This window comes from Euphorbia lathyris, chromosome 2 (assembly GCF_963576675.1).
Source record: "Euphorbia lathyris chromosome 2, ddEupLath1.1, whole genome shotgun sequence".
In the NCBI taxonomy this organism is placed as follows: Eukaryota; Viridiplantae; Streptophyta; class Magnoliopsida; order Malpighiales; family Euphorbiaceae; genus Euphorbia; species Euphorbia lathyris.
In genome coordinates this window covers 109,021,250-109,093,338 of record NC_088911.1, presented here as the reverse complement: position 1 = coordinate 109,093,338, position 72,089 = coordinate 109,021,250, and the positions used below count along the sequence as shown (strand labels likewise).

Below are 72,089 nucleotides of genomic sequence, written 5' to 3'. Positions count from 1 at the left end.
AACCCCAATATATAGTCTTCCAAACTCTTCCAAAAAGTCTAGCTTTTCAATGTGTGACTTTGAACAACTAATATACATTTTTTCCTCTTCTTCCTTTTAGACTAACAATGTGAGATTCTTTCATATAAAAAAAAAAAAAAACAATATGAGATTCTTAAAAGAGAGCCATTTTTCTACAATCTCCACCTTAGGGATTTTCCAAGAAACCCCAACCAAACCATCTCTCTATCATTTTCCATACTCAGTAGTGTCTCCAAATTGCAATTTCAAGTAGATATGACATTAATCAATTTCAAACAATGTTGAAACTTGATTGATGTTACCACATTCATTGCCACATCTGCAGGATTGTCAACGGTCGGAATCTTCTGAAGTTGTATTTGACCCGCTTTAAGAATTTTCCTTACAAAATGATAACGAACGTCAATATGATTCGTCCTTGCATGATAGATTTGGTACTTTGCTAAATAAATAGCACTCTGACTGTCACAATGCACTTTGACATGCTTCTGTCCAACTCCTAACTCTTTTAGCAACCCTTGAAGCCAAATTGCCTCCTTAACAGCTTCTGTAATTACCATGTACTCTGCCTCCGTCGTAGATAAAGAAACTGTCGACTATAAGGTAGACCTCCAACTAACCGGTGCCTTTGCTATGGTAAACAAATAACCAGTAGTTGATCGTCAGTTATCCAAATCACTGGCATAGTTCGAATCATAATATCTTACTACATATTGGCCGACTTTCTCATCCAGTTCAAACACCAAACCAACATCCATGGTATGTTGGATATACCATAGAATCCATTTCACAACTCGCCAATGTCTTTTACCAAGATTATACATATACCTACTCACAACTCCAACTGTTTGTGAAATATCGGGCCTCATACACACCATCGCATACATCAAGCTACCAACTACATTCGCATATGGAACATTTGACATATGTTCTTGTTCTTTATCACTTTTTGGAGATAGAGCTGCACTAAGTTTGAAATGAGGAGCGAGTGGAGTACTAACTGATTTTGTCTTCTCATCCATGCCAAAATGTCTTGGTACTTTCTTCATATATTCTTTTTGAGTCAAACAAAGTCTCCCAAATTTTCTATCTCTGCTTATCTCTATACTGAGAATCTTCTTGGCCTCACCCAAATCTTTCATTTTGAATTCATGATTCAGTTGAGCCTTCAATTTCTCCATCTCTCCTTTATTTTTTGACGCAATCAACGTATCATCAACATAAAGGAGAAGATAGACAAATGATCCATCTTGTAGCTTGCGCAAATATACATAGTGATCATATTTGCTTCTAGGGTGCTTCTGCCCCATCATGAAATTATCAAATCGCTTGTACCACAACCTTGGAGATTGCTTCAATCCATACAAAGATTTGCTCAACTTGCACACTAAATTTTCCTTACCGCCAACCTTGTATCCCTCTGGCTTAGCCATATAGATTTCCTCCTCCAAGTCCCCATGTAAAAATGTAGTCTTTACATCCAATTGAACTAGTTCCAAATCAAATTGTGCTACTAAGACCAACAATATTCTAATGGAGATGTGTTTTAGAACTGGAGAAAGTACTTAATTGTAATCAATTCCCTCCTTCTGAGCATATCGTTTAGCCATAAACCTTGCCTTGTAGCGAACACGGGACTTGTCAGGAAATCCCTACTTCATTCCAAACACCCATTTGCATCCAATTTCCTTCTTTCCCTTTGGTAGAATTGCTAGCTTCCATGTCTGATTCTTTTTAAGGGACTGCATCTCCTCATCTATAGCATTCCTCCATCTTTCATCTATTGCATTCCTCCACCTTATCTTCATAGCGAGCAAGCTTTTTCTGTTTCTATGTGGCTTTCTCAATGCAATTAGCATCTCTTATTGTGGTGATTCTTATGTTGGAACCTCACATTCTTCATCCGTTCCTTCTACAGTACGACTATCAGCTTCCATTGTTGGATCAATTTTTCGACTTCCTTCAAACTCCACCTGTTTGGAAGTATCCTCCACCTACTGTGGAGTACCATCTGTTTGCTTATCTTCTACCTTCTTCAATATGGTGGATTCATCAAAGGTAACATCCCTACTAAAGATTATCTTATTGGACTCACATCACCATAAACGATATCCTTTGACTCTAGAGAAAATGCCCATAAATACCACTTCTTTTGCTCTCGGATCCAACTTTGATTCCTTAACGTGGTAGTATGCAGTGGAACCAAACACACATAAGGAATTATAATCTTTAGCTGGTTTTCCATGCCACACCTCTAAAGGTGTCTTGCCATTGATAGCAGATGATGGTAACCGATTAATGAGATGGCTAGCGTATGTTACAGCCTCAGCCCAGAACTGTCTGCCCAAACCAACATTGGACAACGTACATCGAACTTTCTCCAGTAGAGTTCAATTCATCCGTTCTGCCACCCCATTCTGCTGTGGTGTATTTCTAACTGTAAAGTGTCAGACAATTCCCTTATCTTGACAGACTTTCATGAAAGGCTCACTTTCATACTCTCCACCATTATCTGATTGGATACAATTGATATTTCTTCCTATCAAAGTTGTTGGTCCTTTGTGAGATAGAATTAGTTCAAAAGGGGGCGAGGTGAATGGAACTATTGGGTAAATTTAATCCTAGATATATTTTTCTCACAGTTAATTCAATATCACAAAACTAAGGCAAGTTTGGAATCAGAAGCAATCTTCATTTACTGATTTAAACAACTTAACAAAGCTTGATTCTGCTTTTGACCTTTCTAAACAGAGGACGACTCACATAGAAGAGCTTCTGTTTGGACTCAAAGTTATGCAATCTATTGGTGCACAATAGTTGGAAGCGTTACTTAGATAATTTAATACAAAAGCAAGCAAATATTAGAAGTAAGTAAAGTAAAGGGTTAGAGAAAAGTTACTCAGCGATTTATACTGGTTCGGCCTCCTGCATATATCCAGTACCCAGAATACCTTTTTCTGAGTTTTAATCCACTAAAGAACTCTTTCAATCGGTGGAGCACAAACCTTTACAATAGACACATTGCAAAGTATTGTCCCTACACTCAGCTATCTATCTATCTATCTATCTCTCAACCTATTCACCTATAACCGAAGTGAACAGAAGAGCTTATGATCTTTTAACTATTGATGATTTTGTTCTAACTTAGAACACAAAGTGAAGTTCTATTATCTATCAGCTATTACACGAATTACAACAATGAATGTGTATGAGCTTTTGCTTTTTGCTTTTGGGACTTGAAGAATGATTCTCTTGATTTCAGCGTTAATGATCAAGTGCAACAGTAGTATTTGTTGGGGCTTTTATAGTGAAGTCTGGAGGAGGGTCAATTCGAATTTCAAAAAGACCGTTGGAGGGAAAGCTCCCTTCTGTCGCTTTCAGCTTCTGTCTTATGTACAAAAGCTTTCCATTATAGTTGCTTTTCCTTCTGTATCTTGAGACATCACGCTTCTGATTTTTGCCAGAGGCAGACTGAATGTTTGGATAATTATAGCAAAGAGTCCAAATTCTCTAGGGGGACAAGCAATCTGTTGCCTGTACTTCTTTCCCTATATTTATTAACATGCTTCAAAACATACGTCTTATGTTTAATCCATATATTTTTTTATATAAAATAATCCAAGTATTATAATGACAAAATACAAAATATGTAGTAGCTCAGGTACCAACATTGAGCGGAAGAATCTAACTATGATCTTGTATTACTGATCACACAATTCCTATGCCAAAGTGCTTCAGGAAGAGATGCGACAAATTCGTGAACTAAATGTTATGTTATTAATTTGCTGAGTGAGTTAACATTAGACCCGGCAAAGCGACACACGACCCGATGACACGACACGAACACGACATGCTTTTTTAGTGTTAGTGTTTAGGGTTTTATGACATGACACGAAAGTTGACACGACACGAAATGACACGTTAATTTTCGTGTCAACCCGAAAAACATGAAACTGACCCGAAATTTAATTAAAGAAATTAAAAAAATTAAAAATTATGATAAACTAGGTTAAAAATAGACATGACTTTTCTTATTTATTAAAGTATAAATATAAAGAGTATAAAAAAAATCCTATCTTATCTTATTATCTTAACTTATTAGGTTTTAATTTTTCAAATTATGAATTTGAAGTAAAGTTCAAAATATTTGGAATGATAGATCGGGTCGTGTTGAGCAGGTCAGGTCGTGTTAGTGTTAAGCTTAATAGGTAATGAGTCATTTTTTGATTGACACGAAACTGACACGCTAATTTTTTAGTTGAGTTAGTGTTGATATGTGAACCTAAAAACGACACGAAATGACATGGATATTGAAAATTATTGTTATATTCTCTTGTGTTTTTTATGTCACTTTATTAATAAAGATAATAAAATTATAATTATTAATTGCAAATATTGATTTGAATTTCCTAAATTGTTATAAACACATTACATGACCCTCTAACATGATATTATCGAACTTTTCGATAATTATTGTTAACATACTAATCTAAAAATGATATAAAATGTTTAAAAACAGTACCATATCTTCTTATATTTTGAAGAGTTATTATTAATATATATGCATAACAAAATTACATGTAACCCGAAAACACGACACGAAATCGACACTAACCCGAACAGGTTAACACGTCTTTGACACGAAAGTTTTTGGGATGGGTTTGGGTTTACTCATTTTTAACACGAACCTGAAATGACACGACACGAACACAATTCGAACACGATAATTGCCAGGTCTAGTTAACATTAGAGAGTAATCTGGGAATGCGGAATAGTGATCTGGATCTCCGTCGGGAAGGTCTGGCTTCTTCGGGGGTCGGCTCTGCGAGGGGATCGGTCCCTACGGACACTCCGAAGATTAAGACAGTTAGTGGTTCTAGAGAGCTTAGTAATCACATGTTAAAGAGGTAGGAAATTAGTTACCCGTCCCTTTCTTCTTCCTTCATTGGCCTATTTATAGCGGATTGGCCTGGGCCTGCGGGCCTCCTGCCGTCCTGGCCCCTTCGGTGGTCGGGCATTGTTGGGCCTCTTGGGCTTAAGTGACATTCCGAATCAAGTAGTCCCCCCCGGCGAGGTTAGCCGAGTATTTCATGCGAGGAGACATAGATTTAATAGCATTTATTCCCTTTTTAACGAGTGGTGGACAGCTGGACGGAAGGTGCTCGATTTCCTCATTGAGACCTTTCAGAACTATGCATGCACTCGTGGATTTTAGTGCGTAATTTATTGCCCCTTCATTAAATGTCCCTGCATGCGCCGTAAAAAACCTTGAATATCGTGTGTTGTCGGCGCCTCCGTTTTTGGCTGGCTATAAAAATGCAGGGGGAAAACCTTCTTTTTCGGTTTATTTCGCCAGAGTTTCTTCCCCTTTCTATTTATGGACCGTCTCATTTCACTTTTGAAGCCGTTATTTCTTGCCGATCGTTCCGTTGGTGCTCCGCCATTTTAGTCGCGCTTGCTGGGTACCGGGCAGATTAGTTGACGAAGCTTTGCTGATCATTCCTTACGATGTTTGTCGTAACCGTTGTGAGGTCAGTCGTACCTCTCATTTCTCCTATCTTTCACTCTTTTGTTTAGTTGTTTTTTCTGGGGAGGGGGAGTATGTCAGAGGGTTCTTCACGGGGAGCGCTAAGAAGATTACCGCCAGTGACCCCGGGTGATTTTATGTTGCATGACGCCTCACGAATGCGGGTCGTAAAATGAAAAAGGTGGGCAACCGCGAGAGAGGAGAGTGCTTCTTGTGCGAGAAAGAGGAAGAAAACCGTAAAGCGTGCACCGCTGAATGTCGAGCGGCCGTTAGGAGGAGTTGCCGCCGGAGTTCTGGAGGTAGTGGTTGTAGTACCAGAGGGCTTGATTACCGAAGAGCGTCCCCTGGCCTCGATTTACGAGGAGATGCGCCAGAGGGTATGGACGCGTGATGTGGGGTCACAAATATTGATGGTCGGCGGTTTGAGGGAGTGGAGCGGCCAAAAAGGCCGGAATCTTTTTCTGTCGAAGATGCGCACAACATTATTGTCGCTGCGGATTTGGCCGCTATTTCCGCGGTGTATCGATTGGGGAAGCCCTACGAGTTAGTTGCTCTCGGAGAAGACATCCGTGCTCATCATGCGGGTGGCGCTAAAGAGCTTATCATTTACAAGGATCAATTTGAATCGAGGATGCGGTTGCCCCTACTTCCCTTTTTTGTGGAGGTTTTAAAGGAGTACGATCTGTGCCCTGGTCAGATCCATCCGAATGGGTGGAGGATGATGGTGGCCTTCTACTCGTTATGTAGATCGGCTGGATATTTGGCAACTGGGTTGGTATTCCGCGAGTTCTTTCGGCCAAATAAGGGGCCTCGATCTCAACATGTTACCTTCTCGCACCAAAAGTTCAAGGTGATTAGCGGGTTGAAGGACAAAGTTCACGAGTATAGGCACCGTTACTTTTTGGTGCGAAAGCTAGACGACGACTTCCCTTTTCGAGTAGTGTGGAACGAGGAGCCTATGGATTCCAGTCGTTGGCTGAAGCCTCAAGAAAAGATGCCTTTTGAGGAGCGGCTCGTGTCATACTTAAAGGGGCTTCCGACAGATAAAGATCGTAAGCAAGACGTCGACGAGCTTGTGTGTCACTTCCTAGCTGCCGGGTACTATATTTGGAACCAATGGCGAATGGCTCAGTTATCCGGATGGACGGCAGCGGACTTTGAGAAGTGGAAACGTGGATACAACTTCAAGGCCGGAGAGTTGGCGGAACTAGAAGCGATTTCCGTGAACATCGCTGTTATAGGTGAGGGGCCGGGGTTGTAGGTGAGGGGCCGGGGTTGTAGGTTTTGCTCATTTCGCTCGATGTGCTGTTGTTACTGTGGTTTAAATTTTCCGTTCTTTCTTGTCGTGCAGGTCCAGGAGATCCCCGTGTCAGCATGGATTTTGATCCAAATGAGTTTAGAGTTGGCCTTGATACTTGTTAAGCCCAAAATATACCTAAAATATCATATATAAATACGTTAAATTTACATTAAAATCGTGCTAATTATATTCATTTAGAATACTTTTACGTCTTTATTCACTTCTTTGATGCAAGGTACTTAATTATTTGGTTAAATCCAAATAGGAGCTAAAATGGAGCTAAAATGGAGGAAAAACCTAAAAAACGTACCGAGAATGCACATCAGTCAGAAGAACGCTCAAGGAGGACGAGAAGCAGTCGAGAGACAGGGAGATAACTCTCTGTCGCGATTGAGATTTTCATAATCTCAGTCACGACTTACGAAAGCCAAATTCCGGAAAAATGCAACTTTCAACTCGCCCCTGCACCCTCTGTCACGACTGAGATTTTCAGAATCTCATATGAGACAGCGAAGAATTCTGCACATAATTCACATGTTTAAATCCAAGAAACGCGTCTGTTCGTTTGGATAAAAACGACCCTTCTCCAACGGACACGACCCATCATTTACAACCCTTCAACAACTATACATAAGTGATCATTTCAAGAAATCAATGTTGGAAAAAGTTAGAGAAATTAGAGAAGAAAGTTATTATGTTGAGTTTCTGATTCAGAAAAGAATCAGAAAGTTAGATTTCATTTCTGTGTAAACAATCGTGCTGTACACGAATTGTTATTAGATTAGTTATAAAAACAGTATTAGTTTAGTTTTCATTCTGGTAGTGGACGAGATCAGTCTCTATTCCGAAGATCCAACGAGAAGAATTGACGGCTGAAGCGTATGAGGTTTGACGAACCTACGGAGTTTGAGAGAAAGATTGACGACCCGGATCTCAAAGTTTTCGTTACAATGCTATCCAAGTTTCTACTTCTCTGTTAACTTGTGAAAATTCACATTTCATTAATGATATACTTATTTATTCAATACATTCTTACTGTTGTTATTTTGATATTGTTCTGACAAAATGATTTTCAAAATGATAAATTGGTGTTTTTATTAAAACGTTCTATTCCATCTTATTCATATAAGAACTTTGTTGAACACTTGACAGATTTAGTTTTTATGGATGACATGATCGCTGATCGCGGCTTATCAGACATAAAATACTAGTTTGATTAAGGTAGGAATCACCTCAACATCAGGGGGATTTCTATGGTTCGAAGCCATTTAATTGAATAAATCCCTATATTGTTACATGTCCATAATCTTTACAAGTTAAAGTTGTTTTCTTTGCTTTATGAAAATAAGTTTTATACCTTCTATTTATTCCAATTACGGAAGTATCTGTCTTGTAATCAAAATCTCAAGACAGAATTGTTCTCTAAACTCAATATAATATTCTTATCTAATCCTAATTTATCCGAACCAATACAATCAATTAAACGTATTTCTTTTATTAAACCTAAACACGTGATTAAAATTGAATTAAATAAAGTTTTAGTTAAAAAGCGTTCCCTATGGATTCGATATCTTTTATTACTACAAGCGTATACCGTGCACTTGCAGAAATCGCTCAACAAGTTTTTGGCGCCGTTGCCGGGGAACGCCAAATTTTTAACAAAAATTTATATTTTTCGTGTTTTATTCCGAACCTTGGTTTATAATATATGTATTTTTTTATTTTATAGTTTTTATTTTTGAGGATGGTCACTAGGACTAAATCCTCGTTGTTATTTAACGTTTGCAATTAGATGTTTGCAGATAAAAAAAAATTCAAGTTTTTTCAAAGATAGACTGGAGATTTGATTATCAATGAAATTCACAGAAGGAGTCTACAGGAAAGAAATTCAGCATGCAGATACATCCGAAGGGAAAACAAAAATTTTGAAGCAACATGTCAGACGTGACATATTTTTTTTTTCCAGAAAATTTACCTTTTCCCAAACACCTTTACCTCTTTTCTATATACTTAGTCCTTCACCAAAACATCATATCTCTTTGTTAAGAAATTTATTCAATTCCTACACTAAACCCAAATAATTTCCCTTTTTATCATTTCCTTACAAACACCTACACTTATCTCTCTAAGAAATAGCTAATCAAAGAAAGATATATCAGAAGTAGGATGGAATTATCTTATCCGCCAGGAAGGAATTGTATACTTTTAATATAGTTTTGAAAGTTTCGGTTCATGTGCGTAGTTCCAGTTCGTGCACAAAACTAGAAGTTCGGGGCATTCAACCGCAAATCAGTAGATCCTTAAATTGAAAAAAAAAACACAAATCTATTCCCAGGTAAGTTAAATGGACAAGACCATTATTTAAACCCGGTTTAGGTAATTGATTTTGTCCATAATTTTGATTCTCCTTGAGAATTCTTAAGGTTTATCACATTTTTTTAGTTCTTTTTAGTTTTTGTATTTTAATCTTTACATTTTCATTTTTAGTTAAAGTTTTATATTCATCTTTAGCTTAGCAATAATGATTAGATTAGAATTAAAAAAAAAATTCATTGAAAGATATTGAAAATATGCTATGTATCTTAAATATTTGTACTTATCTTTACATTTAAAGAAATCTCAATTGAATTTAAAGAAATCTCAATTGAATTAAAATCACACATAATTTAAGTTTCTGATTGTATAGAGATTTTTAAACAAATCTCTACAGTGATTTTTATTTGAAGTTTTATAAATTTCTGAACTTACTGAGAATTTTTAATCCTCAACTGAGATTTTACTATTCTCTATCGATATTCATGACACGCATAATTTTCAATAAGATATCTTTTGTTCTATGAAAATTAATTTATTTAGTTTTCATATTTTTAATTTTTAGTTTTTCTTATCTTTTGTTCATAACTTTTATTTTTATTTTTAATTATTTTTATAGTTTTTGTGTACAAATAAGTTTTGTCAATATTAAAATTTTAATTAAGTCATGTTTTGAAAATGATTTCATTAGGTGTTAAGTGTTATTGAGAAATTAAATATGCAGAAATCTCAGTTGAGATTTTCCATGTTCCAGGATTTGGAAATCTCAGTTGAGATTCCGAAAATCTCAGTTGAGATTTTCTGTCTTTTACAATTTAAATAACTGTAAGGGATTACAGTCTTCTTATTTTAAAATTTCTGTCAGTTGAATCAAATAGGTATCACTTTGGCACCTTTTTCTTTTTAACAGACACAACGTTTCACTTATAGGTCTTATATATTCCTGTAGGATCAGACTTCTTCCATTTCATTTCATCTTTCTGAACTTCTTTCTCAAATTCTCAATCCTACAGACATCATTTTTTCTCTCTCTCACAAACATGACTAAGTCTTTGAAAAATGTTCGAAAACACACTTCTGCTCCAAGCGGGAAAGTTGATATCTCTGATCATCATGGTGCATGGTTTCCAATTTATAACCATGACGAGGGTAAACGCTTTCTGCAATTTAGATATGCTCAATTCTTTGGCATGATGTATATGGACGAGTTTCTGAACGAGGAACTCGGGATAAGCGAAGACATTGATCGCTATCTTACTAATTTGGGATGGACCAAATTTGCTTCTATGAAATTTCCTATAATTGGAAATTGGGTTCTGGAATTTTTATCCACTGTTCGATTCGTCAATAAGAGACGTGTTCGTCTCAGTTTTCGTTGTGAGGGGCAGGTCTTCACTTTTGGATATCCAGAACTTCATAATTGGTTTGGATTTCTACCCCGAGACACAACTCAGCACCATCCTGAAAGGGATATGACTTCTAGAGATATATAGAGGATGTTAACATGATTTTGGCGATTCAATCCACGTCTTGCCTTCAACAAATCCATTAATTCTAATTCCATGTTGTATCTACATAAATTCCTCTGTCATAGCCTTTTTGGTCGAGTCAGTAGCAATGTTGTGAAAGATACTGATCTCTATGTGTTGGGCGACATTTTCCAAGGCAACTCAGTGAACTCCTCGAAGATTCTAATGGAGGGGTTAATTGCTGCTTCCCGTTCGAAGAACCGGAAGATTGGGTTCGCCAACATCATTTGTGGAATAATTTTAGGAACCAAGGGAACCATTTCTGTCCCTTGGACTGATACGGAACCATTCCCTATTCTAGACTACGAGTTCTTGGAGAACGAGGGGCTTGTAAAACGCGTTTTTCGTTCTGGTCCAACATTCCTTTCTGCACCAGAGAGGCAAATCTTCATTCAAACGGAGATTAACAGGGCCAATGCACGTCATTTATCAACTACTTAGGGATATAATATGAGTTTCTGTTTGGTTTTATAATATATATGAGTGTTTATATTTTGTGTTTATATGAGTAAGATGTTTTTATGTAACATATATTAAGGTATTGTTTATATTTTTGATTATAATAAATAAAAGTGCATTAATTCCTTAGTTTATTTCTTTTATTTAAGGAACAACCCTTGGTTTTCCTTCAATTTAATGTTTCGGTTTTGTTTATCTCAGTTTCAGGGATTACTATTCAAATTAATGTCACTTATTTATAAGAGGAATTGGTTTAGAAGTGTTAAAATCATCAAAAACAGTCCCAATTTTACCCAGAATTTCCAAATTCCCAGTTGAGATTCTGAATTCTTAGTTGAGACAGCAAGAGGACCACTTTCAGCAAAAATTCGACCCCCTTACATACAAATCTCAGTCACGACTTGCGACTTCCAGTCACGGGATTTGGGCGAAATTTTGCCTCTTTTCCTATTCCTACTCTAAATACTTACCTATTCATCTATCCTAATCAATACCTATTACTTACACCTATTTAAATCACCTATTTTTACACCAATCAATCATCTTTTCTCTTCCCAATACCAAGATTCACTCATCTTCCCCATAAATCTTTACCCTATTCATCTTCTTCTTCCCTAATTCACCACCATTATCTTTTATTCTAACTTTCATCCTTTCATATTTTCTTCATCTCTTTCACCAAATTTCACAAACAAATCACTATGCCTAGACAAAAGACCGTTGCAAACAAAGCTAAGGCAACCGAAGTCACTAGATTACGGGTTCAATATGGAGCACCGTTCGATATTACGTCGGAAGCCGAAGGACGCAAATATCTCCGATTTTCTAATGTCCAAATAGATTTCGTCGACATGCTTTTTCTTGACACCGACACGGTAAACACACTTTCCTTTACCGAGCGTATTGATGAATTTCTTACCGTTCTTGGTTGGAAACGATTTGCTAGTATGCATTTTCCTAGTCTTAAATCGCATATTCTTGAGTTTTTTGTTACTCTAACCTATGACAAGAAGAAAGGAGTTATCTCTTTTCGTAGTGATGGAGTTCGTTATGATGTTGGGTATGCGGCCATGAACCGTTGGTTTGGTTTTCCTACTCGGAATTTTTATTCCAAGCCAAAGCCTTTTGATTCCCACACGGTTTGGCAATCTTTAACCGGTTTAGATGTTTTTAGTCCAAAGAATACATCTAGTAAGCTAATTAAGGGTGATTGTATCTTCTTCTTTCACAAGTTTTTATCATTTTCCTTATTTGGTCGGGTTGAAAGTTCAAAAGTGCAAGTTCGTGATTTGGTTGTGTTTGATGCTATTTTTAAGGATTTGACAATTGATAGTATTGAGATGATATTTACTAATTTAGTTCGAGCTTCCAAGTCCCGCAATAAGCAAGTGCCTATGGGTAATTTAATTACCGGCATTGTTTTGGGCGCTCGAGGTGAATTAGCGGATTATCAAAATATGCCTCATGTTGGTTTACCTTCATTGGATCTCACGGCACTTCAAAGAGCCAATTTATTGAAGAAAATAGGACCCCCCGCCTTTATCTCTTATGCGGATCGCACAAGATGTGTTTTTGCTACCATGAGTAGTGAAGCCTCGGGTTCTCAAGGTTTAGGTGCCCAAGATGATGATGAGGATGATGAAGAGGAGTTTGATGAAGAGGAAGAGGAGGAAAGAATGTTGATGTTAATGCCACCGAGCAAGCGAATGTGGAACCAAATGAAGAAGAACAAGTTGGATGGCAACGTGTTTTGACACAAATGAACGAGCATAACCGTCACATGAATTTACGGTTAGATGAAGTCGTTGGCAACAATGCCGAAATGAGTTCAAGGATCACTACGTTGAGTCGTGAGCACAAATCTACTCATCGCCGGTTGCTCTCTTTCTTCCGACGCCAAGGAGTTGAGACTACGCCTTCTCCACCACCTTCACCTTGATAGGTTTTATCCTTTCTATCTTTAACTCATTTCCGTTATTATTATTATTATTATTATTATGTCTTGTTCAATTTGGTACAATATTTAAAATTATGTTTGGTACAATTTTCTTTATTATTATGTTTGAATGTTATGGTACTCTATTATCTTCAATTCTAATTCGTATAATTTAATTTCGTACTATTTTTCGTGTTTTATCGCTTTTTGCACCAATGAGGACATGGTCCAAATTAAGTGTGGGAGGAGATATTTCATATTCATTTTATTTTTTAAAGTACGAATGAATGCCACGAATGAGAATGAATGCTATTTATTTAAGTATAAATGCATGTTGTTATTCAAGTTTAAGTAAAGTATATAATGCAACATTTTCAAAACAGAAATGCAACATTTTTTATATAAAGTACAACATTTTTCAAAAATAATAGCTATTTTTCATAAACATATATTTTTGTTAAGTATATATTTTTCATATGTTTCAAACACTTTAACTTTCAAAATAATGTTAAGCATATTTTAAGGTTATCATTATCGTTAGAAATAATATTTCTATAAGACCCCAGTAAAAACATATACCGAGCCAGAAAAAAATGGCAGACCCACCAACACTTATGGAATACGCTAGGCCAGGTGTGGCCGGTGTAACCAATAGTATCGTTAGACCCAGAATCACCGCAAATCAATTTGAAATTAAGCCAGCTTTGCTTAATATGTTGCAAAATAATGTAACATTTTACGGGTTACCTAATGAAAATCCTAACACCCACTTAACAAATTTCCTTGAAATTTGTGATACTTTTAAAATTCCAGATGTGACTGCAGAAGCAATCAAACTTCGCCTATTTCCTTTCACTTTGAAGGATAGAGCCAAAGAATGGTTAACTTCTATGCCAGCCGCAACTTTTGCCACTTCGGAACAATTAGCCCAAGCGTTTTTATCTAAATATTTTCCTTTAGCAAAAACCGCAAGAGTCATAAAGGAGTTAACATCTTTTTCTCAAAATGATAATGAGACTCTTTATGAAACTTGGGAACGTTTTAAAGAACTTCAACGTTTATGCCCACACCACCAATTACCCGCTGAACTTTTAATGCAAACATTTTACAATGGACTGAATCCTACAACTAGGGGTTCATTAGATGCTATGTCGGGAGGGCTATTTATGAAGAAAACATCAGCCCAAGCGAGAGAACTTTTGGAGGAAATGGCAATCAACAGCAGTATGTGGCCCGTGGAACGTGGACATATGCCGGTGGCAAAACCATCATCCTCAACGACACCATCAGTTAAAGGTATAGTTGAACTTGATCCAGTCGCAATGCTACAAGCCCAATTTTCTGCTTTATCGCACAAAATTGACAAGTTTATGGCACCACGCGATACCAATGGTAATCCAGTCCAAACGGATATGGACTACGAAAATATGAGTGAGATCGAACAGGTAAATTTTGTCCAAGGGCAAAACCAAACTAATAATCCTTATTCTAATACCTATAATGCTGGATGGAGGAATCATCCTAACTTTAACTGGAAAGATAACAGTAACAATAATGCCAGTGCTAATCAAAATCGTACCACTAATTATCAAAATCAGTCAAGAGATACGATTAGCACTTTATCTTCTAAAATCGACAAGTTTATAGATGCTATCAGTGGAAAAATAAGTAATCACGACGATGGTTTTAAACGGATCAAAAATAAATTTGATCAGCTTATTAAAAACCACTCATCTAGCATCCATAATTTGGAGATTCAAATTGGTCAACTTGCTAAATCAATTCCATCCCGAAAAGAGGGAAGTCTTCCCAGCCATACGGAAGAAAATCCGAAAGAGCAGGTGAAGGCTACTACTCTTCGTTCAGGAAAAAATTATCAAGGGCCTGAAAGGCCCAAAGATGTAACATTACCGGGAACTGATTTACCAAAGTCCAAAGAAGATATCTTAATCACAAATAATTCACCATCTGACGCAGGTACCAAAACTTTTGTACCCAAACCACCTTTTCCACACAAAGTTCGAAATAAGGACTATGATAAACAACTTCTAACGTTTTTGGATAAACTTAAAAATTTGCACATCAATTTGACATTTATGGATGCAATCGCACAAATTCCTAACTATGGTAAGTTTTTAAAGGATTTGATTTCAAAGAAAATTAGTTGGGAAGAAATTTCATCCATTTCGTTAACTGAAGACTGTAGTTCAATAGTATCAAGTAATTTGCCCACTAAACTCAAGGATCCCGGATGTTTTACCATTCCGTGTAAGTTGGGAGATATTGAATTCCCAAGTTGTCTTTGTGATTTAGGAGCAAGTATAAACTTAATGCCATTGTCTATTTTTAACAAGTTAGGTTTAGAAGAAGATATCAAACGTACCAATATGGTTTTGCAATTAGCGGATCAAACCACTAAAAGGCCGTATGGTATAATTGAAGATGTTTTAGTCAAAGTCGATAAATTTATTTTTCCTACCGATTTTGTTATATTAGACGTTGCATATGATGTAAACTGCCCTTTAATTTTTGGTAGACCGTTTATGAACACGGGACGCGCTCTAGTAGATGTGTCGGAAGGGAAAGTAGTTTTAAGGATAGGAGAAGATAAGGTCGAGTTTAATATGAACAAAGCGATGAAATACCCTATGGAGGAATTCGCTTGTATGAAACTTGATTTAGTCGAGGAATGTGTCAATGATGTAATTCAAAGTGAAGAAATAATTGAACCTATAATAGATGAGGAATTAGATGATAAGGACCCAGAGCCTTTGATTAGAGAAGATGGACCAGTTCCGCCTTCAATTGTAACACCCCCTAAATTAGAACTTAAAGAGTTACCCAGTCATTTGAGGTACGCTTTCTTAGGCGAAGGCGATTCTCTACCTATAATTATTTCTAACAAATTAACAAGCGATCAAGAAGAAAAATTGAAAGAAGTTGTTAGAAATAGGATAGGAAGTATGGGATGGCAAATTTCAGACCTAAAAGGAATTAATCCTAGTATAGTAATGCATAGAATTCACTTAGAAGAGGATAAGCCACCTAAAGCGGATAGGCAAAGACACTTAAATCCGAACATGAAAGAAGTAGTCAAAAATGAGATTACTAAACTTTTAGACAATGGAATCATTTATCCGATCTCGGATAGTGAATGGGTTAGTCCAATCCATTCTGTACCTAAAAAGGGAGGCATAACTGTTGTAAGAAATGATGAAGGTGAACTGATACCTACACGAACCACCACCGGTTGGAGGGTTTGTATAGACTATAGGAACCTAAATAAAGCTACTAGGAAAGATCATTTTCCTCTACCTTTCATTGATCAAATGATCGAAAGGATAGCCGGTCATGCATTTTACTGTTTCCTAGACGGTTATTCCGGATTCTTTCAAATTTACATTTACCCGGATGACCAAGACAAAACAACCTTCACGTGTCCTTACGGAACATTTGCATATAGGAGAATGCCTTTTGGTCTATGTAATGCACCAGCAACATTTCAACATTTTATGACAGCAATATTTAATGACTTCATTGAAGACATAATGGAAGTTTTCATGGATGATTTTTCAGTTTATGGAGATTCTTTCGATGCGTGTTTACAAAACTTAGATAAAGTATTGTCTAGATGTGAGGAAACGAATTTAGTATTAAATTGGGAAAAATGTCATTTCATGGTAGACGAAGGAATTGTTTTAGGTCATAAGATTTCTGAAAAAGGTTTAGAAGTGGACAGAGCAAAGACTTCAGTTGTAGAAAAATTACCCCCACCAACCACTGTTAAGGGAGTAAGATCATTTTTGGGTCATGCAGGTTTTTACAAACGGTTTATAAAGAACTTTTCTGTAATCTCCAAACCACTTACTAATTTGCTTATGAAGGATTCAACTTTTGATTTTAATAAAGATTGTTTACAAGCTTTCAATACTTTGAAAACGGCTTTAGTAAGTGCACCTATAATATCGAACCCCGGTTGGAATCTACCTTTCGAAATTATGTGTGATGCGAGTGACTTAGCTGTAGGATGTGTATTAGGTCAAAGGAAGGATAAGAAACTTCATGTTATATATTATGCGAGTCACACTTTGTCCGGTGCACAACTAAATTACACCACAGCTGAAAAAGAAATGTTAGCAGTAGTTTTTGCATGTGATAAGTTCCGATCTTATTTGTTAGGATCTAAGGTCATCATTTATACTGATCATGCAGCTTTACGATATTTATTTTCTAAGAAAGATGCAAAACCACGTCTTATTAGATGGGTTTTACTATTGCAAGAATTTGACATTGAGATTAAAGACAAAAAGGGAGTTGAAAACCTGGTCGCCGATCATCTATCAAGATTTGAGGATGAAAACGGTCCCATCGGTGAAACATCAGGCATTCGATATGATTTCCCCGATGAACATCTCATGCAAGTACAAAGTGTCATAGCTCCATGGTATGCGGATATAGCCAATTACTTAGTTGCACATGTTGTGCCAGATGGATTGACTTCTCAGCAAAAGAAGAAATTCTTTTCAGAAGTTAAGAAATATTTTTGGGAAGATCCATTCTTGTTCAAAACATGCGGCGATGGAATATTTAGGAGATGTGTTAGTGAGTTTGAATATGACTTTATAATGTTAGAATGTCATGCTAGCGCTTACGGAGGTCATAATAGCGTAAGCAAAACAGCAGCTAGAATACTTGAATGCGGATTCTTTTGGCCTACTCTGTTTAAAGATGTCCGTTCATTTATTATCCGCTGTGATAAGTGTCAAAGAACAGGGAATATAGGAAGGAAAGATGAGATGCCTCTTACGAACATATTGGAAGTTGAAATCTTCGACGTATGGGGAATTGATTTCATGGGTCCTTTTCCTCCTTCTTTTGGCAAAAATTATATATTAGTAGCCGTAGATTATGTTTCAAAATGGGTTGAAGCAATTGCAACCCCGACAAATGATTCTAAAGTAGTTGTTAAGTTTTTAAATTCAATATTCTGTCGATTTGGAGTTCCTAGGGTTATGGTAAGCGACGGTGGTACCCATTTCGTAAATAGAGCTTTTGAGTCACTTATGAAAAAATACGGAGTACACCATCGTATCTCTACACCGTACCATCCTCAAACGAATGGTCAAGCAGAAATTTCAAATAGAGAACTCAAATGGATACTTGAGAAAATAGTTTCGTCTTCTAGAAGAGACTGGGCACATAAACTTAGCGATGCATTATGGGCATACCGTACTGCATTTAAAACACCTATCGGGATGACACCTTATAGATTAGTCTATGGTAAAGCTTGTCATTTGCCGGTTGAATTAGAACATAAAGCATATTGGGCTATAAAAACCCTTAATTATGATTTGCAAAGCGCAGGGAAAAAGCGTTTGTTTGACTTAAACGAGTTGGATGAATTACGCTATTTGTCCTACGAAAATGCAAGAATTTATAAGGAGAAAATTAAAAAGTGGCATGATGCCAAAATCAAAATTAAAAACTTTAATGTTGGGGATAAAGTCTTACTTTTTAATTCGAGATTAAAATTATTTCCAGGTAAGCTAAAATCTAGATGGACTGGACCATTTTTGGTTGTTCAAACATTTGATTACGGAACATTGGAGCTAGAAAAATCTAATGGCGAACGATTTAAGGTCAATGGTAATCGTTGCAAGATTTATTTCGACGGAGCTCCAATTCAAGCAATTGAATCCGTGGATAAATTTTATGAAAATTAATTTCTTTAGTTTTCATGTTTTAATTTATAGTTTTTTTTATTATTCGTAATTTTAATTTATTTATTTTTATTTTTAATTTTATTTACTTTAATTTTTATTTATTTTTATATATTTATTTTTGTGTACAAATGAGTTTTGTTCGCATTAAAATTTTAATTTAGTCATGTTTTGAAAATTTCATTAAGTGTTAATTATTATTGAGAAATTAAATATGCCAAAATCTCAGTTGAGATTTTTCATATTCCAGGATTTGAAAATCTCAGTTGAGATTCCGAAAATCTCAGTTGAGATTTTCTGTCTTGTTGCATTTGAAATAACTGTAAGGGATTACAGTCTTCTTTCTTTAAAATTTTTTGTCAGTTGAATCGAAGAGGTATCACTTTGACACCTTTTTCTTTCTAACAGACACAACCTTTCACTTATAGGATTTATATATTCCTGTAGGATCAGACTTCTTCCATTTCATTTCATCTTTCTGAATTTTTTTCTCAAATTCTCAAATCCTACAGACTTCATTTTCTTTTCTCTCACAGACATGACTAAGTCTCTGAAACATGTTCAAAAACACACTTCTTCTCAAAAAGGGAAAGTTGATATCTCCGATCGATATGGTGCATGGTTTCCATTTTATAACCATGACGAGGGGAAACGCTTCCTGCAATTCAGATATGCTCAATTCTTTGGCATGATGTATCTGGACGAGTTTCTGAACGAGGAACTCGGGATAAGCGAAGACATTGATCGCTATCTGACTAATTTGGGTTGGACCAAATTTGTTTCTATGAAATTTCCTATTATTGGAAATTGGGTTCTGGAATTTTTCTCCACCGTTAGGTTCGTCAACAAGAGACGTGTTCGTCTCAGTTTTCATTGTGAGGGGGAGGTATTCACTTTTGGATATCCAGAACTATATAATTGGTTTGGTTTTCCACCCCGAGATACAACTCAACACCATCCTGGAAGGGATATGACTTCTAGAGACATATGGAGGATGCTAACAGGATTTTGGCAATTCAATCCACGTCTTGCCTTCAATAAATCCATTAATTCTAATTCCATGCTGTATCTGCATAAGTTCCTCTGTCATAGCCTTTTTGGTCGAGTCAGTAGCAATGTTGTGAAAGATACTGATCTTTATGTGTTGGGCGACATTTTCCAAGGCAACTCAGTGAACTCCTCGAAGATTCTAATGGAGGGGTTAGTTGCTGCTTCCCGTTCGAAGAAACGGAAGATTGGGTTTGCCAACATCATTTGTGGAATCATATTGGGAGCCAAGGGAACCATTTCTGTTCCTTGGACTGATACAGAACCATTTCCTATTTTAGACTACGAGTTCTTGGAGAACGAGGGACTTGTCAAACGAGTTTTTCGTTCTGGTCCAACATTCCTTTCTGCACCAGAGAGGCAAGTCTTCGTTCAAACGAAGATTAACAGAGCCAATGCACGTCGTCTATCATCTACTTAGGGATATATTTTATGCGTTTCTGTCTGTTGTTTTTAATATATATATGAGTGTTTGATTGTAATTTATGTTTTTATAATGTTTCTATGTAAATATATATTATGGTATTGTTTATAATAGTGAATAAAAGTGCATTAATTCTTTCGTTTATTTCTTTCATTTAAGGAACAACCTTTGGTTTTCCTTCAATTTAATATTTCAGTTTTGTTTATCTCAGTTTCAGGGATTCATTGTAACATTAATGTCACTTACTTCATAGAGGAATTGGTTTTGAAGTGTTAAAATCATAAAAAACAGTCCCAATTCTACCCAGATTTTTCAAAATCTCAGTTGAGATTTCGAATTCTCAGTTGAGACAGCAGAGGAAAAAAATTTTCAGCAAAATTTCGCCCCTCTCCCTACTTTCTGTCGCGACTGAGATTTTGAAAATCTCAGTCGCGACTTGCGACCTGCAGGGACGGGATTTGGGCGAAATTTCACTCTCTTTTCCTATTCCTACTCTATTTACTACCTATTCAACTATCCTAATCAATACCTATTACTTACACCTATTTAAATCACCTCTTTTTACACCAATCAATCATCTTTTCTCTTCCCAATACCAAGATTCACTCATCTTCCCCATAAATATTTACCCTATTCATCTTCTTCTTCCTCAATTCACCACCATTATCTTTTATTCTAACTTTCATCCTTTCATATTTTCTTCATTCCATTCACCAATTTCACAAACAAATCACTATGCCAAGACAAAAGACCGTTGCAAACAAAGCTAAGGCAACCGAGATCACTAGATTACGATTCAATATGGAGCACCGTTCGATATTACGTCGGAAGCCGAAGGACGCAAATATCACCGATTTTCTAATGTCCAAATAGATTTCGTCGACATGCTTTTTCTTGACACCGACACGGTAAACACACTTTCCTTTACCGAGCGTATTGATGAATTTCTTACCGTTCTTGGTTGGAAACGATTTGCTAGTATGCGTTTTCCTAGTCTTAAATCGCATATTATTGAGTTTTTGGTTACTCTAACCTATGACAAGAAGAAAGGAGTTATCTCTTTTCGTAGTGATGGAGTTCGTTATGATGTTGGGTATGCGGCCATGAACTGTTGGTTTGGTTTTCCTACTCGGAATTTTTATTCCAAGCCAAAGCCTTTTGATTCCCACACGGTTTGGCAATCTTTAACCGGTTTAGATGTTTTTAGTCCAAAGAATACATCTAGTAAGCTAATTAAGGATGATTGTATCTTCTTCTTTCACAAGTTTTTATCATTTTCCTTATTTGGTCGGGTTGAAAGTTCAAAAGTGCAAGTTCGTGATTTGGTTGTGTTTGATGCTATTTTTAAGGATTTGACAATTGATAGTATTGAGATGATATTTACTAATTTAGTTCGAGCTTCCAAGTCCCACAATAAGCAAGTGCCTATGGGTAATTTAATTACCGGCATTGTTTTGGGCGCTCGAGGTGAATTAGCGGATTATCAAAATATGCCTCATGTTGGTTTACCTTTCTTGGATCTCACGGCACTTCAAAGAGCCAATTTATTAAAGAAAATGGGACCCCCGCCTTTATCTCTTATGCGGATCGCACAAGACGTGTTTTTGCTACCATGAGTAGTGAAGCCTCGAGTTCTCAAGGTTTAGGTGCCCAAGATGATGATGAGGATGATGAAGAGGAATTTGATGAAGAGGAAGAGGAGGAAGAGAATGTTAATGTTAATGCCACCGAGCAAGCGAATGTGGAACCAAATGAAGAAGAACAAGTTGGATGGCAACGTGTTTTGACACAAATGAACGAGCATAACCGTCACATGAATTTACGGTTAGATGAAGTCGTTGCCAACAATGCCGAAATGAGTTCAAGGATCACTACGTTGAGTCGTGAGCACAAATCTACTCGTCGCCGGTTGCTCTCTTTCTTCCGACGCCAAGGAGTTGAGACTACGCCTTCTCCACCACCTTCACCTTGATAGGTTTTATCCTTTCTATCTTTAACTCATTTCCGTTATTATTATTATTATGTCTTGTTCAGTTTGGTACAATATTTAAAATTATGTTTGGTACAATTCTCTTTATTATTATGTTTGAATGTTATGGTACTCTATTATCTTCAATTCTAATTCGTATGGTTTATTTCGTACTATTTTTCGTGTTTTATCGCTTTTTACACCAATGAGGACATGGTCCAAATTAAGTGTGGGAGGAGATATTTCATATTCATTTTATTTTTAAGTACGAATGAATGCCACGAATGAGAATGAATGCTATTTATTTAAGTATAAATGCATGTTGTTATTCAAAGTTTAAGTAAAATATAATATGCAACATTTTCAAAACAAGAAATACAACATTTTTATATAATGTGCAACATTTTTCAAAAATACTCGCAATTTTTCGTAAACATATATTTTTGTTACGTATATATTTCATATATTTCAAATAAATTTAACTTTCAAAATAATGTTAAGCATATTTTAAAGTTATCATTATTGATAGAAATAATATTTCTATACGGGCTATATTTTTACTAATATTTTTACAAATCTCCGATACGATTTTATCAAAAACCGTCTCGAGTAAATGTATATAAGTAAAATTTCTTTAGTTTCAAATCTCTATTTTGTATCATGAATTCATGATAAATATAAATCTTATTTTCAATTTTCAATTAGGTTTATAGGCATAAATCGAACTAACAACTTTAGCTTTTTAGCTCGATATTATTTTTCGTCTTACATTTAAAACCAATTGAAGTTTTTAAGGAAACTTTAGCCATAATACATGTTGAATTTCAAGTCAATATAGGACGAATGTGCTATTTTTCTTTTTCCAATTTTATTTTCATGTTAATTTAATCAAGTGGTCGTATTCTTAACTTTTGGTCACGATTGAGACCAACCTTATCACAATCGAGGTATGAAAGGGAAGAACATAAAGTACCGTTTACTTTTGGCCACGATTGCGACCACCCTTATCACGGTCGTTCAAAATTAAATCAAAATTAAACGTGTTTAAAGTTTTAAGTAACGATTGCGTCCACCCATGGCATGGTCGGTACATCTTAAACGAACACGAAAGGAAATTAATGCGTATAAAGTTACGATCGAGACCACCCTTATCTTGGACGTAACTAAACAAATATATTAAACCTAAGTCCTTAATAAATCTATATTTGTAATAGTTTAGGTTTGGGAAAGGAAATTTTGTGCTTAGAAATGCCTTGAGACGAAAGATTCAAAAACATGCGTGCTTACACCGTCCCGAATACTTCAATATAAAAATTGAGATACAAGACGAATGATATATCTCTTTTATACTAGTTAGTTTGATACTTTGCATATAAATTTACCTTGAAAAGTTTATCTTTCGGTTTAACTAATTTAAAGAGGAATATATGGGTATATATTCTATTTATAAAGAGTTTGAGTAAAGAATAAATTCAGTGAAATTTTGCTCGGGACTAGCAAAAGCTTAAGTGTGGGAGTTTGTTAAGCCCAAAATATACCTAAAATATCCTATATAAATACGTTAAATTTACATTAAAATCGTGTTAATTATATTCATTTGGAATACTTTTACGTCTTTATTTACTTCTTTGATGCAAGGTACTTAATTATTTGGTTAAATCCAAAAAGGAGCGGAAACGGAGCGAAAACGGAGCTAAAATGGAGGAAAAACCTAAAAAAACGTACCGAGAACGCATAACAGCCAGAAGAACGCTCAAGAAGGACGAAAAGCAGTCGAGAGACAGGGAAACATCTCTCTGTCGCGACTAAGATTTTGAGAATCTCAGTCGCGACCTACGGAGGCCAGCTCGGGAGAAAAACAAAGTTTTCACTCGTCCCTATACCCCCTGTCGCGACTGAGATTTTCAGAATCTCAGTCGCGACAACGAACCCTTCTGCACACAAAACACATGTTTAAATCGGAAAAACGCGTCTGTTCGTTCGGATAAAAGCAACCCTTCACCAGCAGACACGACCCATCATTTACAACCCTTCAACAACTATAAATAAATGATCCATTTCAGAAATCAAGGTTGGAAAAAGTTAGAGAAATTAGAGAAGAAAGTTATTATGTTGAGTTTCTGATTCAGAAAAGAATTAGAAAGTTAGATTTCATTTCTGTGTAAACAATCGTGCTGTACACGAATTGTTATTAGATTAGTTATAAAAACAGTATTAGTTTAGTTTTCATTCTGGTAGTAGACGAGATCAGTCTCTATTCCGAAGATCCAGCGAGAAGAATTGACGGTTGAAGCGCATGAGGTTTGACGAACCTACGGAGTTTGAGAGAAAGATTGATGACCCGGATCTCAAAGTTTTCGTTACAATGCTATCCAAGTTTCTACTTCTCTGTTAACTTGTGAAAATTCACATTTCATTAATGATATACTTATTTATTCAATACATTCTTACTGTTGTTATTTTGATATTGTTCTGACGAAATAATTTTCAAAATGATAAATTGGTGTTTTTATTAAAACGTTCTATTCCATCTTATTCATATAAGAACTTTGTTGAACACTTGACATATTTAGTTTTTATGGATGACATGATCGCTGATCGCGGCTTATCAGACATAAAATACTAGTTTGATTAAGGTAGGAATCACCTCAACATCAGGGGGATTTCTATGGTTCAAAGCCATTTAATTGAATAAATCGCTATATTGTTACATGTCCATAATCTTACAAAGTTAAAGTTGCTTTCTTTGCTTTATGAAAATAAGTTCTATTTTATTCCAACTGCGGAAGTATCTGTCTTGTAATCAAAACCACAAAGACGGAACTGTTCTCTAAACTCGATATAATCCTTCTATCTAATCCTAATTTACCAAAAAAAATTCCATCAATTAAAACGTATTTCTTTTATTAAACCTAAACACGTGATTAAACCGAATAAAATAAAGTTTTAGTTAAAAAGCGTTCCCTATGGGTTCGATATCTTTTATTACTACAAGCGTATACCGTGCACTTGCAAAAATCGCTCAACAAGTTTTTGGCGCCGTTGCCGGGGAACGCCAAAATTTTTGACAAAATTTTAAATTTTTCGTGTTTTATTTCGAATCTAGGTTTAAACATACTTATTTTAACTTTTATAATTTAATAGTTTTCATTTACTAATTTATTTATTTTTCAAAATTCTGTTTTGTAGGTAGTTTCGTTTCGTGCAAGATTTCAGGTTCATGCGCAGTTCTCGAAGTTCAGGCATTGTACCAGACCCTATAGACCCAGAAATTGAGAAAACCATTAGGAAGAACGAGAAAAATAAGAATTAGAATTGAAGATAATAGAGTACCATAACATTCAAATTGGTCAACTTGCTAAATCAATTCCATCCCGAAAAGAGGGAAGTCTTCCCAGCCATACGGAAGAAAATCCGAAAGAGCAGGTGAAGGCTATTACTCTTCGTTCAGGAAAAAATTATCAAGGGCCTGAAATGCCCAAAGATGCAACATTACCAGGAACTGATTTACCAAAGTCCAAAGAAGATATCTTAAACACAAATAGTTCACCATTTGACACAAGTACCAAAACTTTTGTACCCAAGCCACCTTTTCCGCACAAAGTCCGAAATAAGGACTATGATAAACAACTTCTAACGTTTTTGGATAAACTTAAAAATTTGCACATCATAATGGAGGAAAAACCTAAAAAACGTACCTAGAACGCATAACAGCCAGAAGAACGCTCAAGAAGGACGAAAAGCAGTCGAGAGACATGGAAACATCTCTCTGTCGCGACTGAGAAAAACTTGTTGAGCGATTTCCACAAGTGCACCGTATACGCTTGTAGTAATAAAAGATATCGAACCCACAGGGAACGCTTTTTAACTAAAACTTTATTTTATTCGGTTTAATCACGTGTTTAGGTTTAATAAAAGAAATACGTTTTAATTGATGGAATTTGTTTTGGTAAATTAGGATTAGATAGAAGGATTATATCGAGTTTAGAGAACAGTTCCGTCTTTGTGGTTTTGATTACAAGACAGATACTTCCGCAATTGGAATAAAATAGAACTTATTTTCATAAAGCAAAGAAAGCAACTTTAACTTTGTAAGATTATGGACATATAACAATATAGCGATTTATTCAATTAAATGGCTTCAAACCATAGAAATCCCCCTGATGTTGAGGTGATTCCTACCTTAATCAAACTAGTATTTTATGTCTGATAAGCCGCGATCAGCGATCATGTCATCCATAAAAACTAAATCTGTCAAGTGTTCAACAAAGTTCTTATATGAATAAGATGGAATAGAACGTTTTAATAAAAACACCAATTTATCATTTTGAAAATTATTTCGTCAGAACAATATCAAAATAACAACAGTAATATGGGAGCAAGCTTTTGTTGTTGCTTCCGGATCCCTGACGTCGTTCTCTTCGCTTGAAGATGCGAACCAGGTGGTTCAGAGCATAGGGGGCGTGCTCTCCACACATGAGGACCTTGATGTTGCTGGTGACATTCTGCAAGGGATGCCCGTGGTGGAGAAAGAGACCGAGCAAACTGTGGAGGTGATGGCTATTGAAGAGGAACAGGTTGAAAAGCAGCTTCAGGGGCCCCTTACCCGGAAACGCAAGAAATACAAGGGTAAGGCCATTGCTGGGATGAAGAACGACCAAGTACGTGCTGGAGATGATATTGGTGGAGAAAACGACAGCTCTAAACGAGCGTGTACCGAAAGTGGGTCCGATCTCGGAGCGGGGATGATGGATCGCATAAGCGATCATCCGGAGATGATGAAGAGAATGGATGTTAAGATTGCTAAGTTCCGAGAATATGTTATGGGCTTGTCGGTCCACTCTGATATGACGACATCTGAGCTTGTTCGGGCGATGGCTCGCGTAGCTAAGGTGCCCGAGGAAGTTGTCCGAATGGACGGTGTGTCCAAGATGAATCTTGGCGTGGAGACCCTATCGGCGCTTGGTGTGGTAAGCTCTCTCAATTTTTTTTTTGCTGACCAAATTTGTTTCAAACAATCTGTGTACTGAGTTGTGCGATTTGTATGCAGGCTTTTCAAAATGCTAACACTATCTTTGACATGTGTGTGAATGACGAGAACCTGTTTCGGGACATGGAGCAAGGCCTGTGGAACGCGGTGAAGGAGCTAGAAACGGCGAATGGGAAAGTAGCCGCCGCCGGGGAGCTATTGGAGCGTCGAGAGGGTGAGATTGCTGTGTTGGACGAGAAGCTAAAAGTGGAGACGGGAGGCAGGGTGGAGCTGGCGAAGAAACTAAAACTTGATGTGGAGAAAATTCGCTCTTATAGAGTTATGCTCAAGTTTGCCACCCTATGGACTCGTCGAATGAAGGAGAAACTTGACGAGAGAGCCAAACAAGTCGACGCGTTGTCCGAGGAGAACGAGAAACTGAGGCGGGAGCTTGAAGTTGCTCGGGAGGAGGCTAGCGAGCTATGTGCCCTTGCGGGTCAGCGCGAGGAGAAGCTGATCAAAATGGATAGGATGATGCTTATCGCCGCTGCTCACTCCGCCGGGTATGATGTGCCTCCGGAGGTCATATTCTCTCCGAATGTGTATGATAAGGCGGCCCAGGCGAAAGCCGTAGAGTTCTACGGTCGATTCAAGAAGAAGTGATTGAGACTGTTATCCAGTGTTTTTGTTTTTCAAAGATGTAATAATTTATGTACGGTTGGTATCTTTATGGATCTTTTGGAAGTTTAATGTGATCATCACTTTTCACTTTGATTTGATTTGAGCTTGTATGATGTGTCTGTCAAGTCTTGTTCTGTTTTGCTATAAATAGGAGTCGGTTTTGGCTTGTGGTTTTCATTCATATGGCGTTCTTACTTCAAGTGCTCGTATTTCTAGTCGTCTTTTAACTCCTAGTTTCGTGTGATGTCGCTTCAGGATGTCGTGGATTCTGCTAAGGTGCTCGAGGTCCAAAAAGCTATATCGGCGATGCCTCATCCTTATATGTATTGTCCCCCGAGGGATGATCACGAGCTGGACAAGAAAGTGCGATATGCTTCCCCTGTATGGATGAACCGGAGTCTTTCGCGGAGAAGTCGAAACGGGAAAAGTGAGAGTTCCGCGCCCTATACTGGATCTGCGATGGACTCATGCGAAGTTGTTATCAGCGCCTTTTCCTCAACTGAGAAGAAAGTCTGGTCGCAGGATGGGATTGGGTTCTTGAATCCCGACGAGTCAGTGGTACCCGTGACAAATCCTCATCCTGCCTGGGTTAGGCGGCTGTTGGCCGATGAATTGGACAGGGTTATGAACCTTCCTCCTGTGCTGGAGAACCGCCGTACTGGGCGCCATGCTTCGCCGAGCCGGTCCCATGGGGCGACGTTCGTCGATCCGTTGAAACCTCGTAGTGTGGTTTTCCTTGAATTTTCGAGACAAGGATTTCTGGGGCCTATTCCGGCCGATCCGGCACATCGAGTGACGCATGTGGGGAAAGCATGCTTATACCATAGGCAGAACGGGCATAACACTGACGAATGTATTGATTGGCGAGCAGTGCATCAGGCCCTTATGGATGCGGAGGCTATCCCGAACCCTGACAGTGTCCGTGCTACTCTTGAGTGACTGTGACGTGCTTGTTCTGTAGTTTTTTGTGTTTTGGCCGTTGTTGTGGCTCTTCTTCTGTAATGAATTTGTGGAACGTTTGCTGTTATCAAATTCATGTGCCTATGCAGCTTTGCTTGTTAGTGTATACTCTGAAATTCCTTTCTCAGTGATCGTTTAATATGTTTGTCTAGTGCTGCTTAGCGGAGCATGAATCGAAGTACTTATTCATGATAAATTGGTCATAACACGAGATTGTTTTGGTGACTAAGAAACCACCGGAGGTGCTTGACTAGCCTGCGGGTAGCATTTTTGTGCTTTTATAGCAGGGAACGCAATGTGGTGTTCGCTCGCAAATTATGGATAACGATATGCGATTGCTAGGCGAGTTTGAAGGCGATCGAGATGCTCGATAGGCCTTATATAGATGCTTTTGTAGCGGAAAACGCATTGTGGTTCCCGCTTTTAAGCAATCGATAACAATATGTGATTGTTAGGCGAGTTTGAAGGCGATTGAGATGCTCGATAGGCCTTATATAGATGCTCTTGTAGCGGAAAACGCATTATGGTGCCCTCTTTTAAGCAATCGATAACAATATGTGATTGTTAGGCGAGTTTGAAGGCGATTGAGATGCTCGATAGGCCTTATATAGATGCTCTTGTAGCGGAAAACGCATTGTGGTGCCCGCTTTTAAGAAATCGATAACAATATGTGATTGTTAGGCGAGTTTGAAGGCGATCGAGATGCTCGATAGGCCTTATATAGATGCTCTTATAGCGGAAAATGCATTATGGTGCCCGCTTTTAAGCAATCGATAACAATATGTGATTGTTAGGCGAGTTTGAAGGCGATCGAGATGCTCGATGAGCCTTTGGATAGCATACAGATGCTCTTGTAGCGGAGAAATGCATCGTGGTGCCCGCTTTAAGCAATTGATAACAATATGGGATTGTTGAGTGATTGCGTAGGCGATCGAGAAGCTCGATAAGCCTTTGGATATCATATATGGATTAAAGTGCTGCGAGGATCGGATCAGGTAGCTTGCTTCTGATTGTCATCAAGATGGGGTTTTTTGACAAAAAGAAAATAAAGAACGAAAAAATTATTGATGATTTTCTTTACAAGACGCTATTGATAATACTTCTTCAACGTCTGGATATTCCAGCTATTGTCGTAGACCAAGCCGTCTAAAGAGGCGATTTTGTAAGCTCCATTGTGGAGGACAGTGTCGATCTTGTATGGTCTCTCCCATGATTGGCCGAGCTTGCCTTGAGCTAACAGGGACTGTGCAGCTGCGGCGTCTCTGAGCACAAGGTCTCCGACTTGAAAAGTGCGGGGACGAACTCGCCTATCGTGGTAACGCGCTATGTTCTGCTTATGGGCCGTGATGTGCAATAAAGTATTAAGACGTTCCTCTTCAAGTCGGTCACTAGCTTCCGCAAGTTCCGCGCCGTTGTCAATTTCTTCGAAAGTGGTCTGTCGAGGGGAGCGAAGGATAACCTCAGATGGTGCCATCACTTCTGCCCCATAAGCGAGGAAAAAAGGAGTGCATCCTGTACCCGAGTGAGGGGTAGTGCGGTATGACCATAATATTGCCGCAATATGGTCAGGCCATGCTCGGCCTTAGTCGGATAGGCACATTTTAATTCCTCATAGGAGTGTTCGGTTGCTTACCTCAGTGAGGCCGTTTCTCTGAGGGTGTGCCACCGAGGTGTATCGCCCTTTGATGCCCCACTCTGCGCAAAACTCGCGGAATTGACTGCAGTCGAACTGCCTCCCGTTATCAGTGATGAAGGAGTGAGGGACCCCGAATCGGTATATGATTGTTCGCTTGAGGAAACCGATTACATTATCAGCGATTATCTTGGCAATTGCCTCAGCCTCGATCCATTTGGTAAAGTGATCGACTGCCACTACAACGAAACGCTTTTGTGCTAAGGCCATCAGGAAAGGGCCGAGCAGGTCGATGCCCCATACCGCGAATGGCCAAGGTGTGACAATGCCTTTAAACGGAGCCGTCGGGGCGTGATGAGTATTAGCATGTAGCTAACATGCTTGGCAACTGCGAACTAGACGCATCGCATCGGAATCCATGGTCTGCCAGTAGAGCCCTTGGAGTCGGGCCTTCTTCGCAATTGTCCGGGCGCCCTGATGCGAGCTACAGACGCCCTAGTGTATTTCCTTAAGACAGTGATCCCCCTCCTCCTCGGATATACAGCACAACCAGGGATGTGTGGCGGATTTTCGATAGAGTAAGCCACCATGTAATGCATAACGCCAAGAACGCCGAACCACGAGGGATGCCTGTGTCCGATCTGCGGGGAGTGTTCCATCTTGAAGATATCTGACAATTGGACTTCTCCACCCGCCAGCCGCTGCGTCGGCCGAGTCGATCTGTAGCGAGCTTTCTACTCGAATGGCCGGGGGCCCAACGAACTCAATGAGGGTATGCGGGTCATTAGACTGTTCATATGCTGTGAGAGCGGTGATAGCATCCGCCTCTTCGTTCTCCTCTTGTGGCACCAGTATGAGGTCGAGGGTTATTCCTTTTTTTTGAGGTCATTGATCAAGGATGTGGCGAGGGCCAAGTACTGGCACATCGTCGGATCTTTGGCCTTGTAGGTACCGCTGACGTGGCTGACGACGAGCTTTGAGTCCGAGTATATTGTCAGCTGTCCGTTCACTATTATTTTCGACCGTCGAAGAGCTGCGATCAAGGCCTCATACTATGCCTGATTATTTGTGGTTGGGAAATCGAGCCGGACGGCATACCGTATGTGGAGATTGTCGGGTCCCTGAATGGCTATGCCAGCGCCTGCCCATCCTGGAGCGCAGGACCCATCTATACTCATAGTCCAGACGTCGCTGGTGCAAACTGTTGTTGTCATGGGGTTAGTGATAGACGATCCGGTGAATTCTACGATGAAATCAGACAGTACCTGAGCCTTGATCGTCGTGCGGGGCTCAAACCGTACGTCAAACTGGGATAGTCGAACGGACCAGTTGGTGATTCGACCGGAGACCTCTGGTTTCTGGACGGCCCTTTTTAGCGGGTAATTGGTTCTGACCACAACCGTATGCGCTTGGAAGTACGGTCTCAGACGCTCGGATGCTTGGGTTATGGCGAATAGAGCTTTCTCAACCTCGGAGTATCGGATTTCGGCTTCCTTCAGAACTTTGCTCAGAAATTAGATCGGGTAAAGCTCCGTCCCCTCTTCCTGAGTTAAAACGACTCCTACTGTTTCATCGGTGATGGTGAAGTATAAATGAATGTCCCGCTCTGGCATTGGCACCGACAGTAGTGGGGGTGTGGCGAGGAAGATTTTAACGCGGCCTGGAAGTCCGTAGACCATTTAAAGGGATGCTCCTTCTTGATTGCTTTGTAAAAAGGCAAGCACCGCTGTGCCGAGCAAGAGATGAAGCGTCCCAAGGCGATGATCCTTTCGTTGAGTCTTTGCACCCCCTGCAAGTCGTGCGGTGGTTCCATTGCCAAGATTGCCTCGATCTTTGCAGGGTTTTGTTCGATGCCTTTCTCTGACACCACGCAACCCAGGAATTTACCGCTGCGAATTCCGAAAAAACATTTCTCCGGATTCAGCTTAAGGTTGTAGTCTCTGAAAATTGTAAACACCTCCACCAAATCTCGGGGGTAGTCGCCTTCTTCGGTGCTTAGGACCACCATGTCGTCGATGTAGACCTGTACTGTCTTGTCGATGAGATGGGCGAACATCTTATCTACTAGCCGCTGGTATGTGGCCCCCGCATTCTTTAACCCGAAAGGCATGACATTGTAACAGTAAGTGCCTTCATGCGTAATGAAGGAGGTTTTCTCGGCGTCGGCTAGGTCCAGAGGGATTTGCTGGAATCCAGCGATGGCATCAAATTGAGAGAGGATCTTGCGACCAGCAGTTTGATCAAGGAGCTGATCTATATTAGGCAGCGGGTAAGAATCCTTGGGGCAAGCTTTATTAACATTTGTAAAATCTACACACATGCGGTACTTTCCGCTGGCTTTCTTTACAAGTACAACGTTAGAAAGCCAGTCCGGATAGTGGACCTCGCGAATAAATTTTACAGCTAGGAGCTTGTCAACCTCTGCCTTTACAGTGGCTTGTTTGTCCTTCGCCTGTACACGCATCTTTTGCTTCAAGGGTTCGACGGAGGGGTCGATGCTCAGTTTGTGCACTGCTTGATCAGGTGAGACCCCCGTGATGTCTTCGGTGCACCAAGCGAACACATCCGAATGCTCTGATAGGACAGCTTTGATTTCATCGGCCAAAGGGGATGCGAGCCTGGTCCCAATTTTCACTGTCTTGTTATCCCCGAGAGCACAGTCGCCGACCGGCTCGATTGGTACGGGATTGTAACCCCTCATGTCCATTAGGCCATCTTCCAAGTAAAGCGCTATTCGAGGTTGAGTCGCCTCCCACTGTAATCTTTTGGCCAGCAGGCGATCTCATTGGATGGTGATCCTCCCGTGCTGAAGCGGCAAGGTCAAGCATAATCCGGAGATATCAACTGTGGCCTTCAAGGTGGCCAGCAGGGGCCTTCCGATAATAGCATTGTAGGCTAGGGGGATATCGACCAACACCCATTCTGCGGTGTCCTCGATCTCCTCGACACCTTCGACGAAGATAGTCGACAGTGTGATAACTCCCTTCACCGGGACTTCAATCTCCGACAGGCCAACCAGGGGGAAAGTCCCGGCTCGGAGGGCTGTGTGAATATTCCTCATTGCACGGAGTGCCATCCAGGTGAGCAAGTTCACCGAACTTCCTATGTCTACTAGCACTCGGTGCGTTTTAAAGCCGGTGATGTTAATGGTGACAACAAGAGCCTCCGAATGGCTGGTCCGGAGTGGTGGTTGTACTGTCAGGGTCTGTCCGACTGCCTTCCTTTTACGGGAGCCCTCCGAAGGCGCGCAGAGCGCTGGTGCTCCTTCCGTGATGACGTGTATTTCTCCATGGTATCTTGGCCGTTTTGGCTCCTCTGCTCGGCTTGCTTCCCGCTGCTTCGGGCTCTGCTCCCTTTGCCTGATTGCCTTTGGCGGCGCGCCCTGCTCCGTGATCCGCTCAATTTCCTTCTGCAGCTGATAGCAGTTTTCCGTGGAATGTCCAGAGGATTTGTGATATTTGTAGTATTCTTTCTCTGCACGGGTCTTGCTCTTGTCGGCGGATGGAATTTGCTGTGTGAATCGGCGAGGCTGGCTCTGAGCAGTGTAATGCACTTCCTTCCCACGAGATCGATCTCCCCTACGCTCCAAGTTTGCTCGCTCGGTCCGAGCCGAAAAAGGCATTGGGGCCTCCTTGCGGGCTCGGCCTTCCTCACGTGCTTCTAGGATCGGTCTGCCTTTCTCCTGCTTGTGCGTGTCTCTTCTGGCCTTGTCTCTGTCTGACTCCTCGTACCCTGCGGGCCGGTCACAGTCGTCGTATCTGACGAAGGTTTGCGCCATGGTCATGAGCTCTTCGAAAGATCTTGGCATTTTTCGGAAACATTTCTGCTTCAGAGGCTCGCAAGAGGTCCCTTTTGCCAGAGCGTCATTTGCCACCTCCAGGTTGAGGCCTTTAACCTGTGAGGCCATATGGTGAAACCTTGAGAGAAAGTTGCGCAGCGGTTCAGTTGCTCGCTGCTTGAGCCCGTTGAGGTCCGAACTGATCTTCCTAACTTTTGCTGCTGCGGCAAACCGGGAGAGGAAAAGATCCTTTAGGAGATCGAATGAGTCGATTGATTCTGGAGCAAGTCCTCGATACCACTCTTGCGCACTAGACGAGAGGGTGGTCGGAAAAACCTTGCACATGATGTCCTCGTCTTTCGAGTATAAGTTGATGGTGCTCATGAATGATGCCACATGGTCATTCGGGTCCTCGGTCCCTGAATACTGCGATAATCGAAGAGCTTTCCAGTCCCGTGGGAACCTCATCTCGATGATCCTTTGTACTAGTGGAGTTTTGCTGGAGGTGATGCTTCCTCCCATGATGCCCCCGAGGGCCCTTTTGTCAAGAAAACGCTGGATCTTTAGTTCCAACAAATCTTTGCTATTCGCGGCTGCTGACTCCTCGCGCCGCGCACCGCCCTCACTGGCCAAAACGGCCCCGGCTCCTCTTCCTGCGAGGACCCCGGGTCCCGTGGGCTCCCCAGGCAATGTCCATTCTCTTTGTAATTCTACCGTCTCTTTAAGGTATTGCCAGATTTTGGCGTTCTCCTCCTGCAAACTCCTTTGTTGGTCTATGATCTTCATCTGAGCCGCCTTATGAATAGCCCGGGTTGTCTGAAAACCTTGGATTGCACTAAGGAGTTGAGTGGTGTTGTAAGTCTCTTCTTCTTCAGGGCTCACCTCCTCCATCAGTGGCCCAAGGTTTTTGGGGAAAATTGGAATGTTCGGAGTGGAGCGCTCGGCGTTCGTCATGGAGCTAGTTGCTCCTATTTTCGGTACTGTCGTCGGGGCAGATTCAGTAGGGGTCTGCATTTTGTTTGAAGTTCCGAAGTCACTTGTATTCCACGCTCACCGCACCAAATAATCTGGGAATGCGGAATAGTGATCTGGATCTCCGTCAGGAAGGTCTGGCTTCTTCGGGGGTCGGCTCTGCGCGGGGATCGGTCCCTGCGGACACTCCGAAGATTAAGACAGTTAGTGGTTCTAGAGAGCTTAGTAATCACATGTTAAAGAGGTAGGAAATTAGTTACCCGTCCCCTTCTTCTTCCTTCATTGGCCTATTTATAGCGGATTGGCCTGGGCCTGCGGGCCTCCTGCCGTCCTGGCCCCTTCAGTGATCGGGCATTGTTGGGCCTCTTGGGCCTAAGTAACATTCCGAATCAGAGAGTATATTTATAGATGAATTAATCTATTTTTAAAAGATAATGTTGGATTTCCAATTTTTTTTTGAAACAAACAGAAGAAAATTTATTAACCAATATCAACCAAAGAATATAGGAAATCTGGCGGCACAGAAAACCACTCGCCAATACAACTCAAGTTGGATGCTTTCCTAGCTAACATATGGGCAACGGTATTAGCGGAACGTTTAACAAATGAAATAGAGCCATAAGAAAGCTCGTTAAGAAGGTAACAACAATCTTTGACTATGACGTTATAAGGAGAAGGAGCCTCTAACGGGCGAGCCATTGATTGAATAAGAATTAAAGAATCGGTTTCGATCAACACTTTAGACCAACCACAAGACTTTATCCAACTAAGAGCTTCCCGGATGGATAAAGCTTCCACTAACGCCGGATCAGCACAAAATTCAACCCCCCCCCCAATTTTAGCAGCGACAAATAAACCTCTATCATTCCTGACAATCACCCCGAACCCCACCGATTCTGATGCCGGGAAAAGTGCAGCATCAACGTTGATCTTCAGAAAGTCCGCCGGGGGCTGAACCCAATGAACAGCAGCAGTCGCAACAACGGAACTCAGAGGATGAACTTCCGCCTTCGCCTTCCTCCAAGCCTCCAAAACAGCCTTTGCGTTGTTAACGAGCACCGCAGCCGGGGAATCGCGGTTATTCCAAATCACGTTATTTCTGTTATTCCAAATACTCCAACACAGAACAGCCACAAGTTCATGTAAATCCCTTGATTTAGAACACAACCACTTCCAAAAATCCACCATGGAATGAAATTGATTACCTATATCTCCGATAGGGGATAGGCACCAAACCGACCTAGCCGTGTTGCAATGGAGGAAAGCATGAGAAGTATCTTCAACAGCAACATTACAAATCTCACATAATTCTGATATTTGAACCAGCCTACTAACCAAAGCAACCTTGGAAGGAAGACTATGAGAGAGGATTCGCCATAGCAAGTCTTTCACCTTTGGGGGAATAGAAAGATTCCATAGTGAATTCCACATAGGGAGAGGAGGATGGGCCACCATGTCGAATGAGTTTCTCATCAATCTTTTGTACCCGCTTTTTACAGAATAGCGCCCATTTCTCTCATCCGTCCAGTACCAAAAGTCATCATCACATCGACGACTTAAAGGAATTTTAAGAATAAGCCCAATATCTCTAGGCACAAGAAAACCTTCCATAAATTCCTTATCCCAACACCGAGATCCCTCCATTAAATCAGCCACCAATTCAACCCCTAACCCAGCCAATTTATCACTTTCAATGTAAGGAAAGGTGTCATCCGGCAGCCAAGGGTCCTCCCAAATTTGTGTATTTTCTCCCGATCCCACACAACGTCGAACACCATCCTTCAACACCTGCTGCCCGCTCATAATGCTGCGCCAAATAAAACTATTTCCAGGTTCAAATGTTGCTTCCAAAAACAAGCAATTTGGGTAATAACAAGCTTTAAACACACGAGCAACGAGTGAATTTGGATTAGAGAGTAATCGCCATCCCTGTTTTGCTAATAAAGCCACATTAAACTTATGGAGTTTGCGAAAACCCATTCTACCAAATTTTTTTAGAATACAAAGTCTATCCCAAGATTTCCAATGAATACCACCCTTACCGATTCCGTTCGATTCCCACCAAAAGGCATTAAACATCTTTTCCAACCGATCACAGACCCCTTCCGGAAATTCAAACAGACTCATCGCGTAAGAAGGGATATCTTGAAGGACTGATTTAATCATCACTTCCTTACCCGCCCTGGACAGGAATCTCGCTTTCCAGCTTCTCAGTCTAACCCGTACTCGATCCTCCACATAACCAAATACCTCAGATTTGTTTCTACCAATGACCGTCGGCAATCCAAGATAGGATTCCGGTTCAGACACAACAGACACCCCTAGCGTCGAACATGTAGCTTGCTTATCGACCTCTGGACAGTGCTTACTGAATGATATTGATGATTTAGAAAAATTAACTTGTTGCCCAGAAGCAAGCTCGTAGTCATAGAGACACCTCTTGATCGCAAGGGCCTCCGCCTGGTTAGCACGAAAAAACAAATAGCTATCATCAGCGAAAAACAAATGTGAAATAGAGGGGGCCTGTCTAGCAATTACACAACCATGTATAATACCCTGCTCCTCCAACTTTGTCACGTATAGAGATAAACCTTCCGCACAAATAATGAATAAGTACGGAGAAAGTGGATCGCCCTGGCGTAAACCCCTTTGAGGAACAATAGGACCAACCACATGTCCACCGTTCACCACTGAGTATCGAACCTTTGTAACACATTGCATAATAATCGAAACCCAAGGAGCCGGGAAACCCAATTTAAGCATCATCTGTTCCAAAAAACACCATTTCACCCTGTCATAAGCTTTAGCCATATCAATTTTTAGAGCCGCAATACCTTTGACCCTTCTTTCAGATTTCTGATGAATGTAATGATTAATCTCAAATGCAAGCATAACATTATTAGTAATCAACCTGTCAGGGATAAAAGCACTTTGGGAAGGAGAAATGATATTATTCATGATATGCTTCATACGGTTAGCCAAAGCTTTCGCCACAATTTTGTAAATAACATTACGCAAAGCAATAGGGCGCATGTCAGCAACAGTTTCCGGTTTACCTTTTTTAGGAATCAACACAATATTCGTATCGTGAATGTTATCAGGTAATAACCCGGAGTTCAGCCACTCCAAACAAGCCTCAGATACCTGTACACCCACAATATCCCAGAACTTTTGATAAACTCCGGGATATTGTGGGATATGTTTATCCATGTAGGATATAATTCATATGGATTACGTTAGGTGATGTAAGCATATTTTAATTTTTACTAAAATATTTTAAATCTTATTCAATTCGTAATTACTTTAGAATCTTACTTGATCTTGTGTTAATACGTACACCAATTCTAATCCAACTATAAATTTCAATATTAACAAAAATTGTGTGCCTTTTATGCTTACTTTGTTTGTAACAAAGTAAGCTTTATTTTGTTTGTTTTTACCATTGAATTAATTTTACACTCCATCATCCAATGGTGAAACAAACAAAATGAGACTTACTTTGTTAAAAACAAAATAAGCATAGCGTCTAATTTAGTATTTAAAAGTGCAACTAATATTATAGCCCTTAATTTTTTTAATGAGATAAAATTATTAAGTTTTACATTATATTCAATGTCCCAATCAAAGAAAATTTATTTAAACAATTAATAAAATGATGACAAGAATATTTTACTACTATTCTTCAAAAAAAAAGTTTTACTATTTTTTGTTATAGTCGGATGTCTCTGTTCAAGAACCGTTAGATATTTTTTAGGGATTCTCCCCTAATTATAAACTAGGACTCCACATTTAACTTAAGCGATTTAAAACCGTTAACCACTCGAGCTATGTATTTTATATTTTTAAGCTGTTATAAAATAATGAGATAATGTGCTAAAATAGGCTTAAGATTTTTGAAAAAGTATCAATTTAGACTCTACATATAAAATATCATCAATATAGTCTTAAAGTTTAAAAAAAGTACCAATTTAGGCTTCGATAACGAAACGTAAAACATCATTTATATTACTTCATTAAATTCTGTCAATTATATGTGGATCAGACCTTAACAGATTAATATGAATGTTGTTTCATATTTTTTTTTATCGAGATCTAAATTGATACTCTTTTTTAAATAATAACAGTAATATTTTAGACGTGAAACCTAAATTGGTACCTATTAAAAAAAAAAATTAGATTACCTTGTCCCTAAATAATCCATCATCTCCTACATATAATTTTTTTTTTTAAAAAAGCCCATAACGAAGATATGAATACGCGCTAGATATTGAGAATGGGGAAGAGGGAAGCAAGTAGCGTGTGTTGAATTGTCGCTCGCGTCACCTCCCCGTCATACTATCTTATCTCCTTTAATACGAATTAAGATAAAATTCAGAATTTCGTTTATAAACTTTATAGTAGTTTAGAAGAAAAAAGATAATATTTCTCGTTCTTGATCCGTTGCTTCTGAGTTCTAACCGCCAAGAAAGATCGGCACCCCCAACCATATATATAGCAACCTTTCCTTGTTTTGATCATATTTTATTGCATCTCTGTTTAGCTTCATATTATTTCACCAGTCAGGACATAATGGACAGAGCAATCAACAGGCAACGTGTTCTTCTAGATCACCTCCGCCCTTCTTTCTCTTCTTCTCATACTTATGAATCCACTCTCTCTGTAAGTTTCCTCCTTCTCTGACAGTTCTGTTGATCATAATTTAATTGCTAATTCTACATGTTTTGATCTATCTGATCATGTGACCGACCTTATGATTGATTAGTTTCAGTTTCAGTTTCAGTTTCCTTTTGATTTCATTTCACGAGGACCTGATGATAGATCTGCAATTTGAAAACGATTTATCAATTCTATTGGATATGATTATTGTGAATTTATCTCCTATTTTATGTTCGTATCTCTTAATTCGTTGAATTGGATTTATCGAAAACCAGGCATCGGCATGCTTGGCTGGAGACAGCGCTGCCTATCACAGGAGCTCTGTGTATGGGGATGATGTTGTAATTGTAGCGTAAGTTCTTTTCCATGATAATAGTTCTCGAGGATTTTATTTTAGCATCATTTATCGGATTTGTTATTTAGCTGTGGTTGACTCGATTATGTGGTGCATTGTACAGCGCACATCGAACTCCTTTATGCAAGTCTAAGCGCGGCGGTTTCAAGGATACGCATGCTGATGATTTACTTGCTCCTGTTTTGAAGGTCAATTTCTTTATAGTTTTTATGGAATATTCTAAATTGAAGATTAAATGATTTGAGTCTTTGGTTTTTTTTTTTTATTGCCTCAATTTTGTTTGTATACTAATTTTGGCTGCTTGTTGCAGGCAGTGATTGAGAAAACAAATGTGAACCCAAGTGAAGTTGGAGATATTGTTGTGGGCACAGTGTTGGCTCCAGGATCTCAAAGAGCAAGTGAATGCAGGATGGCTGCATTCTATGCTGGCTTTCCTGGTCCGACTTCTCTCCCTGCATCTCTTCATGATTTTGTTTTTTCTCGTGGGTTTATTGCTTATATAATATCATGTCTTCTACAGAAACTGTGCCTGTTAGAACTGTGAACAGGCAATGTTCTTCCGGTCTTCAAGCTGTTGCTGATGTAGCTGCGGCTATCAAAGCAGGGTTTTATGACATTGGTATGACTATCTTGCAGCACCATGTTATGATTTTTCGTTACTTCTTTTTGCGCCTTTCTCATAAATTCTTTTGCATCAGGCATTGGAGCTGGTCTAGAATCCATGACAATTAATCCAATGTCTTGGGATGGAGATGTGAATCCAAAAGTATGCTTTCTACCATATACAGTTACCGTTGTTTCCTCGAGGTTTATCTGTTAAATGGAATGCTTAAGGTTCTGTTTTTAATGACAGGTAAAGATCTTTGAGCAAGCACGAAATTGCCTTCTTCCCATGGGTATTACTTCGGAAAATGTTGCACACCGGTTTGGAGTAACTAGACAGGAGCAGGATCAAGCTGCAGTAAGTGGATTTAGTTTTGATAGTGCAGCATTTTGCATTAGTATTTCTATGTATTGATCTTGTTGATTTCATGCTACCAGGTTGATTCTCATAGGAAGGCAGCTGCTGCAACTGCTGCTGGAAAATTCAAGGATGAAATAGTTCCTGTAGCTACCAAGGTGTGTTTTATTTATTTCCTTTGCGGCAGAACTGTGTGCTGTTTATATTGTTTCACCTGTTTGCATTTGTGTGGAGACGAACACCTAATTTCATCTCAACTATCAACTCTATGAATTTCATGTTGAAGATTGTTGATCCAAAAACTGGTGAAGAGAAACCTATTACAGTCTCCATAGATGATGGAATTCGCCCTGACGCCTCAGTGTCATCTCTAGGAAAATTGAAGGCTGTATTTAAGAAAGATGGGACCACAACTGCTGGTAAGTGACAATAGCATATTTGCTTTCCTTTTGTTATGTTGAATTGTTCAACCTGTTTTATATTGTAGCTTTTGTTCTTTAGGGAATTCCAGCCAAGTAAGTGATGGTGCTGGAGCTGTGTTGCTTATGAAAAGAAGTGTGGCAATGCAAAAAGGGTTGCCCATTCTTGGTGTTTTCAGGTAATTATGGATATAAAATGTTGGTGGTTACAATTTATCCACTAGCTAGGCACTCCTATATATCACAGGGCTGACAAATGGTTATTTGCCGAACAAGTTTCATATATATATATATATATGTATATATTGTATTTCTGCAAATGAGACTATCAAATAAAAAGGAAGAAGTATTTATTTCAAAGGAATATGGTCTCTTTAGTGCACTATTTGGACTTAAATCATAGTATAACTTCAATTAATTATTTAGCAATCCACTTTGTTATGTGTATATTTAATATGCACCAGCATTGTTCAGCTTGTATTTTCTTCTTAGAACCTCTCTTCTGGTCATGCAGGACTTTCGCCGCTGTGGGTGTGGATCCTGCCATTATGGGCATTGGCCCAGCTGTTGCAATTCCTGCAGCAGTGAAGGCTGCTGGTCTAGAACTTCAGGACATTGATCTTTTTGAGATAAATGAGGTAAGAGGGGTAGATATTTAGTGATTCTATGTCTTCCTTTGTGCCTTTGTGCAACTTTGTTTGAGTTCTGGAACCAAAAGTCCATGAAATTCCAAAATTTGTTGTACAATTCTTATGCAGGCATTTGCTTCCCAATTTGTTTATTGCCGTAAGAAGTTGGAGCTGGATCCAGAGAGGATCAATGTTAATGGGGGTGCAATGGCTGTTGGACATCCTCTGGGTGCAACAGGTATTTATGCTGCCAAATTTAAAATTGATAGAACATTTCTATCTTTTCCGTGACATATGAATGCTATAATTTTTGACATGAATTTGGGAACATTCGCGTGATCTGGGATGTTTAACAATGTTCAACACTGCTGCAGGTGCTCGATGTGTGGCTACTCTATTGCACGAAATGAAACGTCGAGGAAGAGACTGTCGGTTTGGAGTTGTGTCCATGTGCATAGGTATGTTACATTCTTTTTAAGTATGTTCCATTCTTTTTATGTATGCAAAGGGAATATGGGCAGGAGGATTAATTTTCCTGCTACTCGAATACAGGCACAGGAATGGGGGCAGCAGCTGTTTTTGAAAGGGGAGATGCTTGTGATGAGCTCTGCAATGCTCGGAAAGTAGAAGGCCGCAATCTATTATCAAAGGATGTTATCTAAATTGGATGCATTACATTGCGTATTAGAAGTTGATCAATAATATTCGTACGAGACTTGAAATAACATCCAGGCAGTTCCATATTTTCTTCCGATTTAAGAAATATGTTCTCCCTGCATCTTTACACAATTCGATTCCTTTTCTTGTTTCTTATGTATTGTTCAAATGCTTTCCATAAATTTTTGACAAAAAAAGAAAAGAAAAAAAGAAACGAGATTGGGGATGATAATAGATACGGGTTTGCATTATCAGATGTTAATGGGAGTAGTCGAACAATAATGCATGGTGTGCAATGAGAATATTCTGCATTCGTGTATTGAATGTGGATAGAAAATGGTTAGGAAATAAAAAATATGAAATTGAATTATTTATTTTAAGTGTTATTTTCTTGCTAATTTGATTGTAAGATTTGTTAAATTTGTGGAATATTTGGTAATGGTCAGAACTGCAGTTACATTTATCTGCATGTCAACGGAAGCATAAGGGTTATATTTGAAACTTGCCTTTAAATTTATAAGTTAACAGCAAACCAAACGAAAGAAAGAACAGAAAAGAAGAAAAAAAACACAGCAAACAAAACCAGATTTACCCAGGAATGGACCTGGGAAATGACACTTCTATAACAGATCATTATTGTAAGGGATATGACCAGGGGGCGTCACAAATGTAGTCACTAGGTGAGCGAGATTAGCGAGTCCGTCCGCAACTCTATTTTGTTTCCGATAAATGTGCATGAAGGTGATCTGCTGAAAATCGTTTAGGCAACCCTTTACTTTTCTCAGCAAAATATTATTCCTTAGACTTATGTCTTCAGTTCTCTTAATTGCTGATATAACCTTTGTATCGTCCGACTCCACTTCCAGGTAAAGAGATGTTGAGCGTTCCGGAATACACCGTCTGTCATAATCATACCGTCATGATATGCCTTGAGCCATCTGTATTAAACTTTATCCAACCTCCCTTCGGTTTATTCCATCCAAGAAGTATCTCGGATCTTAGTTTTCCACACAGTACGGTGTTCCAATTCTCCCAATTGTTCAACTATCCAGTTCCTCCATCACCACATATACCAACATGCTGTTAGGAAGATAATCATCCAATTATCCATCTTATTCGTATACTCATCCATGATACACCATCTAAACCATTCCTCATTGTTTATGTCAAAGAACCTCTGCTGCATAGTTTTAATAATAAATAGTTAAAAATGCGGAAATGACATTGTAAATACCCCGACCCTTGCTATTACAAATCCAAGGGGATACAGATGGTTTTAATAATAAACGGATATCTTTTGACGATCCATTTGTGGAGGAAGAAGAAAGTTCTTCATTTTTCTTTCTCTCATCGGATTAGATTTCTGTGTTTTTCTTTATTATTATTTTTCATCATATTATTTTATTTTTAATTGGTATTTATATATTTTGTCGATTCATTTATCTGTCGAGTTGCTTTTCTGTGAAATTCGATTTACGAGAAGTATATACATATGGAATAATAATAATAATAAATCAAGTCGTGTTCTATATATATATGCTGGACAAAAAAAATTCAATCCAAATATTTAGTTGAATTTAAAGATAATTTGAATTTACAAAACTCATAATTTTTTTTAACGAAGTGAATGAAACCAAAGTACTGTATATGTATTCTATTCATATTTGAAATTAGCTAACTTATCAATATTATAGAAAAAATCACACTATTTTAGATCTTGTAGATAAATTTGCTCTTAAATTATCAACATTATCTTTGTACCTTATCACTTATTATAATTGTAAAATTGAATTCATGGCATAACACACAAATTAAGACCGAACAAGATGCGAATAAACACTACCCCCCATATCAAGAAGGAGAAGATTATGGACGTCTGCAAGAGGCATATCACACTCGTGATAACCCAAAGGACTTGACCCTACGAAATTAACCATCCAGTCTGCTACCTTGTTGCTCTCTCTAAAAGAATGAACAGTCTGCACTTCCCATTGTTTATCTTGAAGCTGCTGACAGCGCGAGACTATCCAGCGAAGGCGAGGCGAGGTAGCTTCACTGTTATTCATAAAATTGACCACTAATAGCGAATCGAGCTTAAATACAACTCTTCGGAAACCCTTCTTCCAAACGATCTCCAACCTAAAGTAAATTCCCCATAAATCGGCGAGAATTGATGAGCAAATTTCGATATTGGCCATAAATCCTCCTAGCCATTGACCCTCTTCATTCCGAATCACTCCTCCCACGACAGAAAGCCCATGGTTCCTTTTGCACGCTCCATCACAGTTGACTTTCACCCATCCCATCTCTAGCGGCTTCCAACCCACGGAAATCAATCTCTGGCACTGTCCCGTGCCCGAAGCAGTAGCGCTATAGGCTTTACCAAACTACGCAGCCTGAGATATAAGAAAATTTGTACAAGACGCTACCCACGGACAATCCGAATAGAACACACGAGCATTTCGCCATTTCCAACACCACCACATATCGTAGCAAACAAAATCGGCCACGCAATACCATTCCAAGACGTCTCTAAGGATAGGTTCATGGTTAGCCAAGGCTGGAGATCCGAGGAAAAGGAAGAGTTGTGGTAATTAGCCGAAATAAAACCATGCCATATGGACTTCGCCTTAACGCAGTTGCCCAGAATATGTAAAGTGGATTCCGCTAAGCCACAACTCAAACCATTGGCCGAACCTGCTAGATGTCGTCTCTGCCTATTGACATTGGAGAGAATCTTGTCAAGAGGCACAAGCCACACAAAATATCAAACTCTCTTAAGGACTTCCAGTCTCCATATACATTGCCAGAACTTCTCAGAAGCGAGCAGATTGGTGTTAGAGCCCCGACCGGTTTCTCGCTGCAACTGATAAGAACTTCGGACAGAAAAAATCCACTCGACGACGGGTTCTAGACGAACTGATCCTCCTCGAGACTCTTCGGGAATAACGCGACTGAAGCAATCCAAAACAACGCAACCTCAGGTAACATATTCTAGAGATGAGCCCAGTTCCATCCTCCTTCAGGTAACCAGTAGAAGTCGACAAAGGCATTGACCTCCTGATTAGGTATACCACCCATAACGTCGTTCGCCAACCAATTGTCTTGCTAGAAGCGTGTTTTGTCCCCACGCGAAACTGCCATAGCAATTCCACTCCTGAACAGCTCTGCAGATTTCAGTATACTCGCTTAGACTGGGCTCCGTTTCGAACTCTCTGAGATAATGTCCATACCCTCCTTATTACAGGCGTGTCGCCCCTTTAGAACACGGACCCACAAGGTCTCCTGCTCCGTGACCAGCCTCCAACACAGGTTAGCAAGCATCGCCATATTTGTATCCTTTGCTTTCCGAAGTATAACGCCTCCTTCCTTTCGCGGCTTACATAGCCGATCCCAGTAGACCAGGTGGACTTTGTTCACGTCTGCCTGCTCACCCCAAATAAATTGACGGTTTGCAAAGTCAATGTTGTTCAAGACACTTACAGACAGCCAGGTCATTTGCATCGTGTAAACTGGGATAGTCGAAGACACATCTTTTACTAGGATCATGCGGCCAGCCAGAGAGAGATTCCTTGCTTTCCAACCACTTAATCGAGCCTTAACCCGATCAACAATACCTTTTTATACGTCTCCTTGGTTCCCCAGTTGTGCAGGACTGGCACCCCCATGTACACTCCCATATCTTGAGTAATGGGGATACCAAGTTCATCCTCTGAATTGCCTCATTGTTAGGGGAGAAGAAAACACGAGATTTAAGAGGGCTTACCCATTGACCAGAAGAGTCGCAAAAACATCAAAGAATATGCTTAATGAGACACGTTTCAGACATCAGGATAATGTCGTATGAAAAAAAGAGATGAGAGAAAGGCAGCCCGTCCCTTGAGACTTGAATTGGCTTCCAGTGATTACCATCAACGGCTTCCATAACTAAGTGACTCAGTCTTTCCAAGTAAAGCATGAAAAGGTACAGGGACAGCAGGTCCCCTTGCTTGAGGCCCCTATACAGTGTGATTACTAAAACTAAGCAAGGCCCCTATACAGTGTGATTACTAAAACTGATTTAAAATGCTTAACATATAATGAATAACTAATATATCAATAAAATAAATTACAAAATCAAGAATTTAATACATAAAAGTTGAGTATCAAGAATGACAGGATGTTTATTTTTTCAAATTAATAAGATAAAATACATTTTAATCTGGAAAAGGTATTTTGATTTTGAACTTTTATCTCTTGCTACACCCTAGATGGTAAAAGTCCAATAGCCAAAAGCATTACTAGCTTACACTTTGATTTTAAAATTTATTTCGTCTTTAAAATTTTATTTATCCAATATATGCAGAACACAAAATATATTTTTATTTTTATTTTCACATGTATATACTTGCCTTTGATTTGTTATTTATTAATGATAACAATGACGTGTATATAGAATGAAAATAACACGATTTGCATACTAATATTTGAAATTAATCCTTGTTAAAGTTAAACCCTCAAGGGTATAATGCGTTCTCTCTAAAACTTGAAAGAGCATTATCAATGTCAATCAGTCAAGCTTCTAAATCTACATCAGAAATTGAATTTCATCGCATTGTTTGCCAAGAATCAACGTAATATTTGACTTTTAATAAATGTGAGATTTTCAGAAATGATAAACAATTATATTCATGTATCCCATACCATACCATAACATCAAATCAACCTCATTCTGCACCAAAATTGAGGATGCAGATCTTCATCCTCATTCTTAATCTTTAAATACTAGTAAAAGGAAACATAGCACTTAGGAATTCATCTACAAAAGCCTATATCACCCCGGATCGATGGTCTCGGACCCTTTTCTGAATAACAAGGCTGAGTTCAGCTCAAACACATCTACAAGCTAAGCCCAAGGCGAGATCAAGAATCAATCCGAAAGTGTCAATGCCAGTAACACCATCTATACCAGAATTTACTAATTGGACGACTCCTTCAACATATTGACATACAAAATTTAACAGAAATGACCATTTGTCCCCTAGTCTGTTGTACGACGTTCCACTAGGCAGGACGACAAAACTATATCTATTATTACCTTTTAAAAGAGCTGTTTCTATATTTGACCTAAATTGAAGTAGCTCTGAGAACTGAATCATTAGGATTTGCGAGCGCAAATCAAGTTATGGATGATTTGCATACAGGGCATGATGTTTTTCTGTTGAGCCATGGATCGATACACTAAAAGAAAAACAAAAACAAAAAATCATTCGTCAATGACTTGAAATAAATGGCATGCGTCTTAAATTGAGAACTAGTGAGAATCTTTATACCTCCTTGTGAAATTTGTGGAAGCAAGGAAGATGACGTATAGTTTCTCCAATAGCGGGCGTTTCTAGACAGATCGCACAATCTTCAAAGTTTTCAGTCTGAAATCAAATCAATAAATATAAAACAGATCGCTGAGAACTTATGCAGAAAAAAGCAACTGCTACGTAAATATTAGCCCCATATTCAACTTACTTGCACCACCGTCTCAGGCAGAGTGTTAATTCGATTGACAGATACACCATGTTGGTGATTGTTCTCATCAAGGGCCAGCAACATTTCATAATCATTTCTACAGCAAGAAAGATATTATGACAGAAAGATGAGCAAGAGTAGCATACGGAATAAATTTGAGAATTATGGTAGCAGACAGAAAAATAAGTAACACCAGCAAATAGTAACCTTTGAGAAGTAGTCTCGCTAATGTTCATATAAGAAATCCAAGAAATTGGCAGTCAAAAATACCAAAGATAATCCCAAACATTATCAAAATGATATGCATTCGTCATTTTCATTTTCTGTTTTATCTGGCAACTCAAGAAAAGACCTTACCAAGTATTTTGAATTAATTATGCATCAGATGTGGCTCCTGAATAAACATACTAATTGAACATGCAATGTGAATGAAGGAACAGTTTGACATATAAGAGCCAATATATGCATTCACGCATGTTCTCACAGCCATTACACAAAGGTGGGGCCTTTCTAGAGCTGACACATAGGCCGACTAGAATAGATGGTATGGCAGGAAGCAAATAGTACGATTGCATCTTAGCAATTAAATTAGCCGACATGCTCAGTTTGCATGATTCCTAGTTCAAATTTATTCTGCATCATCATGAATTTAGAAGGAAGTGGGTAGTTCCCCATACGTTAAATTTCCCAATTTTGAGTTCTATTTTGAATTTAATAAAAATTACAAATTTTCTAGAGTCCATTCAGATAATATAAGTCAATTAACTCGAGTCAAGTTCCAGTGAACCTTGACCTCTACATTACATTGATTATTCGAGTATACTCCTGGAAAAAGTAGTTCACGGCGGAGAGAAATCTTACTCGTTGAAATCACGCTGAACATGATGGATGTTAGCTGTCATGCTCAAATCATTGAATTCCCCAACAGCATCCTCTAATGCTCCCAATATATCAAGTCTCTGCATTGGAAAGGAAGAAATTAGTGCCTACCAGTTGATCTGTTCACTGAATACACAGAGAACATAAGACGAGGGTACAATAAAAGGTAAACCAGGACTTAGACTCTTCGAACAAAAATAACGCTTTTTTCTGAAATTCTTTAAGACCCAACCAAAGTAATAGTGGGCAATTAGCAAAAGATGGAGGGAGAATGGTGCACCTCTCCTATATAAAATAATATAGGAGACATAGATAAACAAGACAAGCAAGAAACTGCATCAAAAAGACAGAGTTCAGGACATAGTTTGCTCATCGTAAACCAAGGTCGTAAAACTCAGGCACTGCTAGCATGCTTCGGCGTCAGAAGAGAGCAGAAATTAATCAACGTGAAGCTTATATCGATTTTGACTAGGGGTGCTTCAGTATGAATAAGATTATATATTGACTAATTCTTTTGTCCTCGGTGTAAGAATAATGGCTTCAACACATTGCCTGCAGCAACATAAAGACCAATCATTCTATATTTCCTTTTTTTATATTCTTTTTCTACAACTGTTTTGTGTTGTTGAGCGTGTCAAGGAGGTAAGATGAATTGCTAGGGGTCACCAGTAGTTAACTGTTTTAATTTATTCGACAAAGTACAATATCCAGTCAGGCTTAGCATCCTAATTTTGATCCAAATCAACTAATGAATATGCAATCATAACTCGAACTACGAACTGCAAATAGCTATCCACTGCCTTTCATTTTTAATCTTCGTAACATTAGGCTGTCCTACACAATATTTGACTAAAATGATGGTGGTAGCACACAATAAGTAAAAAAGGGGAGAGGGAGATGAATATGATAATGTTTGACTAAAATAACTGACTTGACAGTAGCTATGCGGAAAACAAGACAGGGCTAAAATGGTGTAAAGGCGATCCCTTCTGATGGTGAAGCAAGTATATGAGAACAGAGGTGGCATTTAACCACTGGACATAATTTATCAAATAGTTCTCTATTTTTCTCAACAAGTATCATAGAACTTCATATCAATCTGAAGGGTGGAGAAATAGATGTATTCTAGGATACGATCAACAAACCAAATATGGCTATCAGCTCTAATTAAACTAATGTACCATCATTTTACTTGAGTTCACAATAATATATAGAAATATGAGATCCAGAGCAATAACAATACCATGTCTATATCCATGCCCGAAGGAAACTGGAAATTCCTTAGTGTAGATACTCCTGTACGATAGCGACCACTTGATCTAGGCATCCCTGCAGGAGAGCGATTGAACAAGCGACTCCGCAATTGTGATGTTCTAGTGGTAGGAACTCGAACCTGGCTTCCTCTTCTATTTGCACGATACCGAGAGACCTGAGGCTGGGGCTGGGGCTGGGGCTGTCTATTTGAACGAATCATTGGGTTTCTCTACACAAAATGAAACAATAAGATTTTTTTGGTAAGAAATGTAACAATAAGATTACTCAAAATGGAATCATACTATTTCTACAAAACATTATTCATAGTTAATCAAAGTGCTCTTAGTAAGCCAGTGTAAGAGTAATTTACAATTTTGCTGAGATTTTTATTATGAAATGGTTCCCAAACCTTGTCTTTATTATGATTTCTGAATCCAGAACTTACAGGTTTAGGATCTCATCTTATTCTTCAGTTACAAGAAGTCTGACACAATTGGATCCCTATATGCATGCACTTCTAGCGTTAGGTGTGGAGCCTAGAATCTACTGTTGAATTTCTAGCTATTTGTAGGGGAAAAAGTATAGATTTCATGGTGGTTCATTAACTTCCTTCCTGCCCAGCATCACACTTTACTTCCAAATCAGATACATGAACTATAGGTCTTCCTAATAACTGTGTTGCCATCATCATTGACACAAGCTGCTGCAAATTAGATAAATTACTGCAACAAAAAAGGCATACTTACAGCTTGTGATAGAGAGTTATCTGGCACGAAAGCAGTGGGGAACTCATCATCCTCCTGCTGCAGTACCCATGCTATATTTTCATCAACCTATTAAAAGGACAAACATGAAGGCTGATGAATTAAGTGTCTAACAGATTAAACAGATGGTTTCAGAACAAAGGGAATAAGATAATCCACTTAGGACAAACCTCACTGCCTCCAAATATCGGTGACTCATGGTACATTTGTTCCTGAAGCTCACGGGCTAAAATCTCATCAGCTTCCACCTGTCTTGCTCTGGCATCTTCGTCTTCATCATTCGAAGAACCTAATCTATGAGAGTTGTCAGTTCTCGTTTCAGGTGTTAGCTCATCAATTTCATAGATTGGATCCAAAATGCATTGGCGCTGCACATTTAAGGTTCTAGATGATCTTGCGGTGGATGACTCCTCGGATGACCCAAGACACAGAATTTCTGAGTCTTCTGGAAATGCTTTAGAGCCTTGATTTTGGCTTCTTGAAGTTAATCCATGTTTCTTTTGTCTTTTGGTGTGTATGTTCCCAATGGGTTGTGGTTGACTTATCTGATTGTGCCCAATCACAAGCCTGGAAGCTGCTCTGGCCTCACGTTGATCTCCACCCCTTGCAGTCTTTATAACACTTCCGTTCCCATTATTTCTTCTGGTCACTCTGATTTCCTGTGGTGTGTCAACAAAGACTTCATCATCATGATCATCTGCATGACATATTGTCTTGGAGCGGTTCCGTGTACTTCTCCAGCCATCTAATAATAGGTCCCTTCTGCCATCATTGGTTTCTTTAGATGCTGTATGATCATTCCTGATTCTGCTGTAGAAACATAGTATCTTATCAGGATCAGGATATCGGTATTCAAAAGAATAAGAAGCCAAATCTAGTTCAATATAGGGAAGAGACACCCACCAATTAATATCCCAAAGAAGAGAAAGCAGGATCAAAAGAGGATTGGCATTAGGAAAAATGTAAAATAAAATTAAAATTAAAATTTCAGCAAAATGACATTCTCTAGCACCTACGGAATATTTCAAAGTTTCAGAAGGAAGTGACATATTTCAATAAGATCCAGTAGTCCATTCTTAAATAAACAAACAGTCCATTTAATGAGAGATAAAAAAAAGTATATCGTCCAACCAAAAAAGAGAAGTTCTTTGCAGATAAATTACCTGGTAGACACATCAGTAAGTTCTCTGTCATGCTCCTTTGATGTAGAAGGATAAATCATCACTCCTTTTCCTCTAGCTCTATTACAACCAGTCTTGTTATTATTCTCTTCAGCAACTATTTCGTTAATAGGTACCTCAGACAAAGAATTGGAAACCATGTTACTGGAGTGAACTTTTCGATCAGTGCTGGAATCAACTTGGTGAATTTCAGCTTGGTTTTGTGTCTTGGAGACTATGTTATGTGGAGAAATACACCCATTTCGCACCAATCGTTTCTGCCCAGTGACTCTTGGTGAGGAAAATGATGAATAAGAAGGATACTTTTGCTTTCCACTTTTAGGCTGAGGGTCACAAGAGGAATCAGTCCCTCTTCCATGATTCATTGCTGAACCAGAGCCATTAGATGAACTGAAGTCAACCTTTTCCTTCCCCTTTAAGGCATTACTGGATATTACAGGGGAAGAATGCAAAGAGTATCCATTTACAGATGATACTTGAACATCTTTGCTCCCTTCAGCACGCGGAGCTTTTGATGCACCACATGATAAAGCCATGTTAAATAGCGCATCCTCATCTATGCATACAGGTGATTTGGAAGAAACTTTAGTACACTCAGCTTTCCCTTTGTCTACATGTTGCATCCTAGCGGCAAAAGGTCGAGATTCAGGCTTAAAGTTATTTACCATCCCTCCTCTTCTAAACAAGGGAAAATTTTGGGAAGAAAAAGCAGTAGAGTTATCACGAGGCTCAGATTCATCCATCTTGAGAGAAACCCTCCGAGGACTTAAATGTAGCCTTCTATTGTACCCATTTTCAATGACCAGCCTACTCCTAGGCTTTGACTCATCCAGACATTCTCTGGTCCTAAAATCAGACGTTCTAGAATGACCAGCTACCGGTGAATTTCTTTCTTTTATGAATTGTGCACCGCTAATTTGTTGTACCACTACCCTATCAGGAGTATCAGGTATATCCACCACCTGATCAATGTCCATGTTCTCCATACTTTATGCCAGCTAAAAAAAAGAATCTTTTCAGTCTATAATTTTTATCAAGAACAAGTTACTTAATGATCACCGAAATAAACAAACATAATTGAAATACTAATCGAGCAACTGACAAATTGAACACGCCTAAACATCAATGTCCAACAAACAAATGGACCAAATATTGAAGGAAGAACCAAAAGTCCACACATTTAAAAGCAAATTAGTTACTAGCCAGAGTTTGCTTCAAACGCTTGTATTTAAAGTAGGACCTAATCATCTCCTTGTTAGCAAGTGATGGCACAAAATTTGTACATAATCACATCAAATTCATGATAGCTATAGTTGAATCCAAATTGAATAACTTACTTTCCTACATTTGAAAAAATATACAGTAACAGATAAAATTATTACCAGAAGACCATCATCTTCTTCATTGCCAGATAAAAAAATTCACTGCATATTATCATGATATGTGAAACCACCATTCTATTTTCTATTTACAATGAATCATCAATCCCTAAATGGCCAAATAATAATATTCAAAAAAATTAAGAAAAATAAATAAAAAGAAAGTAGACATTTTTATTCAAATTAAATCAAATAAAAAACATTTTGACAACAGATTAGAGAACAATGAACGAAACATTAAATTGATATCAAACAGATTTTTAATTTTTAGGGAAAACTATTCAAACATCTTGAAACTTGAAACTATAAAAAATATATCGAATAATTTGAATCTATGAGTTGCAAAAATAATAAATGAAAGAAAAATTCACCTGATACAGATCTTGGGTTAAAATCGAAGAATGCGTCGCCAAGAACAAGAAATAATACGAAATGAAAAAAATCGGTTCACAGGGAAGCGTCTCTGCAGTACAATTCCATGCCGTCTTGTCCGATCTCTTACTCTGGCGGTCTATTCAGGGACGTTACGGATCGGTCTTACCGGGTTTGGGTCGGTCCCGTAATTTCAAACTAAACATCTGTAGCCACAATTGATTCGTTCCAAGCCCAATTTAGGTAGTTCTGGACCAGGTACTCACACGACTAATATTGGACTCCTTCAGTTTTTTATTTTATTAAATTTTATTAATTATATTTAACTAACTTCTCCCATCTCATGTTCTTTTTAAACGTATCATAAATCCATACTTTTACTTTAATTTTATCAAATTCGATAACTGGTTTTTAATTTTATATAATTGTTACTTGAAGAATTATTCACTAAAATTTAATAAAATCATTAAATACAAACTATAGTTTCATGTTCTCTGTTTTTTTTTTAAGTTATGTTGTTTATTTTTTGAATTTGGTTTCTGCGACTTTCATATTTTGTGACTGCAAACCAATTTTTTTTGAAACAGTAAAGGAGGAGAAGTTGTTGTAATTCCTAGCAGATTAGTTACTTATGTGTATCTATGATCTTCCTAATTTGAGTTCACTGGTTTGTATTTCATTCCGAATTTCCATGGAAAAATCAGCAGAAGCAGAGTTAATTGTTTCTAGTTCAGTTAAAATTTAAGCAACAAATGATGAAGAAATTAGCGTTTGTTTGGGAGTTTGGAGGATAACGGAGGTTAGAGTTAAATGAGGCAATAGAAAGGAAAGGAAAATGATGAAAATGATAAAAATGAAAGTTAAAAATTAACCTTGTTTGAGAATTTAATGAATGTAAATAATGTTAAAAGTTTAATTTCGTTTGAGAGTTTAAATATGGAGGGAAAAAAAAAGTTAAATTTACTCTGCAGAGATAATTTTTTTAATGAAGTTTACGTTACTTCCATTAACCCTCAATTTGGAAGTTAAAAGAAGTAGACATTTAACTTTCATTAACATTCATTTACTCTCCTAAAACAACTTCCAAACAAGGTTAACGTGATATTTAACCTTCCATTATCTCCATTAACTTCCTCCTAAACAAAGGATTAGTTAAATAATTGCAAGTTTGTCTTTCAAGTAAAATTTCAACAGTAGTTGTTTTGTTTCCCTGTCATGTAGTATTCTGATTGCCACATCGATAGCCAAAGGAGATTTTCCCTTTCTATTGAATTGCATTTTGTTGCTCACTGTACTATTTAGAGGTATGTTTACCTTTTCATGTTTAAATTTTGAGATGTCTTCATTTTTTTTTTTGTTGGTGTTAGTTTTTGCATTTATTATACTGCAATTCATTTAATTTTCAATTGATCTTTACATTAATTTTTATCATTTTATTGGTATCCTTATGTAATCAATTTTCACTGTTTTATCTAACTTATATAGATTATAGTTTTTATTTTTATATATTTTTTTTTGTACGAATAGATATAAAGTTTCACACAATATTATTTATTGAAATTGGAGACATATTGAAGAAAATAATTAAAGAGGTATTGAAACATTATACTTACAATGAAATTTATTTCAATTGTAAATTATGTTATGTTATTATTATCATTTTAAGTTCATTTCTCATTTTTTAATCATAGATTTAATATTAATATTATTATTATCTATACTATATATAATAGTGGAAGAAGGAAATTGATTTGGAGAGTTTTGAAAGCTTTTTTTATGAGTTGTCAAAATAATAACAATATACTATATATAATAGTGGAAGTAGAGAGAATTAATGAGGAGAGTTTTAGATACCTTTTTTATGAGTTGTCAAAATAATAACAAAGGAAAATTGAAAATACTATATCTAATATAATTTATATTTAATAAATATAAAAAAATAACTTACAAAACATCCCAATAGAAAAAATTTATATAACGACATAAAATATGTAAGGATCCATTCATTTAATTTTAATAAATAGCATATTTCAAAATAAAACTTTAATAAATAGCATTAAAACCAATATAACTGAAATTTTTTTATAACACATTTAAGTTTTCTTTGTAATAATTAACATAGTATTTAAATCTCTAAACCACTACATAAACAAAACAAATTTTAAAAAGAAATGCATGTTTATTTCAAATTTATGGATTTATCAAAGATTTTAAAAAGTATGAGAAAGAGAATTTTAAAGAGAGCTAGAATTTGGTGAAAAAGAAATCCGACAAAGTGTAGTAAATATTTTAAAATTGCAAAATTATATAGAAAAAATATTGTAAAAGAACGGAAAGAAATGACCATTGCAAACATTTCAACATGGACAATAGATTATAACTTCAACAATTTTCAAACACTATTATCAAGTAATTATAAAGGTGTGTTTGTTAATTTATTTACCATTTGTAAATTTAAGGCTTAATACATCATTTGCCCCCTGAACTTGTCCAAAAAGCTTGATTGGCCCCCTGAACTTTCAAAGTGTTCCAATAACCCCCTGAACTTGCATAAAATGTTCAGTTAGCCCCCTAAACTTGCGTAAAATGTAATCAATTGATCACTCGGTCGTAAAAAAGTAAGTTAAATGCGGAATATGTATTCCACGTATCTTAGAATGTTATTACATAATTTAAAAAATAGATTAAAAATGAAGTTATTGTTTGCTCAACTATACAACTTGTCTTCTCTAATATTAAAATTGTATACTCCGATTTTGGTCGTTTTACTTTTTTTTAAGACTCATGGAATACATCTTCCGCATTTAACATACTTTTTTACGACCGAGTGATTAATTGATTACATTTTACGCAAGTTTAGAGGGCTAACTGAACATTTTATGCAAGTTCAGGGGGCCAATCAAGCTTTTTGGACAAGTTCACGGGGCAAATGATGTATTAAGCCTAAATTTAAATTATTTTAAAATAAAATATTAATATTATTGTATGTAAATGATATAAAGTTAAAAAATATTAAAATGGTGAATTTCTGTATAAATTTTTTATCTAGTGTGCAATGCGTAGACACAATACTAGTTAAAAAATTAAAACGGAAACATAGACATGAGAGAAAGAATGAAAATTAGAAATGAGAGAAAATAATGAAAAGAAAAGAAAGAATGGAAGTGGCATGGGAACGACAGGAAAAGAGAACTTTGTGGTTAGAAGAAAGGATTAGACCAGTTGCTTTTACGGGGGGAAAAAATCTAGAGATTATTCACGAAATAAATTTAATTGAGTAAAAATAAAATAATCATAAAAAAAAATCTCTTACTCTTCATCTGATTACCCCTCGAGTATAGGATCTCCATTTATTAAAAAGAAACAAAAAAAAAAAATGTAAGAAGTATTATAAGACATCTAATTATTCGGATTATTCGGATTTTTTTTATTTAACTCTAATCTTTTATTTCTACAGCTCTAATCATGATAGACACTATGATTATTTTGTTTTTTTTTTCACCACTAGATTAATTTTTTATCTCATCGTCCAAAATAGTTATGTATCAACATCTTATCGAGTTAAAATAACATTATTCAGGATGATTTGGAATTGGAATTATATTCAGACTGTTCGAAATAAATAAAAAATTACAATTTTTTTATAACCATATCACACATTAACAAAACTGCTTTCAAACTAATAAAATTGGAAATTTCAAATAACACTTTGTTTACCAAACTTTAGAGTAATTTACACTCGTCCAACATAGGCCATAAACTTTGCATTTTAATAATATTACTACCTCTTTTAATGTTGATAAAATGTTGATAAATACAAATTTTAGAGTAATTTACACTGATCCAACATAGGCCATAAACTTTGCATTTTAATAATATTAGGCTTAATACATCATTTGCCTCCTGAACTTGTCCAAAAAGTTTGATTGACCCTTTGAACTTTCAAAGTGTTTCGATAGCCATCGGAACTTGCATAAAATGTTCAGTTAGCCCCCTGAATTTGTGTATAATGTAATCAAACGCTCATTCGGTCATAAAAAAAAAGTAAGTTAAATACGGAAGATTTATTTCACGAGTAGTAAAACGACCAAAATCGGAGTATACGGTTCTAATATTAGAGAAGACAATTTGTATATTTGAGCAAGCAATAACTTCCTTTTTAATATATTTTTTAATTATGTAATAACATTCTAAGATGCGTGGAATACATCTTCCACATTTAACTTACTTTTTTATGACCGAGTGATCACTTGATTACATTGTATACAAGTTCAGAGGTCTAACTAAACACTTTATGCAAGTTCAAGGGGCTAACTAAACATTTTATACAAGTTCAGGAGACCAATCAACTTTTTTGGACAAGTTCAAAAAGCAAATGATGTATTAAGCCATAATATTATTACCTCTTTTAATGTTGATAAGTAGCATGTAATGCCTTATGATATGATAGAGTTTGTGAAAATAATATTCTAAGAAATTAAATTTTTGATTTTCAGATCATTTAAATGTTGTTTGATAAAAAAAATGACTGCTTAGAAAGAGGAATATCAAAAATAGTGATTTAGAAAATAAAAAATGGTTGTTCTATGAAAATTGTAGTTCTAAACAATTTTAATTCTTAATTTTTACATTTTTAAAATCGTCATCACTCATTTAAACTTAATCAACTGTAAAAAGAGAATCATTATGTTAGTAAAATGCAAAATTGAAGAGCCATAATGTCCAGTTTGAAAGCTGCGGGGCCTAAATACAAAGTTCAAAGACCATGGGTGTAATTTACCCCAAATATTATATTCAAAAAAAGTTTATATATGACTCAATCCCACCAAAATCAAAATTATCAAAACAGCCTTTTGCCTTAGTATCCTTATGTTGCCTTATCTCCATCCATGCTTTAGATTCATGTTCTAAAATGCCTCATAAGAGAAATCAATTCTATCATATCAAATGATAATGAACGGTGAAAATATAAGCAAGATGATTCTCATTCTTTCATGATTTTACCATAAAAGATAATCCCTGATCCAACCGACCGACCATCTCAATCGAAAATTCGCTCGTCCCTACAACATGATATTGAGTGTTCTGTTTCGCAACCTTTATAACTTCTAATCTGTGTGAAGTTGCATTACAAAAGCACAATACAATGATCAAAGTTTCACAATTTACCAGAAACAAAATTATTCCTCTCACCTAAGAATGAACAGCACAGACCAAGAAATAAATACATACAAAAACTCTAAAAAGAGCCGCAGCAAATTACCCAATCTAGCAGCTTCAGCCGCTTTCTGTCACACTCTATAACTCCTAAAGCATGTCCAGTCCAGTCCACTACTCTACTCGTCCGTCACGCACCCATTGGAAGCTGACTGCACATTCTTGATGTACTGGAAATAAACAAGACAATAATATCAACAAATTATCTTCTTTTTTCGTGTTTTACAATCTGATTTCTGGATTCAAGCCGGGAAGGACTCTCAAAGAGAAACAAAACTCTCAACCATTGTTTTTGCCATAGACTAGGCTCGAACTTGAGGCCTTGCTTAAGGGGAAGAAGCTTTAAACTACTCCAACCAACAACTTATAGGTAATAAATTATTTTTAATGAAAAAAAGGGGTATTAAGAACTTTTTACCTTGTACAAAATTCCACGGTTAGCCTTATATGGAGGGGGAGTCCAATTCTTTCTTCGCTGTTCCATTTCCTCATCTGTCATTTGCAGGTCTATTCTCCTCTCTCTGACATCGATGTTAATCACGTCACCATTTCTAACAAGACCAATTGGACCCCCATCCTGAATATAAGAAGCACAAAATACTTAACAAATATTTCAAATGAAAAGCAATTTACTCGGAGCGTTTATGTATAAACACACATTTGAAGCAACATGTAGTTCCTATGAAATTTCATAGACAGGCTTTGTGAAAAAATAACCCATACTTAGATGCATTTGGAACACAAACTTCCTAGAACAAAACAGTAAATAATGCAATTCTGATAACAGATTCAAATAAGCCAGATGGTGTCCCCATAAACCTGATGCAGTATCGTCTCAGCGGCGTGCTAAAACAATTTACTTTTCACCATTTTAGATAAAATGTAATATAACCAGCAACAAAGGCATAGAAACCTGCTCCGCGCGATAATATAAAATACACAAGGCAACAAAATTTCATAACAAGTTATGGAAAAAGAGACACCTGTGCTTCAGGGCATACGTGACCAACAACAAATCCATGTGAACCTCCTGAAAACCTACCATCTGTCAACAATGCACAATCCTGCAATATCCCACCAAAATAACCAGATGAAATCAACATTTAAAACAGAAAATGCAGATACAAGATATCTACATCACATACAAAGGAAATACATTTGGCTGCAAAAGCCTACTTGTGCTCAAATAAATGTCAACTTTTCAGATTAATGCATTCAGAAAAACAAAAGAGGATCATTTGTTATGATTCGCAAAGAATCGGGTCCCTTTCCCACTTAAAAAAACACAAATATTTTGTGACTGCAAGCAATTTTTGACAGAAGAAGATCAGAAATCAGAAAGAAAATAGAATTAATATAGCCATACCTTCCCCAGACCAGCTCCCATGATTGCACTTGTTGGGGTTAGCATTTCAGGCATGCCTGGTCCTCCCTTGGGCCCCTCTCCTCTAATAACAACTACTTTTCCCTATAGTAGAACATATATGGGGAAAAAAAAAAACTTGATGTCAAAATTCCATGTGTGATTACAAAATCTTGTAGCCACAGAAACACTAACATGAATAAGAGTTAGAACTTATACAAAATATCTTAAAACACCCTTAACAACTATTAACTGCAGATAATTGATGCTTTTCACACACTAACTAAACTTCTTTTGGCTTTCATGCTGTTGACCAGTATCAACAGAGCTGGAAGATGTAACTGAAAGTGCTCTAGAATGAAGCACCGATATTTCTAAGAGGTCAACGTACACATATCCGATACTCCAACGACGGGGATACAGCGGGATACAGCTAGGAAGTATCCCCTTTTTTTCTTTTTCTTTTTTAATTAGAGGATACACGGGGATACGCCGAGGATACTTCAGGTATACTTTTCATAATTAATTAGTTAAAAATTGTAGGGTTTTTTTTAAAATATAAGGATTATATAACAAATTAAATAAAGCAATATCAACCTAACACTCATTAACAAATTTAAAAACTTTAAAAATATAAGGATTATATGACTTGTTAGTTAATATTATAGATGTTATTTGTGGTTTTATAATGACTTATGTTTGTCATTTGTGGTTTTATAATGACTTTATGAATGTGATTTGTGGTTTATATATTTATGTATCTTTTAAATTTTTCATTATAAATGATATATATTATTAATTATATATAAAATTTGCGGTACCCATATCTCATATTTTTTAGAAATGCCGTTTGCCGTACCCGTATCAGTGCTTCATAGTCTAGAACTAATTTATAGAAGGTTTGCTCTAAAAGATACTTGCTTCATGTGCCGTTTAGATCAACTACAAAAATGCAGAACTAAATATCAAATGCCTATTTCTCAAGTCATGCCTAGCAAGCAATTTCACCCTGTCTCACCAAAAGCAAATTAACAATAGTGCCGGTCCAGATCCCTCTGATACTGCAGGAGGACCATTAGATAAGAGCTTTCAGCCAAGATTGAAAATAGAGGATAACCAGCAATTGAAATCCCCAGAAAGTAGAGTTGAGTCCATCACAAACTTCTCAATGACAAAGTAAGGACGAGTAAAGATTTCCTAATAATAACTAACTAATTTTTCAAAGTGATCTAAGTAACCCAGATTAGTTTTAATAGAACCAAAGGAAAACTTCAAATCTATAAGTTCCTGTTACTTTCTGAAAACTAAAATGCCAAACACAACAGGAGATAACAATAAAGAACAGAGAATATGGAGAATAAGAGGCAGTTTATTGATTGATTGGAGCCAAATATGACCAAAACATCAGAAATACACCAATGCAAAGATACTCAGCCAAGCCAAAGAAAAAGGATAATCAGCAGAGAAAAGATCTCAGCTGCCCAAGCTCTAAGTTGAAAGAATAACAGAGAAATCACATCATGACCTCTACCAGCTGCCGCTGTACCATATATAACTGATTCACACTAATCCCATGATGTAACTAGCTTCTATCCTCACTATGAGCCACATGTCCTTTATTCTGCTTTCTTGAATAGACCCAAGGCCTGACCCTTTTACTCTAATTCTCTATCACTTTCCCAAAAGTACAGCCTTATGCTTCAATAGCAATTGCATACAAGAGTGAACAAATACAAGTACGCAGTCATTCTTAAAACAATGTTCAACACTCTTTGAAGGCCTTCCAAAATTTTGGGCCTGACTTTCAAATTTTGCAGAACTGGTGACTCTAATGGGATAAAAGGCACAGCATGCATCAACGGTCACTTATATGCTTACCTTAAAACTCATAGGATCTTCAGATATAGCTGCAAGCATAGTATCCTCTCCTTCGAAGACAAGTGCAGGACCTGGAGAACAATGTCATATCATTCCACCTCCCAATAGAATATAGGATAGGTGCAAAAGAGCAGAAAATAGTACCAGAGAAATATAGTCCTTCTTTTCCAGTAATTTTTGCCACAGAACCTTCTGGTGCAAGATTTCCACGTAATATTTGTATGTGACCTGTTTTCTTGATCGGATTTTGCAATGACCTTATTATGTCCTGCATAATAGAAGTGTTTCAAGAAAGAAATTATTTTCTCCCACAATACAAAATTTCCGCAACAAAAGAATGAGATTAAAAGGATGTCACTGGACCTGCCCCTCAGCCAAAGGTGGGCAATTTTGCACATTTTCAGCTAATGTCTTCCCCGTCACTGGAGAGGACATGTATCAAATTAATGTTAAAAGTATAGCATGAGAAATTGCTAACAGAAACTTTTGATTCACGCAAAAGGATGTTCATAGAATTCATCGTACCAGTCAAACAATCCCCATCCACAAAACCATGCTCTAAAAGATAACGAAGTACAGCGGGTGTTCCTCCAATCTATACGAGATTTATTTGTAAGAAAATCAAGAAAGGGATTTGGATAACTCTGGTGCAAGACAATTTATTATGTTGATAACACTAAATAATAATAAAAATAATATTTTTTTAAAGAAGCACCTTATGCACGTCCTCCATCACATATTTGCCACTAGGCTTTAGATCTGCAAGGAACGGGACCTCATCACTGACCTTTTGGAAATCATCAAGAGTTAAGTCCAGTCCAACAGACCTGCCAGCACATCATCAGCACCAATATGAAGAAGTAATAACTAGTAATCAATGGGAAATTTTTTTTATGTACCTGGCAATTGCAATTAAATGCAACACGGCATTGGTGGACCCACCTAATGCCATGACAGTAACCATTGCATTACGTAGTGACTGACGAGTGATTATATCTCTTGGTTTCAAGTCCATTTTTAACAATTCTAGAAGATATTTCCCAGCCAAACGGCACTCGTCCAATTTCAATTGGTCTTCAGCAGGTATTGAAGAGCTGCAAGCAAAAACAAATAAATAGCATAAGAAATTGTTATCAAATAAAGATCTAAATGATTCAGCAACAACTTGCAGACCTGTAAGGAAGGGACATTCCCATAGCCTCAATCGCAGAAGCCATAGTGTTAGCTGTATACATCCCACCACAAGCACCTGCCCCAGGGCAAGAGTTGCGGACCACATTTTTCCTGTCATCATCACTTATAGAGCCACTAACATATTCTCCATAAACCTATGACAAGGAGTAAATTAAAAATGAAAGAAAAGGATTATTCACAGGAAAAGGGAAAATAAACAGATGAAACTTGTTGCTTCTTGAATAAAATTTATTGGCATTTTGGATTAAGCTTATTCATATTGATATTACTCGGATTCCGATAAGAATATCAGAAACAAGCTACTGAACTTTTCCAGTTTCTAAGAAATCAAAGTGTTTAAGCATCATTCTCATGTTCTAACTCCTAGCGTAAAGCAAAAGGCAAACAAGCAAAGTAACTAGGATATCTTTTTTTTTTATAAAGTTGTGCGCAATGCACTTACATTAAACAAAGAAAATTACATTAAAGACAAGGAAAACCCCCGACCCACCCCACCCCATGTGATTTGAACCCATGACTTCTACAGTCATAGGTAAGCTCTCAACCAATAGGCTAAGAGCTTCACCACAAAGTAACTAGGATATCAATTATGCTAAAAGTATATTGATTGTGAAACCATAAATAAGTTGACAATCCCACACATATCAAATTTATACAATAATAATAGCTATTTCTGGACAGATATACTGAGATGCATAGCTATATTCTCATACCAAGCACACTTTCAGCCCCCAAATATGAAAAATTATGAACTACGTTAATGGACAAATATATGAAGCTGTCTGTGCATTAATTTATTGAATAAAAATTCAACAATTCAGTGTCTATCATGTGACTGGAGCCCTTATAAAGATTATAAAGATAACAAGTGAGTGAGGGTACAGTTCACACAGTAAATGGACTTAAAATCTAACCAGATGCAATCAGCATGGACAAGTAAATCAAAACAGAATTGGTGCACAAACCTGAAAGGCAGATACGATATCGTATGTATGACCATTAAAATGACCAGGCTGCAAAACAAAATGTGGAGAAGTACATAAGTTACCAGTTAGGGTGGAACATATTCAAAATACATCTAAACCTTACTAGAAAGTTTGATGGGGATAAAGAAGTAGATTGGCTTTCTGATGAATGTTTAAAAGGGTATTCACGTAATCCAATTAGAATCATAAGTTGAATTTAAACACATTAGGACTTTCAGTTTGGGAGGAAAGCAAAATATCCCACACCTTTATAGTTCCGCCATAAACCATAATGCTAGGTCGGTTGAGCCTCCCCATTGCCATAATTGTACCTGGCATCTACAAGAATCAAAAGAAGCAAATTCAAAGCAATTGCATAATTTTGGGAAACAAACTCTTCAACATTAAACTAATATACCAGAACTGAATGCAATATATAACATGTTTTCCCATAACATTAAAAAATAACTCCTGAACAACAATGCATTATGACATATACAGAAATATACAATCCCACAAACACCTACACTAAACAAACTAAAAGATGTTCCAAAGGCAAAGAAATCAACTTGATTCTTGCACCAGTGACAAGAGATAAGACTTCAAAAATCCTCTAGCAAGAAGAAACACTCAGAAGACTATATCTTCAAAACATAAAACAGACTAAAAAATTCTAATCAGAACCCAAGAGAAGAAGGAAGCCAGAAAAACTCAGAATCCAGGCATAGTTGTTAACAAACTTTGGAACGCAACGCAATAAATAATTATTTACTAGATGGCTGAAATACTCGAGAAGAAAAATAGTAACTTTAGCATAGAAAATTAAGCATTCGACGGCGCCGAATAAAGAGCTTCAACATCACTAGCGCGCAATCAACATTTAAAGGTCGTAAATACCTACCAAAGTAACTCAAATACACAGCTTATTTAATTCAAAATGCCCAAATTGAAACTAAACCAGAGGAAAAGCACTTACATTCTTATCACAGCCAGGAATGGAGATATTACCGTCGTACCACTGAGCACTCATGACAGTCTCAATACTATCAGCAATCAAATCCCTACTTTGCAAGCTATAACACATCCCTCTAGTCCCCATAGAGATAGCATCACTAACACCAATTGTGTTGAACCTGAATCCAACCATTCCTGCCTCTTGCACTCCTTGCTTAACAGCCTCCGATAACTTCAGCAAGTGCATATTGCAGGTGTTCCCTTCATACCAGACTGAAGATATACCTACCTGAGGCTTACTCATGTCTTCATCTGAAAGCCCCACGCCATGGAGGATTGCTTGGGAACCACCCTGGGATTTGGGCTCGGTCACTCGAGAACTGTATTTGTTCAATTTATGGGCTACGGCGGAGGCTGCTGACGGAGGCTCTGATGTTACAACAGCCGGGGATTGGGCGAAAACGCGGAGGGAGGAGGGGCGTGCTGGGAAGTGAATGAGAGTAAGAGGAGCGTGGAAAGTGGCGGTGGGGTTGGTTGGGGTGGCGCGTGGAGAAAGAAATGTTGATTGCATGGTGGCGCGTACGATGATTGTAGTTTGGAAACGGAAGAAATGGGGAGGAAGATAAATCGGAAAGGGAAGGGAAAATGTAGGAAGAAATAACCGTAGGGGAGGTGCACCGTGCACGTCACCGTCATTGTTCAGCTAGTGTTGTTTGACTTTCTCGTTTTTGTTTTTACCTCCTTTTAGGGTTTTAGGGTTTTCTTTTCTTTGGCATAAAACCTATTTGGGCCCTAAACTATGAAGGCAAAACCAATTAAACCCCCATTCTACAAAAAAAAAATAAGCAAAGGGTCCCTATACTATATTTAGATGGTTAATCAACCCCTCTCTTAACTTCTCTTCCTTCTTCTCTCTTGTTTCTTCACCAGAACAATTTTAGAAGATGATGCATATTGTTATTCGATTTTTAGATTCGAATTGGGGAAAATAGAGAAAGTCTAGGATTCAATTTTTGCATACTCTTTTCAGTTGGCAATTGAGAGTTTCTTTAATCTCAGCTTCAGAATTTTACAAGGTTTGGTGGATTTTGAAGTGATAAATTAAAATAATTGATTGAAAACCATGGATATTTTGCTGAAAATCAATAACAAGCTTGAATGTTTTTCCATATCTTCATGGGTTGTCAGATAAAGCAATGGATGTATTAAGACTAGTTGTATGTTCAATTGAACTTTCTCTTAAATTTAGCTAATAATTATAGTGTTTGGATGGATGAATTTGAAACCATGATTTGCTTGATTGATTTGATAGAACTTGGTCCGGTGTTGTTGCCTACATTGTAAATGTAGCTTATTTTTTTCTGTTTTTCTCTGCAAAACCGTTCCGGCAGGTCAAGACGGTGGAGAAGCAATAAAGAAGAAGGGATAGCAGTTAAGAGAGGGAGTTGATTAACCATCCAACAAATAGTATAGGAATCATTTTGCTGATTTGAATAGAATGAGGGGCTGATTGGTTTTTACTCTATAGTTCAGGACCCAATTAGGCTTTATGTCTTTTTTTAAAGAGATAATCAGCAAGAAGAGAGATTCTTTAAAATTACATAGGAAATGATAACAAAAAAGGATTAACATTGGATGAAGCACGTCTAGCAACAAAGTGAGTTACTTCATTCGCTAATCTAGAGATAAACAAGACTGAGCAGTCTGGAGACTCGACAAGAAAGGCTTTACAGCCATTGATGATGCTACCAATTTTGGTGAGGTTCGGTCGACTTGAGGACAAACTATCCACTACAATCTTTACATCCATTTCAAACTCGAGACTTTAATGAGGTTAAGCGAGATGATCCACTGGATATTTCTTCGAAGAGTTAGAACTTCGACCATTTTAGCATCAAAACTATCATTCACAACCCAACTACCACATCCCTTAAAAATGTCATTTTCATTACAGATTACTGCACCTAACCTGCAAGATTTATCACTCTGAAAAGTTGCCCCGTCAATGTTGTATTGTCGAACTCAGGCTTTGGTTTGTTCCAGCAGAGTCGATTAGGAGAAGCATCAGGTTGAACTAGAGCAGTCACATGTCGACAGTCCTTCCATTCGCTAACCCGCTATCTTGTAGCTTGCAACACATCAGTTGGCGTTAGTTTCTTCTCATTCTAGATGGTGTTATTCTGCTTCTAACTCATGCGTGTTGAAACACGATTTTCTACATAGTTTTTGAATGTGACAAAAATTAATAAATCAGAATCCCAATAAACAAACTAAGGCTAAAAATGATTTGTATTTACTAATCTTGTGCGTTGAGTGTTTTTTTATCTAAGTCATAATAAAGAAAAACAGAAGTGGCTTGAGAAACATTGAAGGCTTATTTTGTACCGGAGGACCACATCACCAAACAAAGCTTAATCATTGATTCGGAAGACCTTATTTGCTTCCGGAGTCCACAAGTTAAAAGAAATCAACAGTTGGCATGCTTATTCCCAATGTTTGATCCAAAAGATAAATGACACAGTGGGCACGTCAGATCAACGTACCTATGCTATAGCAGCAGAAAGGCGCCATAATTACACGGCCCAAGACTGAAGTTGTGGACGTGTGGCAGACCTTTTCACCTACTAGACAAAAGGGTGTCAGGAGCAAATGGGACAACCTCCGTTCTATCAAAACGATAACTTCAAGTTCAAACAGATCTTTTGATTTCAACTGCCTATAAATAGAAACTTGTAAGGTTCACTTCAATTCGACGAAATCCAAAAGCTCTCAAGCAAAATCAATCTTCAAAAGCAATATTCAAACACTCAAGCATTGTTCTTACTTTAGTTCGTCCAAGGATATTGATTAGATCTTCATTGTATTTCTTGTAAAAAAAAATCCATTGTTCATAATATTTTTTTCGGAAGCTCTGTTGCTTAGTTATAGGCAAGCAATAGAAGTATAGATAGTTGAGTGATTGTAAAGGAGGGTACTTTACAGAGGCTCTGTCTATTTTGTATAAGGTTTGTGCTCTACCTCTGAAAGAGTGCTATAATGGATTAAAGCCGGAAGAAGGTATTCTGGGGACTGGACATAGGCTGGAGGCCGAACTAGGATAAATCTACTGAGTAACTATTTTCTAAACTTTGACCTACTGCTTCTGATTACTTACATGTCACAATTGTCATTGCATAAAGATTCCTATTTATTTCTGTTCCACCACTTACTACTTAAGCAGTGCATTATATTTCTTCAATTGTTAAAGCTTAACATTTGGTTCGGAACGTCATAATTGTAATCAGAATCGTAAAGATAGTCAAGTTTTTCTGTCTACCTTAAGGAAGTCTCTGATTCCAATTATTGTGCATTCTTGAGTCTTGTGTTAACAAAGTGTGAATTTATAAAACACCAAAATTACCTATTAGTTTCATTCACCCCCTTTGGAACTAATACTGTCTTACAAGGGACCAACAATGTGAACTAACATGTTGGCAGTGATATAGTAACTAGTCCACTGCATCCGTAAAATGGCCCTCCGGATAGCGCATGCCACCAGTATAAAAATAAACCTTGTGGTTTGACCGATTTTCAAGTACAATCTCTATGGTTTAAAAGTTAACAAACGGATATCATGTGGTTCATTCCGTTAGTGTTATCGATTTTCTGATGAATGATCCTTGGATAATCTTCCGGTAACCTAAAAACCATAATAGACGTCAGAAAAGGGGCCAGAATTTCGGCGAACCCTCTCTGATGCTAAAGTCAGTGATATTATGGATAATATCAAACTAACGTAATTAGAGAAAATGGAATTCTGATAAGCCAAGTTAAGAGATACCTGAGGTCTTGGAATGCCTCTGCTATTTATAGATAAATTGAGATGCACTTGGACACGTGGCAACTTATGATAGGTCTTTGGACCCTATCTTTGCGTGCCAATGTATTCCTGAAAGTGAGGAGCGTGTGTTTGGAATACAGCATGGTAATTGGTCCATGTGTCCCAAAACACTCCTCCGAAAACAGCCTTCGTCTATTCTAAAATGCCCAAAGCTTTGACCTTGGTCAAGTTTCGGCCAAGACTAACCATCATAAAGTCCTGAATGGGACAAGGCCCATCTGATTTATTGATTTAAAATTCGATTCTGTTTTTCGTATATTACATATATGGAAATGAAAAACAAATTTTAAACACGAGTAGTTTAGATGTATTATGAAGTGGGTTGAGCAACATTCTAGAGTCAATTTGAATCATTTTGGCATTTATGTTTTTTGTGTACATCTAGACCCGTCCCTGAGCATGGGCAGGAGGGGCGTCTGCCCAGGACCCAATGATGAGAAGGGTCCCAATTATAGTAATATATTAGTAGTATCTATTAAATTATATTTGATTAAATTCAAAAAAATTATAGTTGGTTAAAAACGTTGGCATTAGATTCTTTCCAAATTAGTTTTTCCAAATAAAAAACGTTGACATTAGTTATTAAATAGTCTTTCTAAATTCCCTAATTTATCTCGGATTCTTTCCAAATTTCCTAATAAAAACTTCGGGCATCAATTCCTTAATTTCTCTCAAAGTATTTCTATAATTATCTTTCCCACCTATCAATCCCAACAAAAATTTATAATTTCTCTCTCCCTTTTTTAATCACACTCCAATCCCAAAGAATATTAAACAGTAATATTATCCTACATCCTCGGTTCATTTTCTCAATTCATCAACTATATAATCAATTTTGTTTTCTAATCACCTCATTGTGAAACTTTCAATTACTAATAGCCTTTTTCGTTGTCTTTGTGAAACTCTATCAGATTTTGATTTACTCGATCTTCAAAAGCAATTTGGGAAAAACGTATCAAAATCTTCAAATTTCAAGAACTTAACCTCGTTAAATGATGTGATTTTCAAATTTGGTTTTTCATTTTTATGTTATCATGCTTTGTATCGTAAAGAGCATAAAATTTATTAGAACTATTTCATAATTTATTAAATTTAAGAAATTTACTTCTAGAAATGCTCATAGACATCATTTTGTATATAAAAAATTGGATACTTAAAGCAATATAAAATGTTTTTATTAGATATTTTGTTAAATGTAACAAGAAAAATGTCATTTTTGAATAATTTTCTTTTATACAATTTACTTTTCTATTTTTTTATTCAATTTATTTATTAGGGCCTCATTTGGTAATTCACCTCCGGGCCTCTAAAATCTCAGGATCGGCCATGTGTACATCATATGTACACAATATTATTTATTTGTTAATATTTTAATTTGCGTATATAATATGTACACGAGAAAAATTTGGTCTCTCCTTTTGGAGTGTTTAACGTCTTCTCTCCTGAGAAGTTAGCTGTACAACTCCGTTGGCCACCCCAAATCCCGTTAGCCGCCCAAACTCTTCCACCGTCCACCACCACAATACCCCCTCATCCTCCATCATCCTCGAACCCAGCTTACTCAAGGTCATTAATCGCAATTCGAATCATCCTCCAAACACCCAACTCAATCAAGATTCTTTCAACCCCAAGATAATCGCAAATCGCCTCTCTCGCCGCCTCCCCCATACATCCAAATTTCAATTGCGATCCCTATCATAACTCCCAAAACACTGGAATTCCCCTAAGATTCAGCCTATGGAGAAAAATAAAGGCCTGGCTGAAGAATACGCAAAACTGTGTTTACACAGTGTCGACGAAGGAATCGAAATTCCGGATGAAGGCCTTCTCATTAACCCTGAACAACAGTCTTTCTTTGTGGTTGGCCAGTTTCTTGCAATCAAGACTACCCAGTTTGAGTCTATGAAGACGACCCTCGCGGTAATTTGGCAACCTGTTAAAGGCGTAACGATAACAGAAACTGACATGGATGGTAGATATCTCTTTCAGTTCTTCCACGAATTGGATATGAAAAGGGTTCTCAATGACGGTCCGTGGACCTTTAATCAGAATCTTTTAATTGTTAAAGAGCTGGGGATTTCTGAACAGGTGCTTCACCCAACCCTCACTGACCTTATCATATGGATACAGGTATCCGACCTTCCTATCGGATTTCAGACGGAAGCTGTTTGTAAAGCCATTGGTAACCAACTGGGTCAATTTATTGAAGCGGACCCAAAGAACTTCACAGGGATTCGAAGGAATTTTCTCCGTATAAAGGTAATGATTGATGTACGAAACCCTCTCAAAACTGGTCAGAAACTGAAAAGAAGCGGGGGGGATTGGCTTTGGGTAAATATCAGGTACGAACGTTTACCACAATTCTGCTTCTTTTGTGGAATAATTGGGCATG

The 72,089-nt window shown here is 37.6% G+C and overlaps 3 protein-coding genes and 1 non-coding gene across 5 annotated transcripts; 1 reads left to right on the top strand and 3 right to left on the bottom strand.

Annotated features, from left to right (window-relative positions):
• Positions 1 to 14,056: 14,056 nt before the first annotated feature.
• On the bottom strand, positions 14,057 to 14,163 carry LOC136221171 (small nucleolar RNA R71). Its single transcript, XR_010684955.1, has one exon. It is a non-coding gene; the product is annotated as a small nucleolar RNA R71 (small nucleolar RNA).
• A 25,466-nt stretch (positions 14,164 to 39,629) lies between these two features.
• LOC136219403 (3-ketoacyl-CoA thiolase 2, peroxisomal) lies at positions 39,630 to 43,313 on the top strand. Its single transcript, XM_066006798.1, has 14 exons — positions 39,630 to 39,897; positions 40,170 to 40,246; positions 40,353 to 40,437; positions 40,560 to 40,686; positions 40,770 to 40,868; positions 40,948 to 41,015; positions 41,103 to 41,210; positions 41,291 to 41,368; positions 41,497 to 41,629; positions 41,712 to 41,808; positions 42,144 to 42,267; positions 42,388 to 42,496; positions 42,633 to 42,716; positions 42,811 to 43,313. The coding sequence occupies exons 1-14, from the start codon at positions 39,808 to 39,810 to the stop codon at positions 42,918 to 42,920; spliced, it is 1,389 nt and encodes a 462-aa protein (XP_065862870.1). The 5' UTR covers positions 39,630 to 39,807; the 3' UTR covers positions 42,921 to 43,313.
• Positions 43,314 to 47,523: 4,210 nt separating this feature from the next.
• On the bottom strand, positions 47,524 to 54,461 carry LOC136219402 (uncharacterized). 2 transcript variants are annotated; one of them, XM_066006797.1, is made up of 9 exons: positions 54,246 to 54,461; positions 52,478 to 53,493; positions 51,485 to 52,121; positions 51,297 to 51,383; positions 50,540 to 50,779; positions 49,279 to 49,376; positions 48,418 to 48,514; positions 48,228 to 48,323; positions 47,524 to 48,135 (listed from the first exon to the last, which is right to left on the bottom strand). In XM_066006797.1, exons 2-9 carry the CDS (start codon positions 53,479 to 53,481, stop codon positions 48,073 to 48,075), a joined length of 2,322 nt encoding a protein of 773 aa, XP_065862869.1. In that variant the 5' UTR covers positions 53,482 to 53,493; positions 54,246 to 54,461; the 3' UTR covers positions 47,524 to 48,072. The 2 variants fall into 2 exon arrangements, with proteins under 2 accessions (XP_065862869.1, XP_065862868.1); XM_066006796.1 differs by having other exon boundaries at positions 51,485 to 52,124; positions 54,246 to 54,460.
• Positions 54,462 to 59,224: 4,763 nt separating this feature from the next.
• Positions 59,225 to 66,462, bottom strand: LOC136219401 (dihydroxy-acid dehydratase, chloroplastic). Its single transcript, XM_066006794.1, has 14 exons — positions 65,840 to 66,462; positions 65,131 to 65,202; positions 64,864 to 64,911; positions 63,878 to 64,032; positions 63,604 to 63,798; positions 63,420 to 63,531; positions 63,230 to 63,299; positions 63,068 to 63,126; positions 62,849 to 62,972; positions 62,705 to 62,775; positions 60,830 to 60,931; positions 60,447 to 60,527; positions 59,882 to 60,040; positions 59,225 to 59,633 (listed from the first exon to the last, which is right to left on the bottom strand). The coding sequence occupies exons 1-14, from the start codon at positions 66,386 to 66,388 to the stop codon at positions 59,583 to 59,585; spliced, it is 1,848 nt and encodes a 615-aa protein (XP_065862866.1). The 5' UTR covers positions 66,389 to 66,462; the 3' UTR covers positions 59,225 to 59,582.
• Positions 66,463 to 72,089: the final 5,627 nt, after the last annotated feature.

Bases quoted from the DNA above. Each gene is read 5' to 3' on its own strand.
- LOC136219403 (XM_066006798.1), top strand. From the start codon at position 39,808: ATGGACAGAGCAATCAACAGGCAACGTGTTCTTCTAGATCACCTCCGC. The intron at 40,438-40,559 runs GTCAATTTCTTT...TGCTTGTTGCAG, and splicing joins TACTTGCTCCTGTTTTGAAG to GCAGTGATTGAGAAAACAAA. The intron at 41,809-42,143 runs GTAATTATGGAT...CTGGTCATGCAG, and splicing joins CCCATTCTTGGTGTTTTCAG to GACTTTCGCCGCTGTGGGTG.
- LOC136219402 (XM_066006796.1), bottom strand. From the start codon at position 53,481: ATGGAGAACATGGACATTGATCAGGTGGTGGATATACCTGATACTCCT. The intron at 51,384-51,484 runs GTTTGTCCTAAG...TCCTTTTAATAG, and splicing joins CGATATTTGGAGGCAGTGAG to GTTGATGAAAATATAGCATG. The intron at 48,136-48,227 runs GTATAAAGATTC...TTTTTCTTTTAG, and splicing joins TCCACAAATTTCACAAGGAG to TGTATCGATCCATGGCTCAA.
- LOC136219401 (XM_066006794.1), bottom strand. From the start codon at position 66,388: ATGCAATCAACATTTCTTTCTCCACGCGCCACCCCAACCAACCCCACC. The intron at 62,973-63,067 runs GTCCAGTGACAT...TCTATTATGCAG, and splicing joins CACCTTTGGCTGAGGGGCAG to GACATAATAAGGTCATTGCA. The intron at 60,041-60,446 runs GTGTCTCTTTTT...TCTTATATTCAG, and splicing joins ACGTATGCCCTGAAGCACAG to GATGGGGGTCCAATTGGTCT.